Genomic DNA, 72,089 nt, shown 5'->3' on the forward strand with positions numbered 1-72,089 from the left:
TATTTTATAATCTCCACTATTGCATCATTGTCCTTTTTAAGAGATCATACTTATATTGGTTTATACTTGTTTACTAAAGAACCCTTAATGATTTGGACAATGTCTTCATTGAAATTGTTTCCAATTATTATTCACTTTACCAAACCATGTATACCCTTCAAGATTCCCAAATATTTTTATTTATGTATTTCTTCTTAAAAACTTGTTTCTCTAAAATTCTCTACCATCAATCCACTAGCTTGCTGAGATTAAGACATAGTTTCTCATAGATAGTGTCAAACATACATTGCAATAGTTTGGGACTAGAATATTTCTCATTCTTAAAATCACTGCCTCCTTCATCTCCTCTGGTCTCTGTGAGAGTTTTGAAAGTTTGAAATCAAAGTCTTTATGATGTTTTTCTAAATATTCTTTGTAGGGATTTCCTTGATTTCAGGCTATTAAAAGTTTGCTTTATTTTATTTTAAGCAAGGGGCAAAAAAGTTTACCTCTTCTAATCCAAGAAAATATTCTGTTGTGCAAATTGATTGTGTAAGAATTATTGAAAATATTTAATAAAATGCATTATAATAGAATACATTATAATGAACTGAGTGGCATTTATTTTCGTACGAAGAGAGGAAATATAAATGTTAATTATTTATTCATTACTGAACATCTGATGGAATCATCTACTTGTCATCTGTCTAAACTGCCAACCATTTCTCCTCATTCATTTGTTTGTTGGCTAAATGCTCAGTCTTTCTTTCCATCCCTGCCTTTCTAAATTGGGTGATTCCAAAGTCCATATCCAACACCATGACTTCTTGATTTCTAATCCATTTTGCCCTCTTCATTGCTAACGAACTTCCCCAATCAATGTCTAACACTAGTTGTCAGATTTATGCTCTGAGGTTCTGCAACTGCTTCATCTCCAAAATGTCCAACTCAAGTATCCCTTCTCCCACTACAATCTTCTCTAAGAAAATATGTCTATTGGTTCTGGGGGGAAAAAAGTCAATATCATTTCAGTTTCCCTTCAAGAGCCTGGTAATTTGATCAATAATATGTATGCTATGCTTTGCTTCTTACAAAATTTTAACTTCTCATTCATTAGGAAATCCAAGCCTGACAATTCACATGTAAACCTTGTATTTAATTAAATAAATTACTTAACAAAATATTATTTAAAATATAATTTCTCTACAAAAACCAAAAGGAAAATATATATACAACCAAAGTTGTAAAAATGGCGTTGTCAGTAATTGATGAATTTTATAATTATGTCTTTTTGAATTTAAGATATGATTTATTCTGTAAGATATGACACTTTTTGAATTATCTATCAAAAAATTTTAAATAATAAAAAATGTATAACCATATGGCAAAACCTAATCTAATCTTATCATTTGAATATATAATATTTTCTCTCTGTTACATTTTCATGCATAATAAATATGCATTCTTTATGCTATGGTGTATCTCATTCATGAGAGTTTGCTTGACAGAACTGATTCAATCTGCATTAGGAAGAATCAAAGCATCTTTTAAAATGATTGAATGTTATTAATATATGTTCCTCACAATCCTGCAATCACTTGCCAGAGGTATCATCTATTGGACAGCCCTTGGATTAGAATAATTCAAGTGATGGCCCATGTGGCCTAATTTTTAAATGTGAGTGATAGAGTCTCTTCTAGACTGATACCGCTAAATCTATGTCATTAATCCCATTTTAAAACAATTTGTATTTTAGGTTTGCTTGTTTGGATTTTAAGGAAGATTATAATCTCACATTTGGAACTTGAAAACTCTCTGTAGCTTTTTTTTTTTAATAAAGCAGTTGATGTCAGCCTTTGCACAATTATCAAATTGGAAACTGATAATTTATTCCCCACGTCTTCCTCTTTCTCATCTACCACATCTATTCAGTTATTAAGTCCTTAATTTCTACCTCCTCATTTTATATCTATCTTTTCTTCCTGACCTGTCTCTACTGCAACTATCTCAAATACAAGTGCTTGGGGCACCTCGGTGGCTCAGTCAGTTGAGCATCCAACTTTAGATTTCAGTTCAGGTCATGATCTCAGGGTCATGGGATCGGGCCCCATGTCAGGCTTTACACTCATCAGGGAGTCTGCTTGAGATTCTAACTCTTCCTCTCCCTCAGCCCCTCCCACCCATGTACTCTCTCTCTCTAAAAACAAACAAACAATAAATCTTTACAAAACAAAATATAAGTCCTCAACTTACCCATCTATTTCAGTTGCTTGTTAATTGGTCTGACTGAATTCAGTCCATTGACAATATGACAGCCACAGTTATATAATTCAAATCTGATCACATATTTCTCTAGCTAATCAAATTATTCCCCCAAAGCACTTTGATAAATTATAATATCTTATTTCTATATGTCCCAGAAATGTATTAGCAATGTCTTCTGTTTTTTGTTTGTTTTCCTGTTTGCCTGTTTATTTTTTAGTTTATATTTTTCAACAAAGAAATGTATGCAGTTGCTAAAATTAAATAGTACTAAAATGCTTTTAGTAAATTGTGACAGACCTCATATCCACTTCCCCACATCCTCAGATCCACTCTGTAGAAAATTATTTTCAATTGTTTCTAGTGAGACATCTTTGAAAGTTATATCCAGACTTTTAAATTATGATAATGTCACCCACTCTTTTTAATATATTAACTATAGACATTACCTACTGACTCTCTCTATGAAAGGTGGGACTCAGCTAACATTATGTAGCTCATCCTCCTCTTCCCTTCATTTTTTAAGTTAAAGGATTAATTCTTCTGTTTGTACATAAATATACTTCCTCAAAAGTTCTTAAAACTTAATTTTGACACCTTATTTGTATTACAGTCTATTACAGTTTATCTGTAATGTAATAATTTATTGGGATGTTAAGACATTTATAGACCTACTTATCTGTAATACTATGTTAAATAGCATTGCATGAAAATTTAAAAGGTGTTAACTTTAGCCTTGAGATCTTCCAGTCTATAAACATGAACTTTCATGGCAATAGCAGTAAAAACAAACAAACAAATAGGAGTTTCTAATGCATACATACTGAATGACCATAAACTATAAGCTTATAAATTATATGCTATATTCTATAAACTATAGATTAGTGTTTGATTCTGAGGCTATGGAATTCATAATTATAAATATAATTCTACGTTAGAAGTCACTTCCCAATAACACAGTTGGCCGTCTTTCTTTTACACAGCATGACCATAGCTTTCAAATGCATTTTTCTCCTGGCAATGCCAACTTTTACTTATCACTTCTGATTAAAAATCATATGTCCTTGGTGTGTGTGTGCATGCACACCTTACTGGAATAGTTGAGAAATGGTTCCTATTTATATTTTGTTTGATAATTTTCTTTTTCTTAAATAATTTTGTTGGAAATTACAGAGAATATGAAACTTAACCAACTTTTATTTTATATATTTTAATTTGTTTAAGATTTTATTTATTTATTTGACAAAGAAAGAGACAGCAAGAGAGGGAACACAAGCAAGGGGCGTGGGAGAGGGAGAAGTAGGCTTCCCACCAAGCAGGAAACTCGATGCGGGGCTCAATCCCAGGACCCTGGGATCATGACCTGAGCCGTAGGCAGATGCTTAATGACTGAGCCACCCCGGCACCCCTATTATAAATATATATTTTTCCCTATTTTATATATTTTAATAAATGCATTTGGACTTGGGTTATCCTTTTCTGCTTTTGATAATTAAATGTATAGATGTTTTAGAATGAATGCCTTCACTCACAAATAGGAATATCAAAATTTATGCTTCAGAATAAATTTTGGTTCGTGAAAAATGATCTCAATGTCCCTAATAACATACAGATTACTCATCGTTTTTCAAATACAAAAATGACAAATAGTGAAAAGGAAATAGGTTATTTTTTGCATATTTTATTATTCTAAACAATTTGAGTATATTATGATATAAAATATATCCCTCTCATCTTTTTAAGGAGAATACTGGATGTTTTTTAAGCATTAAATAAATACAGGTAATATATTATTTAATCAAATTTAAATATTTTTTCTAAACAAAATATTTAAAGCTGCAGTAATATAATCACGAATAAATATAAATTAATATGGAAAATGGCCCACAGGATCTAAATTTTAGAAGGAGAATATAAATCTTTAATTCCATTACTGTAATTAAAAAAACTTTCATTCTTATAATTAAGCTTCATTTTACTGTAAGCACTTTCTTTAGCTGAATGCTCTGGGTTGTCAAAGGGATTAGAATCTCTTTCTTTGCTTACATCTTATCACAAGGAAAATTATCAGCATTTATCATTACTCATTAAAGGAATTATGTACAATTCTATTCAAGATCGAGACATTGGAAGATCCTGAATTCACCTCTTCCCAAGGACACCAAATCTACAGCTATATATGGAATAATTTCCTCTGGAAAAAAAATAAAAACTTTTAGAGCAACCCCTTAACATCAGGCAAAGGAGAAGGAAACCACAATGAAGGGGCTAGAAAAGACTGAGACAGAATCTCACTATAAATCCTACCCCTGGCATGGTGACCCACAACTGGGAGGGAACTCAGAATCCAGAGTTTCCTTCTGAGTAGGGAAGTGTTCATACCCCACATAAGGCATACAAACTTTTAAGATAGGCACTTGAGGGATGAGTTTCCAAAATATCAGGTTTTGAAGACCAAGTTCTGTCCACATGACCGTGGGTTTGTGGCAAACTGAGGAATGGCTCTTCAATGTCTTATAAGCAGACTCACCCACCCTAGGTCCTGGCACAGAAGCAGCTTTGAAAAACTCCTACGCTTTATATGAAAGAGATTCATTTCCTAAGATTAAAGCATTGGTCTGAGGGGCAGGGTCCTCCTGGATACTCTCCAAGGACAGATGCTGGTGGGACCCACCCACCTGATCTCCTTTTGCCTTGTTAAAGCCAACAGGTGCCATCTTTCTTTACTTTCTTTTCTTTCTTTCTTTCTTTCTTTCTTTCTTTCTTTCTTTCTTTCTTTCTTTCTTTCTTTCTTTCTTTCTTTCTTTCTTTCTTTCTTTCTTTCTTTCTTTTCTTTTCTTTCTTTCTTTCTTTTTCTTCCGTTTGGTGGGGACCATCTTTATGCTCCAGCTGGTGGCTGCCATCTTTCATGCTCTCTCTCTGCCTTGTTAAAGTTGAAAGGTTCTGTCATTTTTTCCCTTTTCTTTTTTCTTTTTCTTTCTCTTTTTGTCTTTTTCTTTTTTTTCTTTCCTCTCTTTTTTTCTTTTCCTTTAATTTTCCCAATTTTTTTCTTTTCATTTTTTGGTTGGGTGCCACGTTTGCAGTTCCCCTATCCTCACTCGACCCAGTGGGCACCATCTTTGCACTCTCCCTCTGCCACTTTCCAAAGCACCAGTATCTCCCAGAGGGAGTTTCTGTGCATATCTGGTGGCCCAGGTTTTATATCTGGGGACACGGTTTTTGTGACTGCTATCCAGGGGATGCCCCTTGATCATCTGGCTCTTGATTCCTCGGTCTCATGGGACTGTAACAATCAAAGAGACAATTCTTAGCAGAATACCACTCCCAAGATACTGCACAGATAGAAGACTGAAACAAACCACAAGTCTTTCTGAGAAAGAGGACTATTTGCTTGTCCAGGAGTTTTGGCCTAAGAAGCGGTTTCTAGTTTAGCACACTTTTAGGGGTTATAGAGGAGCTCTTAGGGAATGGAGGCCAGTAAATATAATCTTTGTGTTCTCCACTCTGCCTCTTTCCACCTAGCCAGTATCCTTCGAAAGAAACTTATACCTTTCTCTGGTGTCCTGATTTTTGAAGCTGTGGCCAAGGGATACACCTACATTGCCTGGTTCTGATGGCCAACAGGGCTTATGCTTACAGGTCCCACAGGATTACAACCAGGAGAGAAAGAGTTTTTAAACAGCTACCTCCTCCAGGACAGAGCAAGAAGCAACAGACCCAGGAGTCCAGTCTTTCTGTGAAGTGCCCACTGATGGATGAATGAATAAAGAATGCATGTCATACATATACAATGAAACATTATTCATCCATAAAAAAGAATAAAGCCTTGCCATTTGCAACAGTGTGGGTGAAACTCCAGAGTATTTGCTAAATAAAATAAATCAAAGAAAGACAAATATCATATGATCTCACTGATATGTGGAATCTGAAAGAAAGAAAAGAATAAATAAAAGGAAGGAAGGAAGGAGAGAAGAGGGGAGAGACAGAGGGGAAGAAGAGAGAGAGGAAAGAAGAAAAACGAAAGGAAGAAACAAAGAAAAAGAAAGGAAGGAAGGAAAAACAAAAACAATGACAAAACAAACAAACAAACAAACAAACAAAAAAACAGGCTCCTACAGAGAACACATTGGTGGTTCCCAGGCAGGGGGTTTGGGGTGGGTGACTGAAATGGGGAAAGGTAGTCAAAAGGCACATTCTTACATTTATAAAATAAATAAGTCATGGGAATGTAATGTACAGAAGGGCGACTATAGTTAATAATACCATATTGCATATTTGAAAGTTGCTAACAGAATATATCTTAAAAGTTCCCATCTTAAGAAAAAAAATTCTGTAACTATGTAAGGTGAATTAAACTGGATTCATTGTGGTTATCATTTTGCAATATATACAAATAGTGAATCATTTTATTGAACACTTGGAACCAACACAATGTTGCATGTCAATTATACTTCAACATAAAAAATGAGGAAAATAAATGTAGGGAGCATACTTCTCAAGATAGCCCATATTATCCACTTAGAATCCCCTGAAAACATAGATAATATGATAATCTAGAAAATAATACTTTTTTTAGTTTTATACTTTTTTTAGTTTTAATTTTTAAATCTTTCTAAGTTCCACCTTGCTACCTCTTATATAAATAAAATGAAGAATTCTTGATCCTTATTTGCTCTGTCACTGATTTACTATATCACCTTCAGAGTTTGTCATCAGTCACATAAAACAACATGCCATCAAAATAGAAACCTTCACAATTTCAAAACTTTAGTGATTTCTTAAAAAAAAAAAAATCCCTAGCACAGAGTTGAAGTTAGATGATTGGAGTTAGGTAAGGACACATTTCATAGAGAAGCTTTTCTTAAAGCAGACATCACTCTTTTCCACTTCCCATTACAAAGATTTGATATATATGTCAAACCTATTCAGTTTTTCCCTGATTTATGCCACTTACTTGATAGATCCAATAGTCAAATTGAGATATATCAGTCAAAATGACTTCACAAATTAGTCCCAATACAAAATGGCTTTTTTATGTATAATGTAGAATTTTATAAAAGATGAATTTTAGACAATATTATTTTTTATGATGATAGAGAAATAATGTTACTAGAAATGACAAAGTTCACTCTACATGGTTACTTTTTGTTAAAAGGAAAAAGATTGAGTAAAATTGATTTTGCCTTTTTGAAAAATATATATTCTTTAAAGTATTTATATCTTTATATATTTTCAGGTAAAGGACTGAAAGTATTTTTAGGATAGTTGTCTTTAGAAACCTGGCCCTTACCTCCCCAGCCAGGAAAAGTATGGTGGAATCTAAAGTAAAATAACATTTATCTGATACCTTAAGGCATGATGCTAAATTCACCTGGGAAATTAATTCTTTAGTAGGATCTTAGAAAATAAAATCCTTATGTGATGAGTAAAGTGTTTTTTGATCTAAGCAAACATCTGTGCTGTTTTTCTTCACCAGAATATCATTCTATTTAATCAAATATAAAATATCATCTGATAAAAACACATTCTTATTTCACATAAAGTGTGAATAAATGTGAATCTTAGAAATTATTAAATGTAATAGAATAGGCACTAATCTAAGAAGGCTCCTTCAGGACAAACAACAATATCAACAACAAAAGAACTTAATGTACTTAATGTAATCAAATACTCCCTCAAAAAGCTACAGAAAGTCAATAGGTAGCATGTATTCAGGTGGTATATTTTTCATCATGGAATGATAACTCCTCAAAATCCATATAATACAAAAAACTATTTGTGTTTTTAAAAGATTGTGACAATTTTAGACACAAAGTAAAAATATATCTGTTGAATATTTTAGACAATAAAATGTTGAAAAACAGATTTTAATGAACACACCCATAGCTTTCTCATTTCTTTTTTTTTTAATTTTATTTATTTATTCATGAAAGGCAAAGAGAGAGGCAGGCAGAGGGAGAAGCAGGCTCCCTGCAGAGTAGGGAGCCCAATACGGGACTCAATCCCAGGACCCTGGGATCACGACCCGAGCCAAAGTCAGAAGCTTAACCGACTGAGCCACCTAGGCACCCAGCTTTCTCATTTCTGAAGAAAATGTGATACCCTCGGCAAGTACCATTACATTAAGTATAGCCTTTTGTTTGTACAGATATTGACTATGTTTGATTGCAATATTCAACTTACTCCTACTTTTTACCTTTCTCATATATTAATAAAGGCAAGTAATAGTATCATCTGATATGAAAGATGTATTGTTTAACCTGTTAGGAATAAAAGAGATGTACTCTGTACTGTTGAAGGTTAGCTTTGAAGAGGAATTTCCCAGAATAGACTGCTTTTTTGTGGCCCAGAGCACTGGTTGTAGGGAGTCTTATTTAAATATTTAGGCTAATTATAAGGAAATAATTTAACCAGAATGTTCTCTCAATTTTCATGAAATATGATTAACTATATCCCTTATTGGTTCTTTTTCATTAAAGTTACCAAAAAAAAAAAAAAAGTATTAAGATGGTCCAATCCTGCCGGAGGCAGGACTTCTGTGATGGACTTTGGTTTAAGGAATCCCCAGTAGCCTAGCCAAAATGTTCTATTACCTGCGCTGGAGTCTGGGCTATGCCTATGTAACTCTCCTTTGTTCTCTCTCTCTTTCACAAGGTTCAAAACTGCATCTCATTTTGATGGCTTTCCTTGTCTCCTGCCCTTCCTCCCTGTCCTTGGAGGAGTTTCCTCTGATAGAGTGGTTGCACATCAAATCTCATCTTGGTTTTTGCCTCTCAGAGGACTTGAACTAATTAATGTAATATTTATTTCAAAATAGAACAACTACAAAATGCAATAATATATTTCAAAACAGAACAGCAAAAACCACATGTTACATGATTCAATTTATATGAAATATCCAGCATAGGCAACTCCATAGAGACAGAACACAGATTAGTAGTTTCTGGGGCTCAGTGGAGGAGGAATAGCTGAATGCTTAATGGGGAAAGCGTTTCTTTTGGAATAATGAAAGTGTTCTGGAACTAGATAATAGTTATGGTTGAAAATTGTGAATGTGCCAAATGTTACTAATGGAACTTTTTTTGTGTATTTTACTACAATATAAAATGCATTACATTGAAAAGGGGAGCTTATTCCTTTAAACTATGTTGCTCATGGTATAATATGTAGGATTTCATTTCTCGGTTATATTTTAGTGGTTTATTTCTATAAGGAATTCCATGATCAGATACTAATGGAGAATCTCAGTTCAATAATGTTAAATTTGTGCTTAGTTTTAAAATGACAACACACAAAAAAACAAAAAACCATGAGTATTCCATTATCTTCCTATACCTTCAGATTTTCTTATTTAAAAATGCAATTCTAGGGCGCCTGGGTGGCTCAGTTGGTTAAGCGACTGCCTTCGGCTCAGGTCATGATCCTGGAGTCCCGGGATCGAGTCCCACATCGGGCTCCCTGCTCAGCGGGGGGTCTGCTTCTCCCTCTGACCCTCTTCCCTCTCGTGCTCTCTATCTCTCATTCTCTCTCTCTCAAATAAATAAATAAAATCTTTAAAAAAAATAAATAAATAAAAATGCAATTCTAATGTATTGTTTGCTAGTGAATTATAGAATATAAATTACATCATAATTTTTCATATTGCTACCCAAAATGTAATTGTCCCCTCTACACACTTAGTAATTTTTGTTATAATATTTATATTACAGACTGAGGGGTTGAATTAATTATTTCAAAAATTAGTAATATAGTTTTGAAGGTGCAACCAGATGTGATACAATAGTATGAATGCCTTATTTTATGTGAAATGGCTGTGCAATAATTTCAAAATAAATGATAGTCTATCTTTCCTGTTCATTTTTTCTTTCACTATAAAATTTGCTAGAGATTCCTCAAAAGATTTTATATATTGGCAACCAAGTCCCAGATGGCCTAGAGGCCACTGGACAGACTGTTTTCAAACACTTCTCAGGAGCAAATCTGGTCTTTTTGTTGATTTTGTTATTCAGTAAAAATATTTCTTATTTAGTATTTATTGAGCACACTAGGGATGCTAGTGTACATAAAACAGGCACCGGGCTCTCTTTTAGTCCACGATTGATAGTAACTGAATTGTTCTGTTTTAGAGGGTCTTATTTTCTCTAGGAATTTGATAAAAAAAGAAATGTTTAAAGAAAGGCTTGGTTCATCTCCTTTGAAATGTTTTTCTAATAGGCAGTGGTAATTATAACAATAAACGTTAACCTGAGTGTGATAATTCTCAGGTTAATATCAATTTTAAAGAGCTGATTAAGGCCAAGTCATAGCAAATTTTTCTTATAATAGTTGTTTCTAAAATTCTGATTCAGTCATATTAATTGATTACTATCTATAGAGCAGTTTTGATATATATAGTTCTTTACCCTAATTTAATTGTGATATGCATAATCATGAGCTTTTGCAATATAATGATTTATAAGAAATATATTTTTCAGATATATTTGGTCTTCATCACAGTTCCTAAAAATGTTTCAGAACCAAAAAAAAAAAAAAGAAAGTGAATGAAGATGACTTTTTCACCCCACCTAAAAGTGAGCTGCTTGCCAGGAAGACCAACCGTATGATTAGAGGGTTAGAACTTTCAGTTTCCTGCCCCCCACCTCCAGGCAAGAGAGAAAGCCTAGAGATTGAAACAGCCAATAGCTAATGACTTGGTCAATTTTGACTATGTAATGAAGCTTCCAAGAAACCAAAGAGGAGAACTTTTTGATCCATTTTTCAGAGAGTTTCCATGCTTAGGGAACCAGAATGCTTCCACATGTCACTGAGCAAGGCCCCCAGCTCCATGAAGAAAAAATTCCTTTGTGGAGGACCTTGGCCTGTGTATCTCTTCATCTGGCTTTTGATTCATATACTTTATCATATCCTTTAATAAACTGGTAAATGTGTTTCTCTGAGTTCTGTGAGCCACTGTAGAAAATTAATCAAACTAAAGGAGGAGGTCATTGGAACCCTCAATCTGTAATCGATTGGCCAAAAGCAGAGGTAACAACCTGAGCTTGTGATTGGCCTCTGAAGGGAGGGATGGATGGCCAGTCTTGTACGATAGAATGCTTAACCTGTGGAATCTGATGCAATCTCTAGGTAGGTAGTGTCATAATTGATTTTAATTTGTGTCCAAGAATTACTGAATGTTCTTTGGGGGTGGGGAACACCCCCACCCTGGAATTGGATCTGGAAACCCTAAAAGAGTTTTATACAAAGACAATTCCTATTTTGGACCAGAATAGCACAAAAATTCTTTCTCATAAAGTAACTATTTTTAAATAAATTTGATTATACCATCATAACTATTCACCTCTTCTATAATGAAAAAACAAAGAAAACTCTGAATTAATATTGTGAGGAGAACACGCACACTGTGCCCATAATTTTCTGAAATCCCAAATTAATTATTGAAAACCCAGTAATGTTTGAACTCATAAAAAAAAAGATGCAATGAGGGATTTCAATGGAGGAAAGATTGGAATACATTTTGTGTTTTTGGTATGGTATCATGTGTATGTGGAATCTTTTTTTTTTAGCCTCTTAACTATTTTATTTTATTTCATTTTTTAAATTTTATTATGTTATGTTAATCACCATACGTCGTTAGGTTTTAATGTAGTGTTCCATGATTCATTGTTTGCATATAACACCCAGTGTCCATTCAGTACAAGCCCTCTTTAATACCCATCACCAGGCTAACCAATCCCCCCACCCCCTCCCCTCTAGAACCATCAGTTTGTACCTCAGAGTCCATAGTCTTTCATGGTTTGTCTCCCCTCCAATTTTCCCCCCTTTATTTTTCCCTTCCTGTTATCTTCTTTTTTTTTTAACATATAATGTATTATTTGTTTCAGAAGTACAGGTCTGTGATTCAACAGTCTTACACAATTCACAGTGCTCACCATAGCACATACCCTCCCCAATGTCTATCACCCAGCCACCCCATCCCTCCCATCCCCCACAACTGCAGCAACCCTCAGTTTGTTTCCTGAGATTAAGAATTCTCATATCAGTGAGATCATATGATACATGTCTTTCTTTGATTGACTTATTTCGCTCAGCCTAATACCCTCCAGTTCCATCCACGTTGTTGCAAATGGCAAGATTTCATTCCTTCTGATGACTGCATAATATTCCATTGTATATATATATATCACATCTTCTTTATCCATTCATCTGTCGATGGACATCGTGGCTCTTTCCATAGTTTGGCTATTGTGGACACTGCTGCTATAAACTTCGGGGTGCATGTACCCCTTCAGATGCTTACATTTGTATCTTTGGAATAATACCCAGTAGTGCAATTGCTGGGTCGTGTGGTAGCTCTATTTTCAAATTTTGAGGAATATCCATACTGTTTTCCAGAGTGGCTGCACCAGATTGCATTCCCACCAACAGGGTAGGACGGTTCCCCTTTCTCCACATCCCCACCAACAACTGTCTTTTTCTGACTTGTTAATTTTAGCCATTCTGACTGGTGTGAGGTGGTATGTCATTGAGGTTTTGACTTAGATTTCCCTGATGCCGAGCAATGTTGAGCACTTTTTCATGTGTCTGTTGGCCATTTGGATGTCTTCTTTGGAAAAATGCCTGTTCATGTCTTCTGCCCACTTCTTGATTGGATCATTTGTTCTTTGGGTGTTGAGTTTTGGATACTAGCCCTTTATCTGATATGTCATTTGCAAATATCTTCTCCCATTCTGTCAGTTGTCTTTTAGTTTTGTGGACTGTTTCTTTTGCTGTGCAAAAGGTTTTTATCTTGATGAAGTCCCAATAGTTCATTTTTGCCCTTGCTTCCCTTGCCTTTGGCGATGTTTCTAGGAAGAAGGTGCTGCGGCTGAGGTCAAAGAGGTTGCTGCCTGTGTTCTACTTTACGATTTCGATGGACTCCTATCTCACATTTAGGTCTTTCAACCATTTTGAGTCTATTTTTGTGTGTGGTGTAAGGAAATGGTCCACTTTCATTCTTCTGCATGTGGCTGTCCAATTGTCCCAACACCATTTGTTGAAGAGACTGTGTCTTTCCAATGGACATTCTTTCCTGCTTTGTAGAAAATTAGTTGACCATAGAGTTGAGGGTCCATTTCTGAGCTTTCTGTTGTGTTCCATTGATCTATGTGTCTGTTTTTGTACAGTACTATACAGTATTGATGATTACAGCTTTGTAATAGAGCCTGAAATCCAGAATTGTGGTGCCACCAGCTTTGCTTTTCTTTTTCAACATTCATCTGGCTATTTGGTGTCTTTTCCGGTTCCATAGAAATTTTAGGATTATTTGTTCCATTTCCTTGAAAAAAAGTTGATGGTATTTTGATAGGGATTGCTTTAAATGTGTAGATTGCTCTAGGTAGCATTTGCATCTTCACAATATTTGTTCTTCCAATCCATGAGCATGGAACGTTTTTCCATTTCTTTGTGTCTTCCTCAATTTCTTTCATGAGTATTTTATAGTTTTCTGAGTACAGATTCTTTGCCTTTTTGGGTAGATTTATTCCTAGGTATCTTATGGTTTTGGGTACAATTGTAATTAAGATCAACTCCTTAATTTTTGTTTTCCTGTCTTGTTTTTGGTGCATAGAAATGCCACTGATTTCTGTGCATTGATTTTGTATCCTGCCACTTGACTGAAGTCCTGTAAGAGTTCTAGCAGTTTTGGGGTGGAGTCTTGGGTTTTCCACATAAAGTATTATATCATCTGCAAAGAGTGAGAGTTTGACTTCTTTGCTGATTCTGATGAATTTTATTTCTTTTTGTTGTCTGATTTCTGTGGCTAGAACTTCTAATACTATGTTGAATAGCAGTGGTGATAGTGGACATCCCTGCTGTGTTCCTGACCTTAGGGGGAAAGCTCTCAGTTTTTCCCCATTAAGAATCATATTCGCTGTGGGTTTTCATAGATGGCTTTTATGATATTGAGGTATATACTCTCTATCTCTATACTCTGAAGAGTTTTGATCAAGAAAGATGGTGTACTTTGTCAAGTGCTTTTTCTGCATCTATTGAGAGGATCATATGGTTCTTGTTCTTTCTTTTGTTAATATATTGTAACACATTGATTTGCGGATGTTGAACCAAACTTGCAGCTCAAGAATTAATCCCACTTGGGCATGGTGAATAATATTTTTAATGTACTGTTGGATATTATTGGCTAGTATTTTGGTGAGAATTTTTGCATCCATGTTCATCAAGGATATTGGTCTGAAATTCTCTTTTTTGATGGGGTCTTTGTCTGGTTTGGGGATCAAGGTAATGGTGGCCTCATAAAATGAGTTTGGAAGTTTTCCTTCCATTTCTATTTTTTGGAACAGTTTCAGAAGAATAGGTATTAATTCTTCTTTAAATGTTTGGTAGAATTCCCCTGGGAAGCCATCTGGCCCTGAGCTTTTGTTTGTTGGAAGATTTTTAATTATTGCTTCAATTTCCTTAGTGGTTATAGGTCTGTTCAGGTTTTCTATTTCTTCCTGGTTCATTTTTGGTAGTTGATACATCTCTAGGAATGCATCCATTTCTTCCAGATTATCTAATTTGCTGGCATATAGTTGCTCATAAAATGTTCTTAAAATTGTTTGTATTTCTTTGGTGTTGGTTGCGATCTCTCCTCTTTCATTAATCATTTTATTTATTTGGGTCCTATCTCTTTTCTTTTTGATAAGTCTGGACATGATCTTTATTATTTCTCTTCTCCTGCTGGGTTTAGGCTTTATTTGCTGTTCTTTCTCCAGCTCCTTTAGGTGTAGGGTTAGGTTTTGTATTTGAGACCATTCGTGTTTCTTGAGAAAAGCTTGTTTTGCCATTTACTTTCCTCTTAGGACTGCCTTTGCTGCATCCCAAAGATTTTGAACAGTTGTGTTTTCATTTGGTTCCATGATTTTTTAAAATTCTTCTTTAATTTCCTGGTTGACCCATTTGTTCTTTAGTAGGATGCTCTTTAGCCTCCATGTATTTGAGTTCTTTCTGTCTTTACTCATGTGATTGTGTTCTAGTTTCAAAGCATTGTGTTCTGAAAATATGCAGGGAATGATCCCAATCTTTTGGTACCAGTTGAGACCTGATTTGTGACCTACGATTGATCTATTATGAAGAATGTTCCATAAACACTAGAGTAGAATGTGTATTCTGTTGCTTTGGAATGGAAGGTTCTGAATATATCTGTGAAGTCCATTTCGTCCAGTGTGTCATTTAAAGTCTTTATTTCCTTGTTGATCTTTTGCTTAGATGATCTGTCAGTTTCAGGGGGGGTGTTAATGTCCCCCACTATTATTGTATTGTTCTCAATGTGTTTCTTTGCTTTTGTTATTAATTGGCTGCTCCCATGTTAGGGGCATAGATATTTACAATTGTTAGATCTTCTTGTTGGATAGACCCTTTAAGTAGGATATAGTGTCCTTCCTCATCTCTTATTATAGTCTTTGGTTTAAAATCTAATTTGTCTGATATAAGGATTGCCTCCCCAGCTTTCTTTTGGTGCCCATTATCATGGTAAATTGTTTTCCACCCCCTCACTTTCAATCTGGAGGTGTCTTTGGATCTAAAATGAGTCTCTTGCAGACAGCATATCAATGGGTCTTGTTTTTTTATCCAATCTGATAGCCTGTGTCTTTTGATTGGGGCATTTAGCCCATTTACATTCAGGGTAACTATTGAAAGATATGAATTAATGCCACTGCATTTTTGTAAGGTGACTGTTACTGTTTATTGTCTGTGTTCCTTTCTGGTCTATGTTAGTTTTAGGCTCTCTCTTTGCTTAGAGGACCCCTTTCAATATTTCTTGTAGGGCTGGTTTGGGGTTTACAAATTCCTTTAGGTTTTGTTTGTCCTAGAAGCTATTTTTTTTTTTTAAGCTTTTTATCTCTCCTTCTATTTTCAATTACAGCCTAGCTGGATATAGTATTCTTGGCTACATATTTTTCTCATTTAGCGCTCTGAATATATCATGCCAGTCCTGTCTGGCCTGCCAGGTCTCTGGATAGGTCTGTTGCCAATGTAATGTTTCTACCATTGTAGGTTACAGACCTCTTGTCTTGAGGTGCTCTTTGTCTCTGATACTCGTAAATTTTACTATTAGATGTCAGGGTGTTGACCTATTTTTATTGATTTTGATGGGAGTTCTCTGTGCCTCTTGGATTTTGATGCCTGTTTCCTTCCCCAAATTAAGGAAGTTCTCTGCTATAATTTGCTCCAATATACCTTCTGCCCTTCTCTCTCTTTCTTCTTCTTCTGGGATCCCAATTATTCTAATATTGTTTCATCTTATGGTATCACTTACCCCTCAAATTCTGCCCTCTTGATCCAGTAGTTGTTTATCTCTTTTTCTCAGCTTCTTTATTTTCCATCATTTGGTCTTCTATATCACTAATTCTGTCTTCTGCTTCATTTATCCTAGCAGTTAGAGCCTCCATTTTTTATTGCACCTCATTAATAGCCTTTTTGATTTCAACTTGGTTAGATTTTAGTTCTTTTAGTTCTCCAGAAAGGGTTTCTCTAATATCTTTCATGCTTTTTTCCAGCCCAGCTAGTATCTTTATAATCGTCATTCGGAACTCTAGTTCCGACATCTTACTAATGTCCATATTTATTAGGTCCCTGGCAGTCAGTACTGCCTCTTGTTCTTTTTGTTGAGGTGATTTTCTGTCTTGTCATTTTGGGTAGAGGAGAATAGATGAATGAGAGGACAAAATACTAACAGGGTAAAAAGACCTCAGAAAAATATACATTAAACCAATCAGAAGAGACCTGAAACTGGGCGGAAAGAAAGGGAAAGAAAGAAAAGAGTAAAAAATTAAAAAAAAAGAGTGTGATCAAATATGATCAGGTGGGTGCATAGATCAGGGCTACACACTAGATTTGGGGCATATTTTGGTCTGTTAGTAGAAAGTGCCTCCCAAAATTTTAAAGAAAGAAAAGCTTATATGTGTACAAAAATAAGGGTAAATATGATGAAGGGATGGAATATGACTGTAAAGATGAAAATTATAAAAGATTTTATAAAAGGAATTAATAAGAAGTTGGTTGAAAAAGAAAGGAGAGGAATTAAAAAAAAGAAAGGGAAGGAATGTGATTAGGCAGGAGACTAAACAAAGCCATACAGTAGAGATTTAGGGTATATTTTGGTCTGTTAGAAGAAACTGTCTCCCAAAATTCTAAAGAGAGAACAACTTATATATATATATATATATATATATCAAAAATAAGACTAACTACTCTGACAGAATATGACTCTAAAAATGAAAAATAAAAAATATTTTAAAAAAGGGATTGATAAGGTGTTGGTTGAAAAAAGGAAAAAGAAAAATTAAAAAAAAATAGAAAATTAAAACATTAACTATGAAAGACTAAAGAATCAGGCAGAAAAAGGCCATGAATTCTATGTGCAGTATTCCTCTATTGCTGGCATTCTGCCGTTCTCATTGTTCGGTAAACTTGGTCTTGGCTGTCTGATCTTGGAGATCTTCTGGGAGAGGGGCCTGAAGCCATGGTTCTCATATGTCTTTGCTGGAGGTGGAATTGCCCTGCCCTTGCCGGGGGCCGGGCTAAGGAATCTGCTTGGGTTTTCTTTTGGGAGCTTTTGTTCCCTGCAAGCCTTTTGTACAGCTTTGGAGGACAAGATTGAAAATGGAGGCCTCCCAATCTCTGCCCTGGAGGAGCCGAGGACTCGGAGCCCCACTCTGCAGTGAGCCCCCAGAGAAAAGCAGTCAATCACTTCCATCTCCCCAGTCTCCGACTGCACTCCATGCTCACTTGGCCTGTGACTGAGCATTTCTATCTCTGGCACATGACCCCGTTTGGACTCTCCAAACCCAGCAGATTCCTGCCGTGCACTCCCATGCCACTCCTCCCAGGGGAGGAAGGGGAGTCTCCCTGGTTCTGCCGCTTGTTGGGTCCCTGCTGGAAGAGCAGTGGCCTGACTGTGCCATGGATCACGGTCTATCGCAACCCTGAGTTGAGAACCCACTCCTTGGCTCCATCTTCGCAGCCAGCTTCCCCACTCCAATACATGGGAACTCTGCCACACTCAGGCACCCCCAGTCTTTCTGTGACCCCTGAGGTCTGAGACCACACTGTCCCAGCGAGGGTTCCACCCCTCGCTTAGCCACTGGAGTGATGTCCCTCAGTAGAGCAGGCTTCTAAAAGTTCCGATTTTGTGTTCCTCAGATCTATCACTTGCCAGTAGCGGCTAATGGTCCCCCCGTGGTCTATCTTCCCGAATATCGCCCCGGGATTCACTTCTCCGCATGTCCTACCTTACAGAAAGCGGTCGCTTTCTGTTCAGAGAGTTGTTGCTATTCTTTTCTTCAATCTCCTGTTGAGTTTGTAGGTGTTCAGAATGGCTTGATCCCTATCCAGCTGAATTCCTGGGACCAGATAAAATTTAGGTCTCCTACTCCTCCGCCATCTTGCTCCTCCTCATGTATCTGGAATACATTTTTCAAAACATAAAGATGATACAAAAATGCCAATTGATGATTCATGTGTGTAGAGGATTTATGGGAGGAGGAATACAATCTATCCTGCAGAACCAAAGAGAGAATCTGTGTTTCAGAGTAGATTGGCCAGTTGTGGTTGGGAATACTAAATAAAACTTAGGCTGAGGTTTAACTGAAGATTGATATATATGGAAGTCATCTACTGTCTTTATCCCATTGCTATATTCAAAGCATCATGAAATTTTTCACCAGGGACTCCACCAAATAAATAATAAATAAATACATAAATACATAAATAAATAGATAAATATAAAAGTCCTCTGATGAAATTGAAATTGAGCAGTAATCTCTTTGCAGAGAACTGGAAATTATAATGAAAAACTGGACTCCAGAATAAAATCTTGTTCCTTTTAGCACTTATAGAAGCTCCAACAAAAAAGACAGATACACAAATGATTATCCTAAAAGCATCCCATTGAAAGTAAGACCTTCAAGGGAAGAGACTTCTTATTTCTTGCCTGATATTTGAAGAAAATAGTATCATGGAAGACTAAAGGCCAGGTTATCCAAACTGAACAAAACAAAACAAATAAACCAAAAATAAAGAGAAAGAGATAACTTGAGAAACAAAGGAAATGAGGGATTTGAAAAATAAAATCCCAGAGCATTGAGTAGACACAATTTCAGTAACACACAGTGAGGATGCTAACTGAAAAGATACAAAATATAAAAATGAATAGAATTAAAGAAAGGCAAACTTGAGGAAAAAAACTTGAGAAAAAAACTGCTAAACAACAGAGACAGATATCAAAAATATACATTACAGTTCTAGAAATCAGTCAACTATCAGACTGTACAAGATATCCCAAAAGAAAAGATAGACAGAGAGAGACAGGATACATGTAACTGACACCTTGGGTACATCATTATGAAAAATTTAAAATGCATATAACATCTTTACTGAGACCCATTTAAGTTGCCATGTAAATACCCATTTAACTGTTTTTAGTATATGTTCAGACTAACGTCATTGCCACCACAATCATTTTGGAACATTTTTATCACCCTAAAACAAAACTTCATAATCATTAACAGGTACTCTAAATTTACCCCCAATCCTCCAGCCCTAAGCAAGCACTAGTCTAATTTCTATCTCTATAGATTTGGTGTTCTGAACATTTCAAAAAATAAAAATCATACAATTTGTGGTCTTATGTGACAGGCTTATTTCTCTTAACACATTTTCAAGGTTTATCCATATCATTACATGTATCAGTACTTTATTCCTTTTTCACTGCTCCATAATACTCCACTGTATGTATATGTAATTTTTTTGCATATGTTTTCATCTCTCTTGAGATCTAGCAATGCAATTTCTAGTTACTCTATGTTTAATATTTTGAGAAACCTCTAGACTGCTTTCCAAAGTGACTGTATCATTTTATATTCCGACCAACAATGTGTAGGTGTTACCATTTCTCCACATCCTCAACAAAACTTGGTATTCAATGGTTTTTGAATTACAGCCATCTTTGTGGATGTAAATAATATTTCATTGTGATTTTGTTTATTGTTTCCCTGATGGCTAATAATCTGAAGCATATTTCTGTGTGCTTATTGACCACTTTATATCATCTTTGGAAAAATGTTTTCAGATACAGTGCCAAATTTTGAATTCAGTTAGTTTATCTTCCTATTACTGAGTTGTAAGAGTTCTTCATATGCTTTAGATATAAGCCTCTTATAAGATGTATGATTTCCAAATATTTTTCTTCTATTCTATAGGTTATCCTTTCATTTTTCTGATGGTGGTTTTTGATACCCAAAAGTGTGTAATTTCGTTAATGTCCAATGTATGGAGGATTGCTTTTGTCATTTGTCCTTTTGGTTTGATATCTAAGGCTTTGCCTAAACCAATGTCATGAAGATTTTCTCCTGTATTTTCCTCTCCATGTGGTAATTTTTTAACTTTAGATTCTGATCCATTTTGATATAACTTTATGTACGTTGTGAGATAAGGGTCTAATTTCAGTCTTATTCTTATATATATCCATTTACCCCAGTATTATTTGTTGAAAAGACTATTCTTTCCCCATTGCATTATCCTGGCATGTTTACAAAAAAAATTAATTGTCCATAAATGTACAGGTTTATTTCTGAAATATCAGTCCCATTCCATTTAACTAAATTTCTATCTTCATATCAGCACCAAACTTTCTTGATAACGGTACATTGTTAGTATATTTTGAAATTGAGATGTGTGTGTCTACCAAGTTTGTTCTTATTTTTCCAGTATTTGGTTGTTTTGGATCCCTAATACTGCCATATGGATTTTAGGATCATTTTGCCAATTGCAAAGAATAGAGTTGGAATTTTGAAAGGGAATACACTGAATCTGTAGATCAATGTCGGGAGTATTGTCTGATTTATTAATGTGTGATGCTTTCCATTTAGTAAATTCTTTCAACAATGTTCTATAGTTTTCAGCATATAGGTTTTACATTTATTTTATTTATTTATAAGTATTTTAATTTTTGATGATATTATAAATAGAATTGAATTAATTTTTGAATAGTCCCTCAATAGTATATAGAAATACAATTAATTTTTATATTGCTCTTCTGCAAACAGGTTGAATTCATTTATTAGTTCTAAAATACTTTAGCAAATTCATTAGGATTTTCTAAACACTAAGAATATCTGAAAATAGAGATTATTGTACTTATTCCTTTCCCATTTGAATGCTTTTATTTATTTTTATAGAGCAACTTCCCTAGCTAGATATTCTAGTACAACTGTTATGAGAAATGCTGAGTGTGCATCTTTCTTTTGTTCCTCATGTTAAGGAGAAAACATTTAGTCATTTACCTTTACCTATTTAGCTGTAGTTTTTCCATACTTCCCTATATAAGATTGAGGAACCTTATTTTATTTTTACTTTGATGAGGTTTTTTGTTTTTGTTTTTGTTTTTAGTTGTAAAAAGACATTGAATTTTGTCAAGTAGTGGCTTTATAGATTGAGTTGGGAATTTTCTTTCTCTTCTAATTTTTGGAAAACTTTGTATTTGTGCAAAACTGGTATTAATTCTTCTTAGATGTTAGTTAGAATTCATCAGTGAAGATATCAGGGCTATGTTGCTCATTTGGGGAGTATTTAAATTACTAATTCAGTCTCTTTACGAGTTATACAAGATCTATTCAGATTTTCTGTTTCTTCTTGAGTCAGTTTTAGTAGTTTATGGATTTAAGGGAATTTGTCCGATTCATATAAGCTATATAATTTTTTGTCATATAGTTTTTCATATTATTCACTTATAATCCTTTCCTATTTCTGTAATATCTGTAATAGTGTTCCCTTTTCATTCATGATTTTAATAATCTAGTTTTCTCCTATTATTATTATTATTATTGGCAAATCAAGCTAGATTTTGTCAAATTAGTTGATCTTTTCAAAACACCAAAATTTGGCTTAGTTGATTTTTCTATTGTTTTTCAATTCTTTACTTATACTGAACACCTCTCTGATCCTTAACATCCCTTCCTTTCTATTTGCATTATTTTTAATTTGCACTTCTTTTTCCAGTGTCTCAGGTGAAAGATCAAAATGATAATTTTAGATATTTCTTCTTCTTCCTTTTTTTCTTTTGTTATATAAGTTTCAGGTATACAACTTTGTAATTCACCATCTGTATACACTCCAAAGTGACAACTACCACAAGCTTAGTTACCATTCATCACCATACAGTTGGTCCCCTTCACCCATTTCACTCATTCCCATCTGGTAACCACTGGCCTTTTCTCTGTATCCATGAGTTTTATTTTATTTAATTTCGTTTGTTCATTTTTTGAAGATTACACATATAAGTGATAATATATGGTATTTGTCTTTCACTGTTTAACTTATTTCATTTGGAACACACAAAGTTCATTCATGTTGTTGCAAACAACATTTCATTCTTTATGGCTGAGTAGTACCCCATTGTATAAATATACCACATCTTCTTTTACCATTCATCCATTTAAAAATACTTAGGTTGCTTCCATACCCTGGCTATTGTAAATAATGCTGTAATGAACATAGGGGTGCATATATCTTTTCAAATTAGTGTTTTCATCTTCTTTACATTTTTAAAATTTTAATTCCAATATAGTTAACATGCAGTGTTATACTAGTTTCAAGTGTACACAGTAGAGTGATTCAACAATTCTATACATTACTCAGTGCTCATTATGATAAGTGTACTCTTAATCTCCTTCACCTATTTCACCCATCCATCCACCCACCTCCTCTCTGATAACCGTTGGTTTGTTCTTTATAGTTGAGTATTTCTTTTTGGTTTCTCTCTCCCTCTTTTTTTTTGCTCATTTGTTTTGTTTCTTAAATTCCACATATGAGTGAAATCATGGTGTTTGTCTTTGACTTATTTCACTTAGCATTATACTCTCTAGATCCATTCATGTTGATGCAAATGGCAAGATATGTAATATAATGGAATATTACTCAGCCAGATATATCTATATCTATCTATATCTATATCCATATGTATCTATGTATTTGTTTATATAGAGATATATATCTATGAAGATATATATATGACATATATAGAGAGATATATTTCTATAAAGATATATATATGTATATATATGTGTGTGTGTATATATATATATATATATATATTCTTTACCCATTCATTTATCGATGGGATGACAGATACTTGGGCTGCTTCTATAGTTGAGCTATTGTAAATAATGCTACAATAAACATAGGGGTACATATATGTTTTCAAATTAGTATTTTCATATTCTTTGGATAAATATCCAGTAGTACAATTACTAGATCATATGACAATTCTATTTTCAGGTTTTTGAGAAACCTCAGTACTGTTTTCCACAGTGGCTGCACCATTTGCATTTCTACCAACAGTTCATGAAAGGTCCTTTTCTTCCACATCCTCACCAATACTTTTTGTTTCTTGTGTTGCTGATTTTAGCCATTCTGACAGTGAGATGATATCTCACTGTGGTTTGATTTACATTTACCTGATGATGAGTGATGTTGAGCATCTTTTCATGTGTCTGTTGGACATCTATATGTCTTTGAATAAATGTCTGTTAATGTCTTCTGCTCATTTTTAATTGGACTATGAGGATGATGACGATGATTTGGCATTGAGTTGTGTACGTTCCTTATGTATTTTGGATACTAATGCTTTATTGGATAGGTAATTTGCAAATATTTTCTCCCATTCAGTAGGTTGTCTTTTAGTTTTGTTGATTGTTTCTTTTGCTGTGCAGAATGTTTTATTTTGATATAGTCTTAATAGTTTATTTTTGCTTTTGTCTCCCTTGCTTCAAAAGACAATCTAGAAAAATGTTGCTACCACTGATTTCAGAGAAATTACTGCCTGTGCTCTTTTGGATTTTTGTGGCTTTAGGAATCACCTTCAAGTCTTTAATCCATTTTGAATTTACTTGTGTTTATGATGTGAGAAAGTGGTCCAGATTCTTTTTTTTTTCTTTGCATGTTGCTGTCCAGTTTTCCTAATATCATATTTTTATGAGACTGTCTTTTTCCCATTGCATGCTCTTGTTTTCTTTGTTGAAGATTAGTTGACCATATAATTGTGGATTTATTTCTGGGCTCTCTATTCTCTTCCATTGGTCTATGTGTTTAGTTTTGTGCCAATACCATACTGTTTTGATTACTACAGAATTGCAGTATATCTTGATATCTGGGATTGTGATACCTCCAGTTTTGTTCTCCTTTTTCAAGATTGCTTTCGCTACTAGGGGTCTTTTGTAGTTCCATACAAATTTTAAGGCTATTTGTTCTAGTTCTGTGAAAAATGCTATTCGTCTTTTGATAAGAATTGCATTAAATCTGTAGATTGCTTTGGGTAGTAAGGACATTTTAACATTTGTTCTTCCAATCCATGAGCATGGAATATCTTTCCATTTGTTTGTGTTATCTTCAATTGCTTTCAGCAGTGTTTTACAGTTTTCAGGATACAGATCTCTCACCTCCTTGGTTAAGTTTATTCCTAGGTATTTTATTATTTCTGGTGCAACTGTAAATGGGATTGTTTTCTTAACTTCTCTTTCTGCTACATTATTATTAGTGTATATAAATGCAAGACATTTCTGTATATTGATTCTGTATCCTTCAAACCTACTGAATTCTTTTATCAGTTCTAGTATTTTTTGGGTGGGGACTGTAGAATTTTCTCTATATAGTATCATGTCATCTGCAAAGAGTGAAAATTTTAATTGTTCCTTACCAGTTTGGATGCCCCTTTCCACACTTGCCATGTCCCTCCTTCCTGCAATAGTCCCATGGATCAATTTGGCTCCCCACCATGACTCTGCCATTCCTACCTTCTTTGATTTGGCCACTTCTCTGTATTTAGCTGTGGAGAGTCTGTTCTGCCAGGTTTTGGGTAGTTTTCTAGGTTATTTACATTGATATGAGTGTTATCTAGTTGTATCCTTGGGACAAGGTGAGCTTAGCATCCTCCTACTCTGTCATCTCCCCAGGAAGTCCTAGTATTTTCACCTTCTTCAGATAAATACCCACAAGGGGAATAGCTGGCTCATGTGGTAGTTCTGTTCTTAATCTTTTGAGAAGTTTCTATACTGTTTTCCACAGTGACAACAACTTACAATCTCACCAACAGTGTACAGGGATCACCTTTTCTCTATATCTTCTCCAGCACTTGTTATTTCTTATCTTTTGACAATATCCATTCTAACAGGTATGATGGGATATCTCACCGTGACTTTAATTTGCATTTCACCATTAGTGTTATTGGACATCTTTTTGTTTGCTTGCTTGCCATCTGTATGCTTGTTTTGGAGGATTTGTCTATTCAGATCATTTGCTCATTTTTTAATTGGGTTGTTTAATTTTGGTTGTATGAGTTCTTGATGTATTTTGAATATTAACACCTTGAATATATTGTTTGCAAATACCTTCTCCCACTTAGTGAGTTGCTTTTTTGTTTTGATGATTGTTTCCTTTGCTGTGCAGGAGTCTTTCAGTTTGGTGTAGTCCCATTTGTTTATTTTTACTTTTGTTTCCCTTGCCATTGGAGTCAACACACAGAGATGTTGCTAAGACCAATTTCAAGGAGCTTACTACCTATGTTTTCTTCTAGGAATTTTATGGTTTGGGGTTTTACATTTAAGTTTTTAGTCAATTTTGATTTTTTTTTCTTTTCTTTCCTTTTTTTTTTTTTTGGTGTGTGTATAGTATAAGATAGTGGTCTTGTTTCATTCTTTTGCAAGTGGTTGTCCAATTTTCCTAGCACCATTTGTTGAAGAAACCATCATTTCTCCTTTGTATGTTCTTGGCTACTTTGTGATATCTATATATCCATATACGTAGGGGTTTAATTCTGGACACTAAATTCTGTTCCATTGATCTGTGTGTCTGTTTTGGTACAATTACCATACTGTTTTGGTTAATATAGGTTTGCAGTATAGTGTGAATTCAGGGAGTGAGATGCCTCCAGCTTTGTTCTTCTTTTTCAAGATTGCTTTGATCTATTTGGAGTCTTTTGTGGTTCCATACAAATTTTAGAATTATTTGTTCTAGTTCTATGAAGTATGCCATTGGAATTTTGTTAAGTACATCATTTATTCTGTATAGTGCTTTGGGTATATGGACATTTTAACAATATTGATTCTTCCAGTCCATGAGCATGAAATATCTTTCCATTTATTTGTGTCTTATTCAATTTCTTTCATCAGTGTCTTACAGTTTTTATTATACAAGATTTTAACTTCCTTGGTTAACTTTATTCCTAAGTATTTTATTCTTTTTGATGCAATTGTAAATGGATTGTTTTCTTAATTTCTCTGTTGTAGAATTTCTCAATTTCTTAGTTGTAGCAGTTTTTTGGTGGATTCTTTAGAAGTTTTTAAATATAATATATCATTTGCAAATAGTAACAGTTTTACTTCTTCCTTTCTGATTTGGATACTTTTGGATTTTTTTCCCTTGCTTAATTGCTGTAGCTAGGACTTTCAATACTATGCTGAATAAAAGTGGGGAGAGTGGACATCTTTGTCTTGTTACTGTTCTTAGAGAAAAAAGTTCAGATATTCCCCATTGAGTATGATGCTAGCTGTGAGATTGTCTCATATGATGATTGCCCCCAGTTCAGCTGTGGGGTGGATCCATGACCATTATGGCATATTGGAGGTTTGAGCTCTCAGAAGGGCATAACCACTGGTACTAGCAAATTGGAGGGAGAATTTCAAAATTGTGCCCATTATCATAAAGTAGATTGAGACCTCAAAAATGGCTCCCACCAGACTGAGAAGTCCCTGGGGAGGGTTCCTGCTGCTTCCACCTCCCTGGTAGATGCTTTAAAGTTGGTAAATGGGTCTCTTCTACATATGGTCTATGCCCTTTTCAAATTGATCTTTTTTTTTATTGTGCTGGCTTCTAAATTGAGTAATCTCCACAGCAGCCCTTTAAGAGTAACTTTTCCATTCCCTACAGTTTTTTGTTTTCCTGAACATAATCCATGTTGATTTTTTAAAATTTATTTATTTATTTGAGAGAGAGAGAGAGAGAGGAGAAAACCAGGGAGGAGAGGCAGAGAGAGAATCTCAAGCAGACTCCCTGCTGAGTGTGGAGCCTGACATGGAGCTTGATCCCATGACTGAGATCATGACATGAGCCAAAATCTAAAGTTGGATGCTCAACTGACTGAGCCACCTATGTGTCCCTCTGTAGATTTTTAAAGCCTGATGATTTGGGGACCAGTCTCTCCTGTGAAGAATCTAAGAGTTGGCATCTCTGATGTGAAGTTGGAGTCTCTCACTCCTCAGTAAAATGTTCCATACCTTTTATACCCCTCCTGATCGGGACTCACCATGAGTGTGGTGTTTTGTTTTTGTTTTTTTTTTTTTTTTTTTGACAAGTCCATGTCTCTTCCTTTCTCCCCTCTTGATGCTGTTCTTTTCTTTTTTGTTGTGGAGACTGTTCATTCAATTATCAGGTCACTTTTATTTATTTATTTATTTATTTATTTTTTTAAGATTTTGTTTATTTGTTTGACAGAGAGAGAAAGAGAAACAGCAGCAGAGGGAAAGGGAGAAACAAACTCCCTGCTGAGCAAGGAGCCTGATGCAGGACTTGATCCCAGGACCCCAGGATCATGAATAAGGTCACTTTTAGAAGTAATTATTCCCAAATGTAATTACAGATTTTTTTAAATCAAACATTTAGTATTTTTATTTGTAAATTAATAATTAATATATGTATATTAAAACTAAAAATTTAGACAATTTAATGTATAGGCATGGTGAATGAAACTATTTGCAGATTTGAATGTTTTGTAAGTAGCATAATCACTGCATACTATACCCTGAATGTACATAACTTACTTTTAAGTGTCCTACTTACATTTTTCAAAATCAGATACTTCTCTGAACTTAAAGGAAGTCAAAATCACTTAAAATATGAGGAGTACTGGTTAAGGATAAGCTTAAATATAAGCTTATCTAATTTAAATTACAATTTAATTTAAATTACATTAAAACCCAAATATAAAATATAAACAGTAGTGAAATTCTTATAAAGGGAAATATTTACTACTCCCCCTCCCAAAGCAGGTAAATTAACACTACAGAGTAGAAATCTACATGTACTGGGGTACTTTCTTGATTTGATAAGTGTAAAAAAATAATTTCATGTAGTCTAAATTTTTAGGGTTATATAATTAGAAATAGAGAATTCTACTTTTATAGGCATGTCCACTAATGGAAATAAGAGCACAATGTCTACATACTGGGCAGGGCTTATTCCTTTAGCTTCTTTGTACACATAAAGCAGGCCATAAGATGTCATGTTTTGCCATGAACAATACAACCATATTTAGGTTGACCTTGTCAAATCACACAAGGTTCAACGGCACTAAGGGGAAAACTAGATTCCACGATTTTTTCTTTGTCTTGTGTTTCTTCCCTCTCAAACTCTTTTATGTCTTCTTGGCTGCTATAAATGATGCTGTTAGAAGTTGATGACTGAGAATAGTTCTCATTTTTTTGGGATTGGGAAGCTTGTGTGATTTGATCATCATTTTCCTCAGCACATGATTCTCTGGAATCATTCACTTTTTTTTTTTTTTTTTTTTTTACAATCAGGGACATCAAAGCCCTCTTTTACTTGTGTTTAGCTTTCTAGTGTGTCTTTCTCAGGCATTTTCCTTTATCTTTCCCTTTATCTTCCTTTTATCTTCAAGAAGCCAATTCCCATGAAGGGCCCAACATCTGTTGCCATGAGGTAGAAGAGGAGGATTCCTTTCATTGCACGAAGTACACTTCCAATATTACACTAAGGAAATTTCAGGATCTTCTTCAAGATCCTGCCTGATACACAATTACTCAATATAGCGATGCCAAGGCAGACCAGTGTGACTGCTGACTGGAAGGGCCCATAAGGAGCGACAGATAAACTGTAGCTATGGGGAACTTGATTGCTTAAAGACTTTAGATGTCATACAATTTTAAGAAAAAAGAAGGAGGAGGAGGAAAAGGAGAAGGAGTGGGAGGAGCCATTATGAGGAATTGGCACAGACACAAAGAAACTAGAATTCATGGAGAGTTTTTGGGTAGGTTGCATCTAATGCAATTCTTTGCCTTTTAAATATCAAGTTTGGTACTTTCCCATATTTAGTGAGCTCTAAATTGTAAGAATCATCTTGAAGCTAAAACTATTCCTCCAGTCATAATTCCAAGGTAAATTATTTTGGAAGGATCAGGCACTCACTCACTTTCCTCTCTTTCCTACTATGAGAATTAGTGGTAATAGCATATTTTTTTTCTTGGGGAAATATTTTCTGTTTTTCTGGGGAAATAAAAGTTTTTCTTGCTCAAGATTTCCTTTTAAAAATTTTGAGTTTCTATGGTAATTTTATATATTCCTACAGTTTTCAACTTAATTTTAGCTTAAAATTTACATGAAGTAATTTAAAGAAGGATTTTAAAACTGATTACATGAAAAAGATTTTTTTGAATTTCACGCCCCTATAAGGTTCATGTAAAGTGTATGAGGGGCAATTGGATATCTTTAGTGTTCAAATAGAAAATTTTTCATTATTTTCATATATATTCACCATTTCTGACCTTTCTAATTTTGATATTTAATAAAGTTTAAGGATACTAGTATCATGTGAACATAAAAAATATATTAAATTTTTATTAAAACAAAGATATACAGAAAATATTACTTTGTCAAATTGTCTCACTATATTATCCTCCCATTGAGATAGAGAATCATCCACTGTATACTATTTTCAGTTATTATGTGAGGTAGATGTTCTTGTGCAAAAATATCTATTTGTTGACATTTCTGTTTGTCTGCAATCCCACTTCAATGAGTAATCACATATTAGAAATATTAGGGGTGCCTGAGTGGCTCAGTCATTAAGTGTTTGCTTTTGGTTCAGGTCATGATCCCAGGGTCCTGGGATCGAGCCCGGCGGGAAGCCGGCTTCTCCCTCTTCCACTCCCCCTGCTTGTGTTCCCTCTCTTGCTGTGTCTTTCTCTGTAAAATAAATAAATAAAATCTTTAAAAAATAAAAAAAAGAAAGAAATATTAGGCAACTCACCAGTCACATTTTAAATCCTGTACACATACAGAAACATCTTCAAAAATAATATAATGAAGCAGTGCTTAAAATTTTGTCAGTCATTGCCACAAATATTTCTGTGACATTCAGCAAAGTTTTAGATGAAAGTTTTCATGTAAAAATATGTGAGCTATGTCTGAATATTTAAAGATTTAACAATTATCTTATCAAAAGCGATATTACTAAGAAGTTATGAAGTCAGAGTGGGGTGGGAACTCAGGCTTTTCAACAGAGTCTAACATTTTCTTTTCTTTTCACTAGTGGCTTTCAGAAATATTTTAGCTATAGAACTCTTTTTTTCAAAAGAACACTAACATGAAAACCTAGTAAATAAAAATAGAAGTATTCTAGCTGAAATCAGATGTCCTATTATTCTTCTTTTTCTTTCCACATACCCACAACACCTGTTTTGTGGTATCTGGGGATCCCTCGGGTTCCTTGGAGAACTTTCATAACATTTTATTATTTCAAGTTGACAATTCAAGTAGGATGGGTTTTCAACTTATGTTCATTATAAATGTAATGTATTCACAATTAGTAATACTTATTTATCACAGTTATAAATGGATTCAGCAATCATAATTTTTTTTCAGCAGTAGATAACTGAAAGCCAGACTAACACTGGTTTTAAAAAAAAAAACTAGAGGTTTATAACAAAAAAAGTAAAGGTAGGTAGCTACTGATGTTAGTTCAGTAGCTCAAAATTTGAGATGATTTCCTTACCTGTCTCTCTCATGGTCACAAAATTGTCCTGAGACTTCAAGCTTTAGAACCATCATTTAAGACAAAAAGAAACTTCCTTTATCAAGAAGACCCTTTCCCCAGAATCTCCTCAGCAAACTTCCACTTATGTCATATAACTCCTTACAGTGTTATATAGCAACTGCTACCTGAAAATGGTGATTGACAACATGCATACTTAGCTTTTCCAGCCTCATAACGGAGGTGAGATGAGAAAATTGAAACATGATTTTTGATAACCATTTAATGGTGTCTAACATAGTGATATTCAAAACTGAAGTAGAACTTATTAGATAATGTATATTTTTACACTTGGAAGTTATTAATTTTAATCTTTAATTTTAGTAATGAATTTTAATCTTTAATTATAATTTAATTTTAATTCTTTAATCTTATGGTGGTGAGGATGTTATTGGTGATTCTATCCTTGTATTAATTTAAAATTACTGAGATTTCTTTATTTTTAAGATTTTATTTATTTATTTGAGAGAGAGAGAATGAGAGATAGAGAGCACGAGAGGGAAGAAGGTCAGAGGGAGAAGCAGACTCCCTGCTGAGCAGGGAGCCCGATGTGGGACTCGATCCCAGGACTCCAGGATCATGACCTGAGCCGAAGGCAGTCGTTTAACAAACTGAGCCATCCAGGTGCCCCCAAATTACTGAGATTTCTGAAAATAAATTTTAAAACCCTAGAATCCTTATTTTATAATTTTTTGTTTGTTTTTTAGATTTTAGGAAACTCAGAATTTTATTCCTGAAAACTAAATATAATCCTCACTTTGTATTCAATATATTTCTATAGTCTATCTATTTTTGGGACATGTCCTTACATATTGTTTACAAATTCTCTATAGATAGATTTGTCATATCCTGAAGGTTCCAAGTCTCTACAAATTTGTTTTTTTCCTTTACAGTTATTTTCCCCTTAGGTTTTTATGCAGGTTTCAAATTTGATAAGCAGTAATGTCTCATAGGATATACATATCTGAGACATATATACAAATCTGAACTATTGTGTGGTGGTAAATGATTAATCCAACAGACAATTCCATATGTAACCCTAATATTTTAAAATTACATTATCTTGGGACGCCTGGGTGGCTCAGTCGGTTAAGCGGCTGCCTTCGGCTCAGGTCATGATCCCAGAGCCCTGGGATTGAGGCCTGCTTCGGGGGTCCTTGTTAAGGAGCCTGCTTCTCCCTCTGCCTGCAGCTACCCCCTGCTTGTACTCTCGCTCACTCTCTCTCGCCCACGTGCTCTCTCTAGCAAATAAATAAATAAAATCTTTAAAAAAATTAAAAAATAAAATTACATTATCTTTTCAGCATAAGACAATCTGTAATCCTATCGCTTGGTCCTTATTTGATTAATATGGACTAAATATCTGAAAATTCAGAAAGCTTTAAATAATAGTTTGGATAACATTCAATTATACCAATTTAATTTTTCATGTACTAAAAAAAGTAATATCTTGAGAACTACTTAGGTCTAGAAAGGTTTAAAAGAGACATAAATCCATATGGACATCATCAATCATGATGAATGGTATGGGTGGCAAACCAAACAACAATCTAGTGGTCAAGCCAAATATGTCATTAAATCATTGAGAGTCACTGGCATCGTTCAGCTGTGTTCCTCTTGTTGCTCTTAGTGACTGCATCAAAAGGACTAGTTGACACTAATCCACTGTTGAGAACCCAGTGTATGGGGTGGGGGGACAGGTAAAACTGGCCTTCATAAAAATGTGAGTCCATTTACCATAATGACAAACAGTAGTGGAGTAGTGAGTAATGGAGTAGGACTTTATTCCCGGGGTGATAAAATCAGTAAACGAGGAGTGGAGATATATCAGAGGGAAAAAGTCTGCTCTGGGAGAATTTTAACTGGACATTTAAAATTTTTAGTTAGAAATTAACTTAATTTTAATTAGAAATTAATTTCCAGCTTTATAATTGATTCATCACAGAGTACGTGGCCTAGTGCATTTAGGTCTTTTTAATTTGATATAGATAAACATTTAACAAAAGTTTAGTGGTTTGCAACTTGATGGATTATAGTGCTTAAGAGAATCTGCCAAAAATCTGTGACTAGGAAAAATGGTACCTTTCTCCTTTTCTGTCTTAATATTTGTGGAGTACCTACTAGGGTATATACAATTTCATGTATAGTATCTAGTACAATCCTTACAGCAATCCTGGGTATTTTGGAATTGCTATAATCACTTAACAAAGACTAAATTAAGGGCCAGAGATTTTTTTAAGACACTTGCCAAATGGCACACAGTTTGTAAGTAGCAGAAGTGGGACTGAAGCCTGTGTTCACCAGCTGCCAGAACCTGCAACTATTTTCAAGCCATGCCTGGCAAGTGAGAATCAAAAGCCAATAGTCATTGACCTATTGCAAAATAAAATAACTAAAGAACCAAATAAGAAGAAATGATCATAGGATGTGTCCTCTTCCCTCCCCCAAACATATACAAAACAATTAGCAATGGTAGAAGAGATTTCATCTGGTAAGGGAACTGGAAGTTTCATTCGAAACAAAAAGAATTGAGTAAGCAAGAGTATGTAGCTCAGCTTCAAAAGCAGAGCCTTAACATAAAAGCATTTCAGTACTATGTGTGCTTTTTGCTCTTCTCCCTCTTTTAAGAACAGTACTGGTTAATCTTTACATAATGGTTCATTGATGATGATTCTTGCAAATAGTTGGATGTGAGCGTGGGCACAGGAAGCAGACAGAGATACTTTTAGAATGCTAAGGAAAAAGATAAAATAATACCTGCCTATTTAAAAAGTCATAACTAAATCTTACAAAAGGTAACAGAAAAAAACCGATTTAGTTTTAAAAATAAGAACAATGAAAGATATGTTTCTTTCTTCAAAGTTTTCCTTGGTTTTGAATGAAAGAATATCATTATATGTAAGGTTCAGAAATTAATAGGTATTTCATTATTCTTATTTTTTACATAAGAAAACAGGGGCCTTGAGAAATTTTACTATTTGCTCAATATTGGTCAGCTTTTTAACAGGAAGAGCTTACTTTATAATTAAATTTTTAAAAGTCTTTTAATTTCTTTTTTTATGTACCTATTGTCTATTTTTTATTTTATTATGTTATTGTCCATTTATTTTTTTATTTTATTATGTTATGTTAATCACCGTACATTACATCATTAGTTTTTGGTGTAGTGTTCCATGATTCATTGTTTATGTATAACACCCAGTGCTCCATGCAGTACGTGCCCTCTTTAATACCCATCACCAGGCTAACCCATCCCCTCACCCCCCTCCCCTCTAGAACCCTCAGTTTGTTTCTCAGAGTCCATAGTTTCTCATGGTTCGTCTCCCCCTCCAATTTCCCCCCCCTTCATTTTTCCTTTCCTACTATCTTCTTCTTCTTCTTTTTTTTTTTTTTTGACATATAATGTATTATTTGTTTCAGAGGTACAGGTCTGTGATTCAACAGTCTTACACAATTCACAGCGTTCACCATAGCAAGTCTTTTAATTTCAGCAACTCTTTTTAATGATGGTTCCAATGTTATTAATTTAACATCCAATATGATAATTTATCAAAATGTCAATGTGTCCAGAACAAGATGTTCTAACCCCTGGTTAAGACTCAGAACATGGCTAAAAGTTAAGCCATATATCCTTGTTGACCAAAACATATGCCTCATGCATATTTGGCATGAGCATATCAAAAACTTGATATATCACTTCTTGTCTATACAAAAGCTAGAATTTAAGATATACCCAAAAGCATTTTATAGAATTAAAACCAAGGTGCAGTAAAATTTAAGAAAAATTTTAAAGTTTTATTTCCACATTCCTTGGAGAGCTTCTGAGAGCTCAAGAGATCAAAACAAATTACACTTCATTTCTCCTTTGCTCCTGGAGACTTTCATAAGGAGAAATCAGTCTCAGTTGAATGTCAAAGGCATTCAAGGTAAAAAGTAAAAAATGCACTGCCTAAGAAATTTATGAGCCATTCTACTTATATTCTTGTGTGATGCTAATAATACAATAAAACCACGTATTTTATAGAAGTTTACAATGTCCTTTCTTATATTGTCTAGTCTGATTCTCAAAACCACTCCATAAGTGAATACCATGTTTCAAAGTTTCAGCTTGTGCTTATGCATTCACAGACAACTAATACTTTTTAAATGCTTACGAAAAAACGTACTCCTTCCCTTTGCACTAATAATCATAATAATAACAGATAACTCATATTTACTGAGTTTTAGTTTGTAATGGGCACTGTTCTAAGTCCCTAACAGTGTCTTATCTAATCAATGCACTTTTATATACATAATTATGGCTTTTTTACTGATAGGAAAATTGAGGCATAATAATATTTATAACTTCCTGGGGTTAAGAAATAAAGTTTCATCCAAAAACCAGAAAAGTTCAAAATTGCAACATTTTGCTGTTTTTTGTTTTGTTTTGTTTTTGAGATATTTCTCTAGTACATCTTCAGGATGAGAAAGAAGATAATTTTCTGGTTATGGAGTAGAAACTCTGGAGATGAACTTCCTGCCTGAGTTCAACATCTGCCTCCTCATTTACTGATTTTATAAGTTTGTTTTGTCACCCAAGTCTGCTGATGATGCTCACCAATGTTGTAATCCACATAAGAATTTTGAAGTTCTCATTAATAGGTGACTTTCATGTTAGAATAGGAGGTGTTGCACCTTATGTAAATGTGACATATATAAATGAGCCAAGTAATTTATATTCTTTTTGATATCAATATATTTATAAGAAGGCATGATGAATCATGATCTGAGGAGTAAAGAATAAACAATTTATTAACTTAAAAGGAAGCTAGGAATTAGAAGAATTTTAAGCATTTGAAGAGATGCCTCAATGTGCCTGAATCAAATAAATACAGTGGCACAGGTACACTATTTTACAGACAAGGATTGATGTTTTGGGGGAGGGAAATATGGTCGTTAATTTTTTCCAGGGGTCCAGTGATGTTGGCATGTTGAGATATACCTGCTCAGGTGAAGGATAAATTGTTGCATCTGGCCTCTTCTACAACCAAGAAAGAGACACAATGCCTATGGGCTTCTTCAGATTTTGGAAGCAATATATTACTCAGTTGTGTGTGTTACTCTGGCCCATTTACCAAATGACCAAAAAGCAGCTATCCTCAGTGGGGACCTGTCTTAAGTCAGCTCAGGTTGCTATAGCAAAATACCATCAACTGGCTTATATACAACATAAATTAACCATCAGCATATTGTGGCTAAAGCTTCAACATATGAATTTTTTTTGGTGGGGGGGCACAAATATTTAGTTATTAATGGGCCCAGAACAAGAGAAGGCTCTGTGGCAAGTCCAGACTGCCATGCAAGCTACTCTGCCTCTTGGGCCATTTAATCCAGAAGATGCAATGGTGTTTGAAGGATCAGAGGCAGATAAGAATGTTATTTGGCAGGCCCCTATAGGTGAATTACAACATATGATTTTGAGCAAGGCCGCACCATCATCTACAGATAAATAGTTTTCTTTTGAGAAACTGCATTTGTCAGCAGTTGGGCCTTAGTAGAAATTGAATGCTTAACCACAGGACATGAAGTTACCATGCAACCTGATCTGCGTGTCATAAATTGGGTGTTATATGACCTATCAAGCCATAAAGTTTGGAATGCACAGCAATATTCCATCATCAAGTGAAAGCGATATTGTACATGATCAGGTTTGAACAGACACTGAAGGCACAAGAAATTATAAGAAGTAGCCCAAACGCAAATGGTCCCCATTCCTGCTATACTGTCTTCTTTTTCTTTCCTCTCTTGTTCCCTTATAATGTAACATAAAAGGTATTGATTTTATATCATAGTATTTAAGAATTGTTAATTTTACATTATAGCATTTAGTTCTGGGATATGAAGACGGGTAATAAACCCACTCAAGGACTTTATCTCCTTTTCTGGGCAAGAGGTTAATGGGTTTTTGTTGTAAGGAGGATAGTTTTATCATGTAAACCAGTCTTATGACCTTATTATTTTCTTTCTTTGAAGATTAAGTATGGTTTATGGGGATGCATATGATTGCCAAGTTGACAAGGAGTGGACTTGTGATAGTTAATCTTCTATGTCATCTTGGCTGGTCACAAGGTGCCCAGATTAAACAGTATTTTGGGGTGTGGCTGTGGGCAAGTTTCCAGATTAGATTAGCATTTGAATTGGCAGACTTAGTAGATTGCCCTCCCTAGTGTGAGTGGGCATTATCCAATCTGTTGAGGATGTGAGTAGAATACTGGCAGAGAAAGGAGAAATGTCCCCCTTTTTGCTTCCTGTGTGTCTGCTGAGATCTTTGCTTGCCATACCTCATCTCACCTTCTCTGGCCCTCAAGATGGGATTTAAACCATCAGTTTCCCTGGTTCTCAGGCTTTTGGACACAGACTTAATTATACCGCCAGCTTTCTTGGGTCTTCAGCTTGCCGACAACAGACCATGAGATTTTGTCTCTAAAATCACATGAGCCAATTCTTTTTTTTATCTTTTTTTTTTTTTTGACAGAGAGAGACACAGTGAGAGAGGGAACACAAGCAGGGGGAGTGGGAGAGGAAGAAGTAGGCTTCCCACGGGGTAGGGAGCCTGATGTGGGGCTCTCTCCCAGCACCCTGGGATCATGACCTGAGCTGAAGGCAGATGCTTAATGACTGAGCCACCCAGGCACCATGACATAAGCCAATTCTTCATATTAAACCTCCTTTTATATAAATCCTGTTGGTTTTATTTATACCTTACTAGCTCCATTTCTTTATAGAACCCTAACAAATACAGTCTGCTATTAGGGAGATATTATATGAGTGAATCTTAGTGTTTGAAGCATATAACTCCTGAATGAGTTGGTGCTTCACTAATAATTTTATGGCTCACCACCCATCGTAAATTCAGGGATGTACTTGCCCATACCTGGGATTAGCACTGGTTCTAGAAATTTTATTTTCTAAATTTGGAAACCTTTACTTCCCTTAGTATTTTAGGGAGAAAAAGAGGGCAATATAGGATCTGGATTTCTATATTGCACTGATATCTAACTAATGATGTGAAGTTGCTGGTTGAGGAGAATATAGGGAGCTGGAAGGAATTTAATTATCTAATCTACTAGATTCCTTGAGTAAGACGCCTAGACTCAAACCCAGCAGCATCATATTCAATGGAAATAAACTTTAAAAAATTGGATCATACATGTGGTACACACACACACACAAACACACACACACACACACACACACACAAACACCATGGAATATTATGCAGTCAAAAAAAGAAGGAAATCTTGTCATGCTATAACAAGGATGAACCTCAAGGACACTATGCTAAGTAAAACAAGCCAATCACAAAAGGACATACATTATATAATTCCATCAATTGAAGTACCTAAAGTAATAAAAATCATAGGGAAAACAAAGGAAGTAGAAAGATGCCAAGGGCTAGGGGAGATGTGAGGGAGAATTAGTGCTTATTGAGTAAAAAGTTTTAACTTTGTAAGATGAAAAAGTTCTAGAAATCGGTTACACCGTGAATAAACTAAGCACTACTGATCTTTGAACTTTAAGATGTTTAAAATGGTAAATTTAGTGTTATGTTTTTACCAAAATTAAAAATAACATTTTTAAAGATTGGATCTAAAATGAGTGGGAAAATTTCTGACAAAAGAATACTTTTAATATTATTACAATTCCTACAATTAATATAGTCTTGCTGAAACACAATATAGAACAGATAAAAAATGGTAAAAATTCAATTTGTTTCTTTTTAAAATGGCTAGGACAAATTTAACTAATTATCCAAAATCAGATTGACATTAATGATCACAATATGAATACTATCATTTAACATTTCAAATCACTATTGGTCAAAAAGCCAAGTGTAGCTAATAAGATTGGAATTTGGTTTAATTATACAAAAATCTTAAAAAAATGGAAAATTCATCTTTACAAAGAACTGATACTTATCTATCTCTAATAGTTGCAGTCAATGAGAGTTGATGCCTAATATAGTAGCTGGCAAGAAATTTGCAACTAATAATCAATGAACCCTTTTTTTATTAACCTAAATGTATATGTGTCATAAGATTAAATGATGAGATTTCTAAGACATCAGTCAATAAATGTTCTGTGTGGTATACATAGGACTAAAACCAACCAAACAAACAAAAATCACATGAAAAAATGATACCTTGTAAAAATATTTGTTATCGTGCTGAACTTCAACCATATTAAATACAACATAGAAAATATAGGTTGACTCTCAACAGCAATCACCCTGTCTTTATTTGCTTCATTACGTAAATATTACATGGGAAGAATTGCTTTTTATTTCATCAATTCACTCTTCAATCCAATTACTGTTATGTTATGTAGACTTGCAGTTAAAGCGAGGATAATATTAACCATGCTACTATGGGGGGGAAGTTTGAAAATCTCTGTAATTATCTATTTTTCAGGAATGAGTCATGCTATATTTTAACAATTAATCATTAAACAATTTAAAAACCATCCATAAACTCACACATTAAATATTTTAAAACACATTATAAGGACATATAAACTACTTTATAAGACATGCATAATAGTCCATGATATAATGCACTAAGTAGTAGTTTCTTAAGGCTCCATTTAAAAAGTACCACAAGCTTGGTGGCTTAAAACAACAGAAATATTGCCTCATAGTCATGGACACTAGAAATCTGAATTAAGGTATCAGCAGGACTATGCTCTCTCTAATGGCTCTAAGAGGAGAATCCTTCCTTGCTCCTAGCTTCTAGGGTCTGCCAGCAATTCTTGGCATTTCTTAGCTTATAGATGCTTCACTTAAGGCAATGACTGTTTTCTCCCTATTGTGTCTTCACATTATCTTCCTTTTGTGTATGTCTGTGTTCCAATTCCCCCTTTATATAAAGATATCAGTTATACTGGATTATGGCCCACTCTAATGACCTCATTTTAACTTGATTACCTGTATAAAGACCCTATTTCCAAATACAGTCACACTGAAGTAGAAGGGGTTAGAACTTCAACATCTCTTTTTTGGGGGAAATCTATCAATACATAACAATGGGCTACAACTGAAGCAATAGATTATAGTCCAGGAGTTTTCAACATTAAAATTTTTAGGGGTGCCTGGGTGGCTCAGTTGGTTAAGCATCTGCCTTCAGCTCAGGTCATGATCTCAGGGTGCTGGGATTGAGACCCCTGTCAGGATTTCTGCTCAGTGGGGAGCCTGCTTCTCCTTCTCCTGCTGCCCCTCTCCCCTGCTCCTGTGCCCTCTCTCTCTCTCTTTCTCTTGCTCACTCTTGCTCTATCTCAAATAAATAAATAATTAATTTTAAAATTATTTTTAAGATCTTTTATAGTATGTTAAAATAGCTTTATTGAAGAAACTACATGAGAGAAACTGCAGCTTATAACTTGTAGGAATAACTGAAATAATATCTATACTGTATGTCATCTAAAATATAGGAATCCCTTTGAAAAAATAAACTTCTTAAAATCTGTCTTTTGAAACTCTAAACTGAGTCAGAAAAACAAATTATCATCATTAAATATTAGTTTACTACCTTGTTGTAGATTGAATAGTTCTCTCCCTCCACCCCCAAATTTGTGTCTATCCATAATCACAAAATGTGATTTTATTTAGCAAAAGAGTCTTTAAAGATGTAATTAAGGTAAAGATCCAGAAGAGATCATTCTGGAGTAAGATGGGGCTAAATCCAATGGAAGTGTCCCCTAAGAGATAGAAACAAGCAGACACATAGAGAAGAAGGTTATGTAAACACTGAAACAAAGATTTGAGTTATGCTGCCACAAACTAAGGAACATCAGAAGTCACCCAAAGCTGGAAAAGGCAATAAAGGATCTACCTCCAAAGCATTTGGAGAAAGAGTGGCCCTGCCAACACTTTGATTTTCAACTTCCATCCCCGAGATTATGAGAGAATAAATTTCTGGGTTTTTTTGGCGCTAAATTTGTGATTTGTTATGGCAGCCCTGGGAATCTACTACATCTCTTATGCCTTAATGTAGAAATGTGTAAAAAGATGAAAAGCAAAGAGCTGATATTTTCTACCCAGCAGGTTTATAATATGATAAGGCAAAACTAAGAAATACATAAATAATACCCAACCAAATTATTCAAAACTTCCCAGGTGTTCATGAACACTCATTCTTCAGGCCATTTCTTCTTCCATATGGGAGGAGAACCAAATGCACTGTTCATAGCTCTGGTAAGTGGAGTGGTTTCCCTTCAATTTTTTTTTTCTGGGCCTTGCTTGTTTGAACCACATTATAGCAGCTGTTTGCTTTCAATCACCACCAATATAGTGAGCTAAACCATGTGTGAACCAGGACAAATTTATTTTTCCCCTGATAATTGATCATAAGTAAACCCTGATGATGCCAACCCCAGGGTGAGCTGATGGAAAAGTTTCTATATAAGAGATATGTGACTAGGTAGTCTGGGCCATGTTCATGTAACTTACTTGTGCCCTCTATATATTGCTCAGGCCCAATCCTGAATGTAATATTTCTGTAGGGACCAGCTTTATGACTATATGTATGTAATGATACCAGCTCCTGATGAGAAGCTTCAGCCATGTATACACTTGATAAGTGGCAGGGCATTCCATCTCTCCTAGGGCCTATTCATATGCCAGGAGCTGCTTCTCAACTGGTGAGTGACATGTTGAAGTGTCCTAACATAATCTAGACCTCACTCAAAACTGACAGCATTTTGAGGCACACAACAACAACAACAACAACAAAATAAGAACAGTATTTTATTAGTGTATATATTTTGCCTTCAGAATCTAAAATGGCTCACCAAATGCAGTGCTTCTTTCTTAATTGTACAGGATATAAAGTGAAATATACTGTTTTCACATTAAAAGGGAAGTTTCAGGAAACCTCAGATGACTGGACTCCTAAAAACTTTAAATTGTACCAATATGACAGGCTTCTAAATCTGTGTATGTTCATCTCCCATTCTGTGGCACATATATATTTTATACTATATCCAGAACACTTGCTATTTCCTTTCTAAATTGTCTAATTAGCATGGTGCCATCAATATAGTGGGCCAACACGTTCTCTGGAATGTCAAGAATATCAAATTCCTGCAGGCTGTGATGTGACAGAGAATAAAAGTAATATAACCTTGGGAAAGAGGGTCAATTTTTTTCTACTGACCTTTCCCCTGAAGAGCATGACATCTGAAGCTTTCTATCATAGAGACTGTAAAGAATGCATTCATCAGATCAATAGCACCATAGCAAATGCCAGAGGCAGTGCTGATCTGATGTTGTAAATATGCATCATCTGGCATTAAAAGCTGTTACAATGAAAACTACTCTTATTTATATTTATGGTAGTCCATCATCATCCACCATGTTCCACGGTTTTTTTCAGGGGCCAGAGAGCAGATGAATGGCGTTAAGATAGAGACAACCACTCCTACCTCTTTTTAAGTCTTAGGAGATAAGTCTTAAAAGTCTTAAAGTGGTGCATTACTCCCAAGATGATCTATTCCGATTTATTTTCTTGGCTGGAGAAGTGGGCAGTTTCAAGAGTTCCTCTCAGTCCTTTTTAGCATAAAGGTTCTCATTTCTGAATTATATCAGTTCTTTTTACTATGCCCACCAATTACGGACTGGGGGTTGCTGAAATGTTTATATAGTGAACCAGTGAATACTGTGGTCTGGCTGCATGTTGAATTTGGACAGAGCTTTATTTAACATCTAGGTTCTTTTCTACCCCACTCTAACAAGAAAACTACAATAGCCTTATCGGTCCTTAATTAAAGTGTATATCCTGGAAATACCTGAATATGTCCCTTTCTTCAAAGTATAGTTTGCCTGTAACTGGCTACAGGTGGCTTTAAAAACTATTGAGAAAAAATTATTAGCTATACTTATGGTGGTACTGTACAATTCTTCAAGAGGACTCATTTTCTCATAATGATTGGACTGTAACCCTAAAAGCTGATTCATATCCAAAAACTAGATGAAGAATTTTAATTTTCTACTATGACAAAGGACATCAGCCTTCCCAATCATCAATTCTAGACTTTTACTGGTAATACAGCCAAGCAACAAACCTCTTTTGGTCTTCTGAACTTTCTACAGTTCACTGCTAAGACAATTCTGGCATCTCTGTTTTACTTACCATAAAACATCATTCAACAGCAGTCTTTAACTGGGCATCTTAACAACATATCAAGACTAGCATCTGGTCCATGCCAGGACATAAATTCCTGAGTCACAAAAGAATCAATGATTTCTCTCCTATTCACACTTACTTTCTCTATTCCCTTGTCCAATACCTCCAAGATCAAATTCCATATATGTTCATTCAAGTTCTATCAAGGACATATTGGGCAAGTCTTACAATTCTCTGGTATATCTATTATTTCCTCCCAGAAATGGAATTGCATTGTCCCTCAGGCTGTGCTGTGACTTGTTCTTAGTTATTGGTTTAGAGGCAATGAACAGAAGTAGAGGAGAATCTTGAGGAGGACAAGCATCAATTTCTAAGCCCCTATAGGATTTCTAAATAAGGGAGGGGTGTGTGAGGAGAGAGCCTTCTCGTTCAATGAATTGAGGGTTACTTTTATCAATACAGAGATTCAAGAGAAAAATTATGGGTTCATGAGTCTTGGGTCATTCTTCAAATATCTTCATCCTGGATAAGTTTCAGAGTCTTAATCTTTTCCTATTGGAGAGCTGAATTAAACTTAAGAGACCTATAAATGTTATGCATTCAGTATCCTCTGAAACTCCACTACCCTTACAATTAATTCATGGGCCCAATTTTCAGCCTAGTTAACCCTGTAGGATATAATGTCTTTAAATGTTGCTGTGGAAGCCTTTTGACTTTTACGGTATGCCTTGAATTTTAAGTGCCATAATCTAAATATGTCCTTTGCTTTTTAAAGGTTTTCAAGCCATTAACAACAACAACAAAAATATCTAAATTCACAATCTTATAATTAGCACTGCCCCCATTTCTTTCAGTACCCCACTACAACATAAGCCTACATGTCAACAAACACCTGGCTCTAAAACCAAATCACTTCCAGGCAAAATACTGCTAAATGTGACACACCACTACATTCCAGGGGTGATCATCTCCCTGATTACCACTAGTAATATAATCTTAGCATCACCATGTGGCAGATGAATGAGTGACACATTTCTATCATACCAAACTCAACATGGGAGTTTTCAGTGCCACATCTGATTGTAAATATGCTATTTCTTGTTACCCATAGAGAGCAGAGCCAGAAACAATGACTTTTATGAAGGAAGCTTATTTCGGAACGTAACTCAAAGAAGAGATAAGGGGATCTAGAGAGACTTAAAAAAAACAAAACAAAACAAAAAAACAAACAAACAATGAATCCAAGCGTGCATTATTGAACTGGTCTTCCCTATTGCCAACAGAGGGCTAATTCTGCTGTGACCTTCTGAAAAATCCTGCAAAATACACCTGTGAATTGTACCATTAAAGCACCAGAGAAGAATACTCATCTACTGGTTATTGGTCTGATTGTTCAAAGGCTGTCCTGTGTGTTAATAACTTCCTGGCATTTGCATGTTTGTGTATGGAAGAGTAAGCATCCTACATAGAGGCAGTTAAACCCTAAGCAGAAAGTTAAAGGTATGAGATACAACAGATCTAAGGTGTTGTCAAGTTACACTTATCACAGATGGTAACCATGGAAACTTCTAGAATAAAATGTAATTCTAAAGAATTGGTTCCCAAACTTCATTGTACATTAGAATCATCAGGAGGGCTTGCTAAAACACATATTTCTTGGCTCCACTCCAGAGCTTCTGATTTAGCAGGTCTGTGATACAGCCTGAGAATTTTACTTTTTAACAAGTTCCCTGGTGATGTTGATATTGATGCTCCTGAGACCACTATCCTAGAGTATGTAAGGTGAAAACAAAAGTTATCTGGTATGAAAATATACATTTTTTAAAAGATTTATTTATTTATTTTAGAGAGAGAGAAAGAAGAGAGTGCATGAGTGGGGGAGGGGGCAGAGGGAGAGAATCTTCAAGCAGGCTCCCTGCTGAATGTGGAGCTCAATCCCACAACCTTGAGATCATGCATGACCTGAGCTGAAATCAAGAGTTGGACGCTCAACTGACAGAACCACCCAGGTGCCCCAAAAATATACAATTTATTTAAGCAAGATCATCAATGAACACATACAAAAAAACTGGGTGTAAGAGGCACAGAATATGCACAAATCTCAAAATAGCACCTCACAAATTGGTTATTAATTGAAAAGATGCCATACATAGTTGAGAGACCTGAAGGATATTATTTAGCCAGGTGATTAGATTTTATATCATTGATAATGGAACCTACTGATATTATGTGTCTTCTAGTATGATGACACAGGGATGACATATCAACCAAGTAGTGTAACCAAATGTCTAACTTGAATCTTATTGTGAGGAAGATAACTGACCTACATTCTTAAACATACACATCAGGTAAGGCAAAAAGTGGAGAATACTACTCTAGAAAAGGGACACCAAAGAAACAAAACAATAAATTCAATGTATAAATTTATTTTTAAGATTTTATGTATTTGTGAGAGAGAGAGAGCACAAGCAGGGGGAGCGGCAGGCAGAGGTTGAAGCAGGCTCCCCACTGAGCAAGGAGCCCAATGTGGGACTCTATCCCAGGACCCTGGGATCATAACCTGAGCTGAAGGCAGATGCTTAGCCAACTGAGCCACCCAGGCATCCCTCAATGTATAAATCTTGATTAAAACCTGAGGGGAAGAAGGACAGATGGAAAGGAAGTTGTTGGTACAATTAGTTAAATTGCAAAGACCCTATTTTAGTTTATATTGTAGTTCCAATGTCAAATTTTGTTTATATGATAATTTTATTGTAACTTTATAGGAGAATACTCTTGTTCTAGGTAATACACATAGAAATATTTATAGGAGGTATGCCAGGATGGCACAGTCAGTTAAGCATCTGACTCTTGGTTTAGCTCAGGTCCTGTTCTCAGGGTCCTGAGATTGAGCCCTGTGTGGGACCTACTATGGAATCTGCTTCAGTTTCTTCCTTGATCTCCCTTTGCCCCTCCTCCCCACTCTCTCTCTTTCTCTCTAAAATAAAAATAAATAAACCTTGAAAAAGAAGAAATTTTACAGGAGAAAGGCCATGAAACCCTCAATTTACTTTTAGATATTTGCACAAAAGTAGTAAAAAAAAAAAGGATAGAAATAGAGAAGTCAAACTACCAACAGTAGGCAAATCTAGGTGAATGATACATAGGTGGTAATTATAAAATTCCTTCAATTTTCTGTAAGTTTGAAATCTTTGAAAATAAAATTAATTGGGAAAGATACAAGATATGACATGATAAGCATCATCAAATAAAGCTTAGAAACACTCTGAAAGTATTCAAAAGAGCAAGAATTAACTCCTGGAATGAGAAATTGGAGGAAATTTCAATAAGACTGACACATTTGTATTGGGTCTTGAAAATTATAGAATTTTGACAGGCAGACCTGGAAAAGATAGATACTCCACGGAGAGTAATGATGTGAGCCAAACATAAAGAGATATTGTTCACTATTATTATTACTATTAACAATAATAACTACATCTCATGAATAATATCTTCAAAACACTAAAGGATTAAAAATAAGTTGAGATAAATTGGCCAGTACCTTGAAAGAATTAGTAACAGTTTTGCTAAGTTACGTTAGGTGGGGATAATATATTATTTATAAGCACAGGAATAATTTAACCATCATCCAGGTAGACTATGACTAGCCCTCAAAGAAATCCCAAATGTATATCATATATTAAGCCAATGAAGCTAGAAATGGTATTAAATAGGTCAGTTAGTATTATCCTAACACTAATATACCTTTGCAAAGCACCAAATCTGATCTTTAATTTATATCAATCTTATAAACATGGTATGTTATATGTCCCCTTAGGGCATAATTTATTATAAATTAATATTAGATAAATTTGCTTGAGGATCTCCATCAAGAACTGTAACCATCAATTGAAATAGAATTACTCTACTTGGGCACCTAGGTGGCTCAGTCGTTAAACATCTGCCTTCGACTCGGGTCATGATCCCAGGGTCCTGGGATCGAGCCCCACATCGGGCTACTTGCTTCGTGGGAAGCCTGATCTTCCCTTTCCCACTCCCCCCTCCTTGTGTTCTCTTTCTCGCTGTCTCTCTCTCTCTCTCTCTCTGTCAAATAAATAAATAAAATCTTAAAAAAAAAGAATTACTTATTTTTAAAGAAAAATCTCTCCATCAAAAATGTAGTCATTCTAATAAAGATACCTTCAAAGATTTTAGTGATAGATCTTTAAGATCTTGGATCTTAGTTTTTGAGGCAAAGATGTATAATTCAGCTGTTTTCTAAAGATAGAAAAAAATAGTGTATATGAGTCCAGGTTGTAGAGTCAGTCCTACAAATCCTAAATCTACAACAGTTTTGCTGGGTATATAACATGGTTCTCATCTTTAAGATAAGGATATAACACTAAACTCATCAAGTTGTGTAAAGATTAAGTGGATAAAGACACACTTCTCAGCACAGAGTAAATACTCAATAAGTATTAGTTAGTTTTATCATGTTTTATCAGTTAGGTATTGCTATTGAGGATTAAAAAAATAAAACAACACTAAGTTCAATGACTTAAGAAATCATTGTTCATTACTTTAGCTGATGAGCGATGAAGGTGGGAGTAGTTTAATCTCAACTGGGTTTGGTTGACATCATGAATCATCTGGGTATATGAGCAACTTACCTCTGCTCCTCACATCTTTTCCTTTTCCTGGAACCAATGAGATAAACAAGAATATCTTTTTTTATGGAGATTAAAAAAAATCATACAAGAGAGAAAAAGTCAAATTGCACAAGTGTTTTCAAGCCTGCTAGAATCCCATTGGCCAAAGCAGGTCACATAACTGAACCTATTGTCTAAATTACATGACAAAGATTAATCAGGAGAGCCTAGAATTGCCATGTTTACAATCTACCTAAGAAAATAGAGATCTTTTTTTGCGTTTGACACCCAGTGCTCCATGCAGTACGTGCCCTCTTTAATACCCATCACCAGGCTAACCCGTTACATGCAAACAATGAATCATGGAACACCAATTCAAAAGTAATGATTTAATGTATGCTGATTAACATAACGTAACATAATAATAATAAAAAACTAAAAAAAAGAAAAGAAAATAGAGATCTACCTATTTACCTTGAGAACAGAAAATTTTATAATAAATTTGATATTTTCAAGCATATGAAGTATTGGGAATCCTCAAGATGTTTGTCCATAATCATGGAAAAGGGACAAACTAGTTTGTTCTTAGCTTTTTTTTTTCACACTTTCAACACAGTATGTACTCTAAGAACTCTGAGAAGTATGCATTGGTGCAAGAAAAATGATCTAGAGCTGTGTGGTGAAGCTCCATCTTTAATGCATGTTTCCTGCTTCTGATTGTGAAGGGTCTGAAGCCATTCTTCATTTCATTCCAGCATTTTGGTGGCAGAACAGATCAGCTCCTTAAGTTTCCAAAGAAAATTGCATTAGTTTGTTTGGACCACCATAATAAAATACTGCGGAGTTAAAAACCCAGAAATTTATTTTCTTGTAGTTCTGGAAGCTAGAATTCCAAGATTAATGTGCCAGTAAATTCAGTTTCTGGTAAGCATTCTCTTCCTGGCTTAGGGACATCTGGCTGCCTTCTTACTATGTTTTCACATGCCCTTTCCTCTGTGTGTGTACATGGAGAGAAAGAATTAGTTCTCTAGGGTCTCTTCATATAAGGACATTAATCTTATCAGATCAGGGCTCCACCTTTATGGCCTCATTTAACCAGAATTATTTCATTGGCCTTATCACAGACACAGTGGGAATTAGGGTTTTAATATACAAATTTGGGGGAACATAAACATTCATTCCATAACAGAAATGAAATGGCCAGTAGTGAAAATTAAGCAAACCATTCATTAAATTTGAAAAATAATGAAGCGCTAAACAATTCCCAGAAATATAAAAACAGATGCATCTACAACAGAGTCAACAAATCAAATCTGGTCATCAAACTGTTTTTGTGTGGCCTGCAAACTAAGGATGATTTTTACATTTTTAAAAGGTTAAAAATTAAAAGAATAATAATATTCTGTGAGATGTGAAAATTGTATGAGATTCAAATGTGAGTGTCCGTAAATAAAGTGTTATTAGAACACAATATATTTATTTGTTTACATAGTATCTACGGCTATTTTGGCAGTACATTTGGGTTAAATAGTTGCAACAGAGACTAACCAGTGTTTTTATCAGTTCACACTGCAGCCCAGCTCACTACAAATTGCAAAGACACAGTTATAAATGGATAGTTTTAAGTTCATTCAAGTAGCATCATGCCACAACATTTTTTTAATAATTTTTTTTGTCAGTGCATGCTCATCATGTCAAAATAAGGAAAGAAGAGCTAACTTTGAATGTCACATCTTTAGGGCATAGTGGAATAAGCATTATTTTGTTATCAAATTAGATGACATTGAATTCTTAAAGGGTTAAAATAATCCATACAAGATAGGTATTTTTAACCACCCTGCTCCAATATTTCCCTGAAGAAAGCAGCTCAGACAGTATTATGTTTATTGTACAACAGTGTTATGCCTATGCTAAACGTCAACATTACCAGACTAAGCATTCATTATAATATTATCAATAGGAAAGCAATGGTCAAATAAATTAGAAAATTTAAATTGTAATAGCTTAACATTGCAGAATTTCTTTACAAATGAAGGTAGGAAGGAAGGAAGGTAAAAAGAAAGTAAAAAAGAGAAGGGAGAGAAGAAAAGAAAGCTGCAAATAAATTTCAAAGTGGTTTTCATGAATTAATTTGAGCCAGCTCCAACACACCATTTCTAATCCCATTAAAAGTTATCAGCACCTAACAGAATGCTAGAAGTTGTAAATTATCTTTGAATTCATAGGATGGAATTATGGCTGATTAGTTTTTACTTTCAAATTTGACCAGAAGCATCTATTCTTTTAGAGTCTGGAGAGAAAATGTTAAAATATTACCAGGGATTTCTCCCTTAAAAATAATAGTAGCAAAAAAGTTTTCAAATACTGTGTTTTGGTATATCATATACAAAATGAAGGCTTTGTAATTCCTCTTATATATACTGTACCTACAAGATTTTTAAAAAAATAATGGATTATATTTAGCTATGTTTCTTTTCCCAGAAATAGATTTATTTATAGTGTGAGTTTTCAAAATGAATTTGTTGATAATCTTATAGATTGGCTATGGTTGTGCAGACCGTTTAGCATATTCCCTACATATATTAAATTTTTTTTTTTAGGAGCAAGGTTCTCTTTATTGCTAAGTGTGCTGTTTACAGAAGTAAGATTTTATTTTCATGCATAGAGAAACTGTTTTTTTCAGTCACTAGCTACAGGTACTCTCAAGTGTAATTTCTAGGCATTTGGTTTTAATCACAAGGGAACAAGTACAGTGGTAAAGACAGGCACTAATTTCAGTAATTAAATTTGATTTTCATAAATCTAAATCATAGGACAATGGCGAATTAATGTATTCTTTGAGGGTCTGAGTTAACATCTGGTCCCCTTAGGTAGACCATTTTCCTTTGGTTGATAGAACATTGCAGTTGGAAAGAAAGTATGCAAAGTCTGAGTCTATCTCTGAGAGTTTAGTTAAAAGTAGTCAAATGATGTACTCTATGTTGGCTAACTGAACATAATAAAAAATAATCAATTAATTAAAAAAATAAAATTAAATAATTAAAAATAAAATTAGTCAAATGTTCTCTTAAAGATAAGCATTTGTTACATATGGATGACAAGGTCACAGAAAGATTCTCTACAGAACCAAAACACAGGGCAGGTTGGTAAAAAGACAAACCCAAGCAGCCTCCCTTATAAAAAATAATATAAATTGAGGGTCTTTCTGTTTACTTTTCTGATACTTAAAAACACTGTGATCCTGGGGTGCCTGGGAGGCTCAGTGGATTAAAGTGTCTGCCTTAGGTGAAGGTCATGAACCCCTGCTCAGTGGGTTCTCCTGCTCCCTCTCCCGCTCCCTCTGCCACTCCCCCTGCTTCTGCTCTCTCTCTCTCTCGCTAATAAATAAATAAAATCTTAAAAAACAAACAAACATTGTGATCTCAAAGTTTTATGGGTTTATTATTTGAATGGACTATCATACTCCCTACTATCTCCTTGACCTAATTTCAAACTTAGTGAGTGCAATTGTATTAACACTGGAGTCCCAGACCTTAGCATAGTGCCTAACACAAAAGAGCACCTAATGAATATATTTAATCCATCCATTCTTCTAATAAATATTTATATTTATTTATAATATTCCAGGTGCTATGTGAAACAAATAAGGCAGTGAACAAGGAGACGAGATTCATGCTTATATTATAGTGTAAGAAAACAAATAAACATGTTAATAAACAGTATCTCTGCATCTTATAAAAGTTCTATGAGAGATATGAAATAGAATAATGCCAGGTGGGATGAAAGACTTGACATGAGATTAGAAGTGTAGTCTTTGAGTTGATTCTTGAAGGATTAGAGTAATTCATACAAGATATGTAGGTATAATTGAGTCCCTTGCTCTTTATTCCCTCAGAAAACAGGCCCACAAGCCCAAAGAAAAGTTCTCAAGAAATTTCTGTTCTGAAGTTTCTGAAAATGTTTCACAGTTTTATCTGTAACTCAATGTGTATGTTTGACATGAATTTTGTAAACTAGGATTTAAAAAAAACTAGAATTGAATTTGTAAAAAAGAGAAAAAAAATTACCAAATCAAAAAAAATCACACACATATGCACACACACAGTAAAAAAAAAAAAAAAAAAAAAAAAAAAGTTTTGAGCACAATTCAGACATTCAGACTTAGATGATTCTTTTATCTACTAGATAATGTATTTTCTCATTACTATAGGTAATATACAATATACATTTCTCATTGCTATAGGTAATATACAATATACAATATGCTATTGGATCCAGGGGAATATACAGGCTTTCCATTGCTGGAAGAATTTGGGAGTTTCTTTTGAAGAACACTGATTCAAAATTACAAATATAAGATTACTAGACTCCCTACCAGGACCTCAGAAGGACCAAATTAGGGGCACCAAAGCATATGTTTCATTGGCTTCATGGTAGGGTTGTCAGATTTAGCAAATAAAATACATAATGCCCAGTTAAATTTTAATTTCAGATAAGCAAAGAATACTTTTTAGGATAAGTATATCTCAAATTGTGCATGGAACATACTTATTCTTTTTTTTTAAGATTTTATTTATTTATTTGAGAGAGAGAGAATGAGAGATAGAAAGCATGAGAGGGAAGAGGTTCAGAGGGAGAAGCAGACTCCCTGCTGAGCAGGGAGCCCGATGTGGGACTCGATACCAGGACTCCAGGATCGTGACCTGAGCCGAAGGCAGTCGCTTAACCAACTGAGCCACCCAGGCGCCTGAAGGAACATACTTATTCTTAAAAAACAAAACAAGTGTTGTTCACCTGAAATTCAAGTTTAATGGTGCATCTGTTATTTTTATCTGTGTCATAGGGATATGGTAAATCTCTTCCTTATTGGAGGGAACAGCATGCAGAGAAACATCTAAACCAGATGAGTGGGGGGGCGCCTGGGTGGCTCAGTTGTTAAGCATCTGCCTTTGGCTCAGATCATGATCCCAGGGTCCTGGGATCGAGGCCCACATCAGGCTCCCTGCTCAGTGGGAAGCCTGCTTCTCCCTCTCACATTCCCCCCACTATGTTCCCTCTCTCGCTGTGTCTCTCTCTGTCAAATAAATAAATAAAATCTTTAAAAAAAATAAAAAAAATAAACCAGATAAGTGGGATTAGGAGAGATTAGAGAAGAATCTTGTTTTGAAAGACCATTCTCCCTAGGTCTCCCATCTTTTTGTACATCTTGGCATTAACATCTAATATATTCCAGACTATTTTTTCAAAGATGTTTGTATAAACAAATAGTTTTGAAAGGGAGATATTTCTTTTCCTGCAGCTGATCTGCTTACATTCTGGGGCAATAACGATAATGAATGTCTCTAGAGGAAGATAAGGGTTAGGTTTTGACAGCATTCTCTTAGATGATACTGGGTCTTCTGAATCAAAGTTCCTCTCCTGCAGCACATCCCCACTCACTAATTACTGGTTGCTAGAGTACTGAATGAATTCTGTTTGACATACTGTGCAACACCGTCTTTAAGCCCAACACTTTAAAATTTCTCCTAATATGTTAATTTGTGCTCCAGTAAAACCAAACTCTATGTAACACATACATACACAAAAACACTTGCCTACTGTTAACAATCATCTTGACTTGGCTGCTGATGTTGTCGTTTCCTTTTATTGAATCATGAAATCATGGTCTAGAACAATGAAATGTCAAACAAAAAATCAGAGGCCTGACCTCAGGTATTGATAGATTGGCAGATGGCTTAGGTTATTCTGGATTTTTATTTGCTTTTTGTGTATAAGTCCTGTGTCTCTTCCTAGATAAACAGCATAAGGTCAGATACATATTATAAATTCCTGAAGTCCCAGGACTAACACTGCAAATTACATGCAACAAATATTTATTGCTCAAATATTTGAACGTGCCTTTCTCCTTTACCATAATATTTGGCAACTTGCTACAAAGTTGAGAACTTGTTTCCTACCTCCCAAACTGGTTGTTGTCTCAAGCATCTCAACACAAAAAGAATATATCTCAGAGGAGAAATCCCCTTATTGATTTGATTGGTTTTTGAATTTCTTAAAACACTCCACATCAAGGGAATGCTCAGCACACAAAGTTTTAAATAAAGGTTGATTTTCCTGGAAGAGATACAGAAAAGTCTTTTGCCTGCTTTCCTAAGGTTCTCACAATAAAAATTCTCTCAAGCCCTGAAGAGTACAATAGCAAGTGTCCTGTTTCAGTAAGCTCACCTTGATTAGAGTGAATCTTAAATTTCCCAAGACCTCTAAGGGGTAAACCACTGTTTTGTTTGTCTCTTTTTTATACCTCATCTGTTGTTAATTTTCTAGTCTAAAGGAAGACATCCCCATGCACACAGACCAAATCGGCAACAGAGAGCACAGCTACCTGACTTTGTTCCCCAAGTCTCAGCGTTTTTTGCTCTACCGAGCTTCTATGACCTTTATCATTTTATCAATTTGCTTACCTTTGAAGTCAATGGTTTTAGATTTGTCTGTCACTATTATCACTGTTATTATCATCATGGAATGTCATCCTTCCCCAAGCAAATATCATCACACTTTGATGGCCAGCCACTGCTTTCTGCAGTGGAAAAATATGAAGATACCGTTTACTCCAGTTGTTTCTAATTAACCCTTGAGGCTGCCTCTGGTTTAATAATTGACCAGGGCTCAGCAAATTGATCTTTCATAGTAGTCACAACTTTTTACAACACTATCAAATGTATTAAACTAAGTTTAGTGATTATAAATCATAGACTAATTTTTCCATAATCTTTATGGTGCACATTTATAACTAAGCACAATCCAAATCTAGTTCTCAGAAGTTTTTCTATCCTGCATTCAGCTCTTTAATTTAGTAGCAATTGCTAAAAACAAGTAAAGGAATGAGATGTTTGACTTAACTAAATTAAAAAACCAAAACAAAACTCAAACCTGGACATAGAAGTAGAACTCAAATTGACCTACGTGGCCACATACTGTCTTCTACACTGTTTGTAGTTGATGTTGATGGTTATATCACCCAAAGATTCATTCTGTAGTGTCATTGTGCAAGGAATCATGCTTTGTGTCATAGAACCCACAAACTGAGCAGGAATGCCAAGGGATCATCTCCCACCCATGCCAAAAGATTTAAATACATACATAAGTAAGTAAGTAAATAAGTAAATAGTTCCACTTATGATTGCTATTCTGCTGACATGTGCATACAGAATATTCAGTAGCTTACAGAGTTGAGGTAGGAAATGAAATGTAGAATGGAAATATGCCAAAGGCCAGTATTTCTAATGCTTAACAAGGATGGACCTAAAATAGTTCATAAAAAAAGTCACAAAACATCTTTTCTTATTTATTTTACTTTCAAATAAGAACAATACATGATTTCTGAAAATCAGAAATCATTTAGTTTCACCTCATGCTGATCTATACCATAATTTATTCCTTAATTTTATTTTATTTTTTAAGATTTTATTTATTGATTTGACAGAGACACAGCGAGAGAGGGAACACAAGCAGGGGGAGTGGGAGAGGGAGAAGCAGGCTTCCCGCTGAACAGGGAGCCCGACATGGGGCTTGATCTCAGGACCCTGGGATCATGACCCTAGCCGAAGGCAGATGCTTAAAAACTGAGCCACCCAGGTGCCCCTAATTTATTCCTTAATTTTATTTCACACATTTTCCTTCAGTATTTTACAACCATGGTGCATGAAAACAGAGTGACATGTATTGCTTCCAGTATAATCATTCAGTTGTGGTTCTTTAATTTAATTTTTATTTTTATTAGGTAGGTTCTATGCTGGGCATGGAGCCCAACATGGGGTTGAACTCATGATCCTGAGAGCAAGACCTAGACTGAGATCAAGGGTTGGATGCTTAACTGACTGAGTCACCCAGGTGCCCCTTGTCCTTTATTTTTAAAACCAAGTGTCTGGTAAGTTCTTTATAGATTTTGGATACTAGCACTTTATCTGATATGTCTTTTGCAAATATCTTCTCTCATTCTATCGGTTGTCTTTTGGTTTTGTTGACTGTTTCTTTTGCTGTGCAAAAGCTTTTTATCTTGATGAAATCCCAATAGTTCATTTTTGCCCTTGTTTCCCTCATCTTGTATCCAAAATCTATAAAGAACTTATCAAACTCAACACCCAAAGAACAAATAATCCAATCAAGATATGGGCAGAACACACGAACAGACATTTTTCCAAAGATGACATCCAAATGGACAACAGACACATGAAAAAGTGCTCAACATCGCTCGGCATCAGGGAAATCCAAATCATAACCTCAATGAGATACCACCTCACACCCGTCAGAATGGCTAACATTAACAAGTCAGGAAACGACAGATGTTGGCGGGGATGTGGAGAAAGGGGAACCCTCCTACACTATTGGTGGGAATGCAAGCTGGTGCAGCCACTCTGGAAAACAGTATGGAGGTTCCTCAAACAGTTGAAAATAGAGCTACCATACGATCCACCAATTGCACTATCGGGTATTTACCCCAAAGATACAAATGTAGGGATCCGAAGGGGTACGTGCACCCTGATGTTTACAGCAGCAATGTCCACAATAGCCAAACTGTGGAAAGAGCCAAGATGTCCATCAACAGATGAATGGATGAAGAAAATGTGATATATATATATTTATATATATATAAATATATATTTAATATATACATAATATATAAATATATATAAATATATTAATATATTATATATATCTTACTGATATGAGGAATTCTTAATCTCAGGAAACAAACTGAGGGTTGCTGGAGTAGGGGTGGGTGAGAGGGATGGGGTGGCTGGGTGACAGACATTGGGGAGGATACGTACTATGGTGATCGCTGTGAATTGTGCAAGACTGTTGAATCACAGATCTGTACTTCTGAAACAAATAATGCAATATATGTTAAGAAAAAAAAAAGAAGAAGATAGCAGGAGAGGAAGAATGAAGGGGGGTAAATCGGAGGGGGAGCGGAACCATGAGAGACAATGGACTTGGAAAAACAAACTGAGGGTTCTGGGGGGGGTGGGGGGATGGGTTAGCTTGGTGATGGGTATTAAAGAGGGCACGTTCTGCGTGGAGCACTGGGTGTTATGCACAAACAATGAATCATGGAACACTACATCACAAACTAATGATGTAATGTACGGTGATTAACATAACAATAAAAAATTTAAAGAATAAAAAAAAGTGTCAACTATTTTGTTAATGGTATCTATTATAGAGGCGCCTGGGTGGCTCAGTCGTTAAGCGTCTGCCTTCGGCTCAGATCATGATTCCAGGTCCTGGGATCGAGGCCCGCATCGGGCTCCCTGCTCGGCGGGAAGCCTGCTTCTGAACCCTCTCCCACTTCCACTGCTTGTATTCCTTCTCTTGTTATGTCTCTCTCTGTCAAATAAATAAATAAAATCTTGAAAAAATTATATTTATTATATAATTATAATTATAAAATTATATAACTGTATAATTAAAAAAATAAACAATCCAGGATAATTTATTTTTCTGCTTTGAATGTTCTTTTCAATCTTTAAGTTCACACCAGATGGAAAGGGTTATATGTCTGTTTTTTAAGTATTTATATGTGTTCCAATTATTTCAAAAATTTCTGGTAGAAACATGGTCACTTAGTTCAGCATCTTTCTCCTTATTCTCCTAGAAAATACAAAAAAGCACCAAAAAGAACAAAAGAAACAACAACAACCAAAGAAACCCTGATAAGTCAATTAAAAAACAACAACAGTAACAAGAAGACATAAAAAACCTTCAGATTCCACAATAAGCATAATGATTACTGAAAACAATGAGATCTGATTCAAAGTCTTGAGGAAAAAATTGAAGGAAAGAAGCAGGGAGAGAGGTGAGACAGCTTAGCTGCATCACATCCTACAAGCACCAGGAAATACTTTCTAAAGGTGAAGAGCCCGCTTTCTAGGACAAAACATGTCTGTCATTTGCAATAATGAATGAAGAAACTGGAATGGGCAGGGCTGATGCTAAAAGCACTTTTACATCAATTTACTTCAGAAAAGCAAAGTCGGGGGCCTTCCCAAAGAATCATACAGAAAATATAAATCTGCCTAGAGTACAAGGCCACAGTGCTCTCCACACACAGGTACAAACAGAAACCTCTTGAAAATTAATAGTTTGTGAAAGATGTTCTTATTAAATTATGAGTAAAATAAAAAGCAACATAGATATAATCAACAAAAGTATTATGAGAAAAACTATATGAATGTGAACAAGCGTCAGATCTTATATCAGATGAAGAGCATTTACTTAAGCTGTTGCCAAGCAGCAAGCAAAAATAATCAAATGCTTACAATTAAATAAACAACTAAATAAAACAAATACAACTCAATGAAATCCTCACTTCTGTAACAAAAAATTGAAATTCAGAAACATTAAATCCCTGGAAGAGAAGGTAATAAAAATAAACACAGAAAAAAATATATGAAGCACTCAATAAAAAGGAAGGGAAAATCGCTAACCTACAAATTGAACTTGAAGGAGTCCAAAAAAGAAGTATATTCCCTAGCTTTTTATCTTGATGAATATTAAATTGGTTATTAACAGTAACGGTTCCTGAGTAAACTGAAACATTAAAAGGAAAACAGAGGGCAGATGTAAACCAAGGACAAATTAACTATTTAATAAAAGTGCTATGTGAAATCAGTGGAGAAAAGATGGAAAATTAAATAAATCCTATCTGTAAACATGGGTAGCTTTCTGCAAAACAGTTAAACAAACAATTAAATAAAAATTGGTATATGTCACCTCATTCATAGATAAATTGCAAATGTTTGAATGATATAAATGAAATCCTTAACCATTAAAGTACTAGAAGAAAATATAGAAGAAATATCCTCTATGAACTTGGAGCATGAAAATGATTTTCTAACTATGACTCAAAACCCAAAGATTAAAAGAAAATATACATAAGGCTAAAAAACATTTTAAAATTCTGAATGAAAAGATAAGTAAGCATAATTTGATTGACAAACTGGGAAAATTATTGACAGTTTTATCCACAACCATAGGCAAATCTCCATACTACATGTTCTAATAATAATTTTGGTAGAAAAATGGGTTAAGGATAAATGGGCAGGGGGTGCCTGGGTGGCTCAGATGGTTAAGCATCTGCCTTCAGTTCAGGTCATGATCTCTGGGTCCTGGGATCGAGTCCTACATCAGGCTCCCTACTTGGCAGGGAGTCTGCTTCTCCCTCTCCCACTCCCCCTGCTTGTGTTCCCTCTCTCGCTGTGTCTCTCTCTGTCAAATAAATAAATAAAATCTTTAAATAAAAGGATAAATGGACAACTCCAAAACATAAGTTTTAAACAAAATAAGTTCACTTGCTCCCAAAATTGTGAAAAGATGCCTATCTTCACTCTTAATAAGAAAAATAAATATTTTTTTAAAGATTTTATTTATTTATTAGAGAGAGAGACAGTGAGAGAGGGAACACAAGCAGGGGAAGTGGGAGAGGGAGAAGCAGGCTTCCCGCGGAGCAGGGAGCCTGATAAGGGGCTCAATCCCAGGACCCTGGGATCAGGACCTGAGCCTAAGGCAGATGCTTAACGACTGAGCCACCCAGGTGCCCAGAAAAATAAATATTAAAATAATACTGAGATACCATTTCTAGCCTTCAACTGAACAAAAATTCAGAAGTTTTAAAACAGTCAGTTGATGAAATGTGGAGAAATAATCTCATATATGGCTGATTAGGGTGTAAATAGTATGCCCTCTATTAAGACAATTTAGAAATACACATCAAAATTTAAAAATATTGATACACTTAACTCTGAAATTTTACCTAAAGGAGTTTGTCCTATGGATATAAAGAAACATAAAAGAAATATAATACAAATATCACCCTTTGAAACTATTGTAATGTCAAAATATTGGAAATCAACTTGATTATCAATTTTTAAATTATTATGGTACTTTCATTTAACCAAATATTTTGTTGGAGAAAGAGAAAGTTCTCAGTGTACCAGTGAGGTGATATCTCACATATACAATAGGATATTATATTTTTTGTAAGAAGGGGAAGGGTGCTTTATTCATATTTGCTTATATAAACATAAACTCATGAGGAATATTAAAAAAATAATGGCTAAGAAATGTTACCCATGGAGGAGTAGTTGAGTTGGTAATGAAGGAATGGGAACTAACCAGACAGGAAATGTTTTTCATTCTATTTTTTACATAGAATGTATAATTCCATAATTCCATTATTTCTATATCCATTAACCTGTATTCTATATGGAAGCATTTGTTGCCATTATCAGTAGTAGTAATAGTAGTAATATTATTTTATTATCTCTATGGGCTCATGTTTTAGTTTTTTAAAGTGTATAATTATTTATTAGCATCACTGCATATTTACATATTGATTTATTTTAAAAAATCAAAAGTGAGAAGAAATAATGAAGAAAAAAGATAATTGAATATAATTAAACTTAAATTTCCTATTTTTTAAATCCAACAAATAAACTTAAGAATGGCTTATTTATTTATTTATTTATTTATTTATTTATTTATTTATTTTTAAATCAGAGAGAGAGTGAGTGAGTACAACCAGGGGAGTGGCAAGCAGAGAGAAGCAGGCTCCCCGCGGAGCAAGGAGCCAGATGTGGGACCAGGACCCTAGGATCATGACCTGAGCCGAAGGCAGCTGCTTAACCCGCTGAGCCATGCAGGCATCCCAAGAACGGTGTATTTAATTTAATAGAAAGATATTAAGAAATATTTCAAAGTAATTATTATGCATTTTCTATGTTACCTTGAAAAATGTATTCTCTAATGACATTTTGAAATGATTTTGTTTTGTACCTTAGTATTTTTCTAACAACTTAATAAATTAAAAGCTTTATTAACATTTAAACTATGCATGCTCAAATATCAAAAGAACACTTCCATGTATAAGAATGCTTCCTAATGGGCGCTTGGGTGGCTCAGTTGTTAAGCGTCTGCCTTCGGCTCAGGTCATGATCCCCGGGGCCTGGGATTGAGCCCCATATCGGGCTCCCTGCTCAGCGGGAAGCCTGCTTCTCCCTCTCCCACTCCCCCTGCTTGTGTTCCCTCTCTCGCTGTGTCTCTTTTGGTCAAATAAATAAATAAAATCTAAAAAAAAAAAAAAAGAATGCTGCCTAATGTATAAAGAAATGATGGAATTAGGAATTAGGAAATGCCAGCACATATTCTATATAAAATATCAAATATTTGAAATATAAATACTAAAAATGAGGAAGTTATTAATTAAAAGGTAACTTTTGTTTTGTGGGTATATAACTAGAAAAGGCAACTCAGTTTTAAAAACTATGAAAACTAATTTGATATTAATTAACTAACACTTCAGTTACCAAATATTTTCAAGAAATGAAATTCAGGAATTTAAATGTCATAGTTTCATTCTATTTGGTTTACACTAAACATATCAATATAAAATTTTATGGTAAAAAAGCAAATGATAAAACCTAAGAGAGAACACAGTATTTCTTAGCTGTAGCACTGTGTTCCTCTCTGTAGTCTTGACATTGATTTTTTTATGATTTTTTAATCTAACGTATGCAATGTGTTAGTTTTCTATTTTCGTTTTCCTTATTTTGATTTTCTTTTGCATTAAAAAAAATCTTCCCACATTTGTGTTTGAAAAACATCAAACCTATAAGAAAGGTGGAAAAAAAAAACCTTCAAGTAGCTTTACCAATATTTGAGTGTAATGGTAAAATTAGTATAAAAAAATGTAAAGCAGAGCATTGACTAGAGATAGCTAAAAGATTATAGGTCAAGATCATACCCCCAGGATTTTAATTTGTCAGTAGTCAAACATGATTGAGGAGGAATTAACATATTCTTCACTTTCGAACATTTGCCTCAGTATGTGTAATATGTGTGAGTGAGTGAGTGTGTGTTTCCAAGGTTAAACCAAGACAATTCACTGGGAAATGAGCTTTATGAGAACAAGGATATTCAGAAGTACAAAAAAATACATGGGGTTTGGGGTAAGAAAGAAAAACACAGACCACAAGTTCTATGTAAGTATATCCTTCTTGGTCTTATGCACCACTATATTCACAGGGCCTAGAGCAATCAATGTAAGTGTGATAAGTGCTGTGCAAATATTTATTCATAAATAAATTATTTCCTTTAATTTCCTTTAATGAATTTATTAATTCATTGATGCACAACATACACATTGAGGTGCTTTTATAACTTTATTGCTGAAGGATACCCTGGAAATTCAAAGATGAAAAACTACGTTAGACTCTGTTGTCAATAATTTCAGTTTTGAGAATAGACTGGTTTATACATTAACTATTATAAAAGTGGTAATAGAATTCTGTCCAAGAATCCATTCTCCAAGCTTTTTGAATGTAGTCAGGTGAGGTATTAATGAGAAAATGTTTGAAATGTGTTATTGTATTGCAGTTATAAATACATTTATTCCACGAGGACATTGGTAAAAATAATAAAATAGCAGAATGGGGGAAGGTAGGAGGTTGTGGGGATATTAAAGTAATTCTAACCACTTAATGATCCTGGCAATGAGAAGAAACTCCTGAGAAGAAAATGTAGACCTAGACCAATTAATCAGCTCTTCAACCTTCTGGCACTGATAGTAACAAAAGGATCCTATCAGTGTAATATTAGGAAAACGTCATGAACTTGGAGCAAATGGTCAATTCATAGACATATTAGGAATTTCTTACTAACTAAACTTCTCAACGTATTTCACTAATGAAATTCACTGTATCGTGATAAATAAAAGTGGTACTGAAATCCTGTTTATTTTCTAAAATATTCATTTCGTATTGTATATGTTGTATTGTATATTTTGTATTGTATATGTCAGAATAAAATAACATATAGGGAAACCACCATCATTAAGACATCTTTTATAAACTATAAGTGAACTCCAGAGGTGCCTCAGAGTTTTAAGAGGGCAATAAGGCTTAAATATGTGCAAGCATATTACTTGTAAAATTTATCATAAATCATATAATCCAGTTAAATTCATAATTACAAGAAACAAAAATATAAACTTGGTTTATATTGGTTTATTCCTTGTCTTTTATAGCTGACATTCCACATTGTTTCTTTTGCCTTATACCAATTTGGACTGTCTTTACATTGTTTCTTCCTTTTTGCTGTTTGCTATAGGCAACTTTTTAAAATCTAATTCATCCTATTTCATTTTCTAACTCTTATTTCTTTTTTGAGAACAATGATATTCAAAAGTACATAGAAGTACATGTGGTTTGGGGTAAGAAAGGAAAACATTTTTGCTTAACCCCTCATTATTTTGATTTAACACTTCTTTAATTGGCTATTAATTTAAAAAACATAGAGGAATCTCTCTCTTTTTTTTTTTTTGAAAGTTTGGTTTACCATAGAGGGCCTTAGAAATACTCCATGCTGGCCCTCTGTGTCTTGCTAAAGGGAAAACTGTTTTCTTACTAATATATGCATTATTATATAAATTAACAGTTAAGCCTTTAACATTATATGCCAATTACATAAATGACTAAATGTTTTGTTTGCCAGACACTCTTCCACATGAATTACCACATACAGATTAAGTAACTTGCTCAAAGGAGTAACAAGCCAAGGAAGTAGAAGTAGAATTTGAACTCAGACACTTGCAGTTCCAGAACTTAAATATTAACCACTATGCTCTGAAAATACATTTTTTAAAAATATGGGGAGATAAAAGTATTATTTTATAAAAACTCATATTGTTTCAAGGAATGTATTATTTTTTTGCGTTACATATAAAATATTTTCATCTTTTTAGTCATCAATTATTTTTCTTTGAACCTTGGTACTACAGTTCATATTTGTCTTAGATTCATAAATAAGTAAATACTGACACATAAGTGACCATGCTGCTTGAGGAAGGGCAAATTTAGTGGATGTCAATGTTGAGTCTTGTGAGACTTAGAATCAGAAATCTGGAAAATCCACTAGGATCATAGATGGCTTTGTGCTAAAGGCCAACATTTATAGCACATGAACAGTCAGCAAGATAAACACAAATGCCAGGGGTTGGGATAGACTAAGAGTAAAAATTTTAGTTATATGGGCAGTTATCAGGGTATGTCTTGCTTACTAAAATAAAGGGAAATAATATATTTAACTAGAATAAAATACCACCAATTACAGTGCAAAGTTAGTGTCCTATTAGTACTTTTTTCTAAGAAAATATTTTTTCTATAAATATTTTCTAAGTCAAAACCACCAGTGAAATCTGTCAACAAAATGAAAAGACAACCTACTGAATGGGAGAGAATATTTGCAAATGACATATCCAGTAAGGGGTTAATATCCAAAATATACAAAGAACTTATACAGCTAGCACCAAAAAACCCCAAACAATCTGATTAAAACATGGGCAGAGGACCTGAATAGACATTTTTCCAAAGAGGACATCCAGATGGCCAAAAGACACATGAAAAGATGCTCCACATCACTAATCACCAGGGAAATGCAAATCAAAACCACAATGATATATCACCTTATACCAGTTAGAGTGGCTAAAGTCAAAATGACAAGAAGTAACAAGTGCTAGGCTATGGAGGAAAAGGAACACTTGTGCACCGTTGGTTGAAATGTAAACTGGAGGAAAATGGTATGGAGCTTATGCTATGGCACTTCCTCAAAAAATTAAGGATAGAAATACCATATAATCCAATAATTCTACTACTGGGTATTTATCCAAAGGAAACAAAAACACTAATATGGGAAGATATATGCACCCGTTTGTTTATTGCAGCATTATTTACAATAGCCAAGATATGGAAGCAATGTGAGTGTCCATCAATAGACAAATGGATAAAGAAAATGTGGTATACACACACACACACACGCACGCACACACACACACACACACACACACACACACACACACACGGTCGTGAAATATTACACAGCCAGGAAGAAAGGATGAGATTGTGTCATTTGAGGCAACATGGATGAACTTAAAAGGTATAATACTAAGTGAAATAAGTCAGATTGAGAAAGACAAATACCATGAGTCCACTCATGTGGATTCTAAAAAATTAAAAACATAAAAAGCAGAATCAGTACTATAAATACAGAGAATAAACTAATGGTTGCCAAAGGGAAGGCAGGTAGACAGTGGGCAGAATGGATGAAGGGGAGTGGGAGATACAGGCTTCCAGTTATGGAATGAATAAGTCAGGGGAATAAAAGTCACAGCATAAGGAATAAGATTGTAATAATGATGTAGCTACACTTGTGGTGAACAAAACATAATATATAAACTTGTCAGATCACTAAGTTATATACCTGTAACTAATGTAATATTGTGTATCAACCATACTCAAATAAGAAAAAATAGATTAAAAAATATCAGTGGTTTTTACTACAATCAGTAACAATTTTTAGCCACTGTTGACCACCTATATATACCTTCTCATGGCTGAGAAGTACTTAATCAGATACAACATGATGGCAGTATTTACCCAGGTAACAAAGAACTATATAAAAAATCTGTGATGAAGTTTTTCTATAAGACACATGTTACTTTTTTCCTTTATCAAATGTGTTTTTAAAATCAATATAGTGATACATTTCTACTTAGAGAAAGTTGAAATTTTAACTATACAATAATAAGTGTGGAGAAGTAAAATTTTAATCTATCTACCATGCTTTAAAATGAAGCCCATTCACAAGAGTCACAATTAACTCTATGATATACATATTATATGAAATGATATATCTATCATATATATATAATTTGTTTTGTTTTATCTTAAAAATATTCAATATGCATTATATGTGTGTATACTTGAGGATTCACCTGGGAGGTTTTTTAAAATTGAATGCAAAATTAAGATCTTAGGACAAAGTTCTTCTAGATGAAATGGTAAAATTAGTATAAAATAAAAAGTGTAAAGCAGAGCATTGACTAGAGATAGCTAAAAGATTATAGGTCAAGATCATACCCCCAGGATTTTAATTTGTCAGTAGTCAAACATGGTTGAGGAGGAATTAACATATTCTTCACTTTCGAAAATTGATTTGCTGATTTGTCTTGTTTTTCAATTGTCACAAGCATTGTGGGGTTTGTTTGTTTGCTATGAAATGTTTCCTACAAATTTTAAAGTGAACTTATGCAAGTGTGTCTTACAAAATGAGGTGAATATGACCACTTTCTGGTACAGAAATCAAATTTATTTGATCTTCTGTTTGTATCTGTCAATCAAAGAGAAGGTGAAGAAATGCTCCATAAGGAATAAAATCTATTTATATATTGAATAGCTTGAAGATGATGGTTATAACTGAAATAAAAATTTCTGTGAAACTTGAAATGATAGAATTTAGGGATTTTTCTTTCCAAAAGAATGTGAAACAAATTCATAGCTTACAGAAAAAAATAACATCATATTTTATGCAATGGCAGATCATTGAAATAAGTTATTGTTGAATACATTTGTTGAAAATTCAGTAGTTAATTATCTCCTTTAACTGGTAAACTTTGATTTATCTTCCTAAATTGATCAAAACAGTGAGAAACGTATCATATTATTTTGTCTTTACTATAATATTATGGAACTATTTATCATCTTCATAATATCAGATATTAAAAAGTGATCAGATAACATATTTCCAAGTATGAAGTTAAATTTATAAGTATAATTTGTCTGGTTAATCTTATATTGAAATTTCAATAAGTATTTCATATTTTGACAATAATGTATTTCTTATAATATATGAAAAGTTGAAATTAAAATATTCATACTAGAAAAATTTATGGCTCATTGATTTAGTAAAAAAAGCATCTTAAAATTTTTCACCATGGACTTCTTTGTTCTGTTACCTACTCTTTTTTGGAGAACTAGTATTAAAACATTTTCGTTTCACCACAAAATTATGTAATTATGTCTTACTGGAAGGAATAAAAGCTCAAATGAATGGTTTTTAATTGGGAGACTGAGTTTAAAAAACTTAAATACTTTTTTAAAGTGATCTATTGCTTTCCTTTCTCAGTGCCTCAATTCAGTAAAGTGCCTATTAAACACTTCCTTTAAAAAATCTGACAGTCATTAACTTGAGATTATAATATTTCATATATATTTTTAATTCAGTGGAAAACCATTTAATGAAGACTGGACATCAAATGTAGTATGATCCAAAAGCAAATCACACTGCAAGTCCTCAAGTGCAAAAATGTCCCACATAATCCTTAAGTGATGGATTAATATATTTGGATCCTGTTCAAATAATGGATGCTTACAAATTTGGGTTCATGATAAGATATAAATAATATGAAAAGTTCTTTCACATCTTACTCTCACTTATGAGAAATTTCCGATCAGAAAACTGTTTCTGTAAAATTAATCATTAAAATAAAACTTTTTAAATTTTAACTTTTTTACCAAATTAAAGGGTCAAACAAAAAGAGTGACTTTATAGAAGGTAAATTTAAAAAATCTAACATTTATTAAGTGTATTCAATATGCTTGTCACTGTTCTAAGTGACTTTAGGTATGTTTTTTTCTTTTAATTTTCATATTGATTCCATTAAACTGGTATGAGCATTTTCTCTGGGTTATAAATAACACGACTGAGACACAAAGAGTTTAAGAAACTTGTCAAAGGTTGCCCAGATAAAAAATGACAGAGCCAGATTTTGGATTCAGGCAACTTGGCTCAAGAACTTATGTGTATGAACAATACATATCAAAAATAAAATTCTTAAGCACAAACAGCTAGTAAGCGGGGGAAACATAACGTAATCTCAGAAGTAAATGTAGTATTTTTGTTAGATTGAAAAGATAATATTAGGCATGAAAAAAGGATAAAAGTCTATATCACAGGTACACAAGCCAATTATTAGTACTCTAAGCACTAGAATACAATTATCCACAAAACTATATTATTTCTGAGTAATATAACACATTAGTTTGTATATGTTAGGAAACACTAACTTCAATTTGATATAGTGATCAATAATAGTTAAAAATAAGGAAAATGACTCTTAAAGCATGAATGACTCATCTACTTCCTTTTCCTGGATACTGTATATTTTATTTAATCCTTGGAGAAAATAAGAAAACACATCTCACTAACAAGCAGAGGGAGAAAATCTATCTGATGTCATGCATTATGCTCTTTTGACAAATGAGGATTATAAACTAAAGGATTTATTTTTCCCTAGATATGTATTTAATATAGATTTAGACTTCTGTCTTTTTCTCTTTTACTTTATTATGCTTTGGGACACTCAAACTACTTACATAATTTCAATCTATATCACAAGAATTCTAAATCTCTCCTGCCTTTCCTTGCATTAGCACTAAATCCTTTACCTCTGTGTGTCTATAAAATATTGCTGATTTCATCATTTCATTAAATTAAGAATTTATAGTAATTTTCCATGAATTACAATCAATTCCTGGTTTCTCAGATAGGAATTAAAGGCTTTCTAAATAGTCAAAATCAATCTACATTCCTTGAATCCCAGATATTGCTATCAAGTATTATAAAGTTTGATTGCTTCAAGTGGCCCTACAAAATATTATGTTGCTATTAAAACTTACTTAAGAATCAATTGCTATACATACATATATTTTATATACAGACATACACAAATATATGCATATAAAAGAAAATGCCTGTATTATGTGTTAGCTATTTTGTGATCTCTAGACATTTAAAGAATGAACTAGCTGGTATTTATATCAAAACACTGTATATTAATAAATATAATTAATATATCTAAGCAATAATTCTAATCAATGTTTATTAATAATATAATATTTATTATAAAAATATCACTAGAATGAAGTGCTAGCTTTCTCTAGTCCATGTTAGGAATCCATTAAATAGTTGTTGAATAGACAGATGAGAATATCAATGAATGTGAAAGGTATAAATTTTGAAACTTGCATTCCTTAAAAAAAAAAAGTAGCAACTCATTGCTTCAAAAACCAACTGTGAAGTAATAACAGGTGGCGGTTTTAAGATCTCATGAGAGGTTATACAGTAAAATAGCAAAAACAAGGCTCGTTAAACATGATATTTCACTCAAAACCATGTTAGGCATTTGATCCTAGAGAACTTTTAAACTGAGATGACATTTTAGAAAAAATAATGTCTTACAGTGCTTGTAGCTGTTTACAAACTATTTCTTCATGGATGATATTCAAATGAAATTTATTCACTACCACTGATAAAGTGAATTGCATTTAGCAACATCACAGTACATACAGTGTATTTTATCTGTTCTGAAATTTTATTTTTGTACATTTGCTGTTACTGAAGTTTCAAGTTCAGTTTCAAGTCTCAAAAACTAGGGCAAGGAATAGACAATCTTTTAAAGAAATCTCTAGGGCATAACCTTTCTCAACTGCATGCTTTTATTCTTGTAATCAGGGACACAACTGAATCAGCACATGCTGACAAGTACGCTCACACAGGCTTCACAGACACTGTCCAGAACTACACTGGGAGAGCACTTCTGACATAAGACATGTAGACTTTTCCCTTAACTAGTTTTTTCCATGTTTGCCCATTTTGCCTATCTTGTTTGATCATTAGTCTTTGCTCAAGGATGCTAGATAATCAATGAAGGCAGAAGAGCCAGGAGCTCATAGCCCATAGTTAGTCAAGAAAAATGCTGTATCCCACAGCATGAGCACAAATTGACATTTTAAAGGCCTCTCTTAAATTGTTCACTGGAAGAACAATCATCATCAGTGCTAAAACTGGACTTTACATAGTAAATACTTAATAACTGTATATACAGAGTGAAGGTGAAAGGTCACCATAAGAGGTCCCAAAAAATGAATTTTTTTTCTGTGACTTAACCTAAACACTATAAAAAAATAATTTAATTTGTCAACTATAATGGCTCTGTGGCTAAAGAAAGGTTATGTCATCTTAAAGCATTTTAAATGTAAAGATATATGTAAATAAACATGAGAAATTGTTCAGCTTTTGTATTGTCTTTCTTCAAATTATGGTATTCTGAATTGTAATACCATAGATTATTTTTCTTCTTTTTGACATTTGTATAAATAGAACCATGCATTAGTCATCTTTTATGTTTGTCTACTTTTGTGCAACATTTCTTCATATGTGAGATTCATTCTTACTGATACAGCAGTGGCTCATTTATAACTTTCTCCATTCGGTTGATGATGTACATTTTGATTTCAATTTGGAACTGTAACAAATAAGGACACATGAAAAGTGTGTATATGTCCCATCGTGTACATATGTACAGATTTCTGTTTGGTTCATACCTAGAAGTGAAATCCTGGTTCATGGGGCAACTACACTTTAACATTTAGTAAATACTGCAAAATAGTTTTCCAAGGTAGTTGCAACAGTTTATACCACCTTAAGTCAGTTAAGAAAATTCTAGTATTTCATACCCTCACTACAACTTGGAATTGTTTAGTCTTCAGAATTTTATCCTCTTTGATGGATATAAAGTCATATTGTATGGGGTACTATTTTACACGGTTCTTATACTAATGAGTGTGGTTTCACATGTTTATTGGTCATTGTACATCTTCAGTTTTGAAGTTACTGCTTAAATATTTTGCTCATTTAAAAAAATTTCTTTTCCTTGATACTTTTATATAATTTACTGAGAAATGTGCGTACAAATCTTCCATTATCATAGTGTTTCACTATTATATTCATTTTTCTTTTATTTTGTCACTTTTGTTCTTTACATATTTTGGGCTATTAGGAGCTTAGAAATTAAAGATTGCTGTATCTTCCTGCTAGCACTCCCATTATATCATCAGGACATGCCCCTCCTTTCTACAGTATCCCATTTTTAATCTTAAATCTACCTTATCTGTTACCAGTATATTGCATCATCTTTCTGTTTGTTAGTGTTTTGTAGTATAAGTTTTTTCATCCCTTTATGTCTGTTTTTTGTTGTTGTTTTGTTTTGTTCTTTGTTTTGTTTTTAACTCAGTCTGTTAGTCCTTGACTTAGATGTAGTTCATCACTTTTTTGAAATTAAGATAGCTTATATTGTTTTTATTGATAGCTTTATCAAATGTGTTAATAAGCATAATTATCATTGATCATCATTAAAATATAGTTTGAAAACATATTGTAATGTGATATATTTCCTTTAATAGTCTATATTTTATTTTATGTTTTTAAAAACATTGTTGTCAGAAGTCCAACATTTCATGGCTGCTTCAAAAAAAAAAAGTCCTCCAAACAGCCCCAAATGATCAGCTAATCTCACTGAATTTCCTTCCCCTGAATGTAAGTCCATGATTATACATTACGTTGTTAGTACTCTGCTGCCTTCAGTCATATACCTCCTCCCACGGCCCCCAAGCCTTAACGGTTGTTCTTGGTGGAGGGATAGATCTGTCTTATTTTGCCCAATATTACCAGGTGTAAACTATTCCATTTTACTTTCGTATTTGTCACCGATCATACATGGGCAAGTCATTGATTTTTTTTTTTTGAAACTCATCAATCTTCCTGAATTCTCTTATTATTTTCAAAAATTTTCAATTGATTCTTTTGGCCTTTCCAGGGACAGGATTACATAATATCTAAACAATAATATTTCCTTACATTCCTATATTTCATACTTTTTCATATATGTAATTGTTTTGCCTAGTATTTTTTGAATAACACTTAAAAACATTGGTGAAAATGCTGATCAGTGTATTGTTCCAGACAATAAAATAAATGTTTCTTAGATCATCAATTACTAGGATTATGACTTTTGTTTTTAACATTAACAAAATATCAATCTACTCTTATTTCTTTTCTTTTCTCTCTCTCTCTCTCTCTCTTTTTTTTTTTTTTTGAGAACGAACGAGAGAGAGCTGGTGGCAGGGTGGAAAGGGAGAGAGAGAGAGAGAATAGCAAGCAGGCTCCATACCCAACACAGAGCCTGAGGGGGAGCTCAATGTCTTGAGCCTGAGATCATGACCTGAGCTGAAATCAAAAGTCAGATGCTTAACTGACTGAGCCACCCTATTTCATTACATATAATCAGAAGTGGATACTAAAATGTATCATGAATTTTTAACATCTCTGAAGATAACTTTTTATTCACTTATTCATTTGGTTAGTATATAACTAGTTTACCTAATATTTCACTACCTTTGCATCACTTCATTGAACCATTTTGGTCATGTTTTATCATTCTTGGAATATGGTGATGAATTCTTTGTTGTATAT

At 34.2% G+C, this 72,089-nt stretch overlaps 1 pseudogene; it reads right to left on the minus strand.

The window, feature by feature from the left end:
* Positions 1-28,423: 28,423 nt before the first annotated feature.
* Positions 28,424-31,110, minus strand: LOC112834131 (E3 ubiquitin-protein ligase Mdm2 pseudogene; annotated as a pseudogene).
* Between the last annotated feature and the right edge of the window lie 40,979 nt (positions 31,111-72,089).

Source organism: Callorhinus ursinus, unplaced genomic scaffold (assembly GCF_003265705.2).
Source record: "Callorhinus ursinus isolate GAN/ISIS: 27379988/994484 unplaced genomic scaffold, GSC_fseal_2.0 scaffold1, whole genome shotgun sequence".
Classification (NCBI taxonomy): Eukaryota; Metazoa; Chordata; class Mammalia; order Carnivora; family Otariidae; genus Callorhinus; species Callorhinus ursinus.